This window comes from Calliphora vicina, chromosome 2 (assembly GCF_958450345.1).
Source record: "Calliphora vicina chromosome 2, idCalVici1.1, whole genome shotgun sequence".
Classification (NCBI taxonomy): Eukaryota; Metazoa; Arthropoda; class Insecta; order Diptera; family Calliphoridae; genus Calliphora; species Calliphora vicina.
The window spans coordinates 140,168,714-140,226,221 of NC_088781.1; the positions used below are offsets into that span (position 1 = coordinate 140,168,714).

At 30.9% G+C, this 57,508-nt stretch overlaps 9 protein-coding genes across 15 annotated transcripts; 5 read left to right on the forward strand and 4 right to left on the reverse strand.

Moving 5' to 3' along the window:
- Positions 1–3,788: 3,788 nt before the first annotated feature.
- On the reverse strand, positions 3,789–4,363 carry LOC135952021 (vitelline membrane protein Vm26Aa-like). Its single transcript, XM_065501795.1, has one exon. It carries the CDS (start codon positions 4,327–4,329, stop codon positions 3,895–3,897), a length of 435 nt encoding a protein of 144 aa, XP_065357867.1. The 5' UTR covers positions 4,330–4,363; the 3' UTR covers positions 3,789–3,894.
- A 7,179-nt stretch (positions 4,364–11,542) lies between these two features.
- chic (profilin chic) lies at positions 11,543–19,865 on the reverse strand. Of its 5 annotated transcripts, none has more exons than XM_065502249.1 (4): positions 19,748–19,865; positions 18,286–18,518; positions 12,477–12,648; positions 11,543–11,724 (listed from the first exon to the last, which is right to left on the reverse strand). In XM_065502249.1, the coding sequence occupies exons 2-4, from the start codon at positions 18,394–18,396 to the stop codon at positions 11,627–11,629; spliced, it is 381 nt and encodes a 126-aa protein (XP_065358321.1). In that variant the 5' UTR covers positions 18,397–18,518; positions 19,748–19,865; the 3' UTR covers positions 11,543–11,626. The 5 variants fall into 5 exon arrangements, with proteins under 5 accessions (XP_065358321.1, XP_065358319.1, XP_065358322.1 ...); XM_065502247.1 differs by having other exon boundaries at positions 19,579–19,753; XM_065502250.1 differs by lacking the exon at positions 19,748–19,865 and adding an exon at positions 18,911–19,006.
- Positions 19,866–22,440: 2,575 nt separating this feature from the next.
- On the forward strand, positions 22,441–22,971 carry Ssb-c31a (single stranded-binding protein c31A). The gene is made up of 2 exons (XM_065502254.1): positions 22,441–22,578; positions 22,634–22,971. The coding sequence occupies exons 1-2, from the start codon at positions 22,522–22,524 to the stop codon at positions 22,907–22,909; spliced, it is 333 nt and encodes a 110-aa protein (XP_065358326.1). The 5' UTR covers positions 22,441–22,521; the 3' UTR covers positions 22,910–22,971.
- Positions 22,956–23,747, reverse strand: LOC135952357 (transmembrane protein 222). The gene has a single exon (XM_065502253.1). The coding sequence runs from the start codon at positions 23,695–23,697 to the stop codon at positions 23,134–23,136; it is 564 nt and encodes a 187-aa protein (XP_065358325.1). The 5' UTR covers positions 23,698–23,747; the 3' UTR covers positions 22,956–23,133.
- Positions 23,748–23,837: 90 nt separating this feature from the next.
- Positions 23,838–26,654, forward strand: eIF4A (eukaryotic translation initiation factor 4A). 2 transcript variants are annotated; one of them, XM_065502251.1, is made up of 5 exons: positions 23,838–23,995; positions 24,928–25,151; positions 25,219–25,832; positions 25,923–26,146; positions 26,215–26,654. In XM_065502251.1, coding segments are annotated over exons 1-5 (1,209 nt in total). In that variant the 5' UTR covers positions 23,838–23,993; the 3' UTR covers positions 26,360–26,654. The 2 variants fall into 2 exon arrangements, with proteins under 2 accessions (XP_065358323.1, XP_065358324.1); XM_065502252.1 differs by lacking the exon at positions 23,838–23,995 and adding an exon at positions 24,804–24,822.
- A 2,740-nt stretch (positions 26,655–29,394) lies between these two features.
- On the forward strand, positions 29,395–31,954 carry ifc (delta4-sphingolipid-FADS-like protein ifc). The gene is made up of 2 exons (XM_065502255.1): positions 29,395–29,931; positions 30,856–31,954. Exons 1-2 carry the CDS (start codon positions 29,534–29,536, stop codon positions 31,421–31,423), a joined length of 966 nt encoding a protein of 321 aa, XP_065358327.1. The 5' UTR covers positions 29,395–29,533; the 3' UTR covers positions 31,424–31,954.
- A 1,254-nt stretch (positions 31,955–33,208) lies between these two features.
- On the forward strand, positions 33,209–34,295 carry Cks30A (Cyclin-dependent kinase subunit 30A). Its single transcript, XM_065500573.1, has 2 exons — positions 33,209–33,416; positions 33,477–34,295. The coding sequence occupies exons 1-2, from the start codon at positions 33,361–33,363 to the stop codon at positions 33,643–33,645; spliced, it is 225 nt and encodes a 74-aa protein (XP_065356645.1). The 5' UTR covers positions 33,209–33,360; the 3' UTR covers positions 33,646–34,295.
- Positions 34,296–37,813: 3,518 nt separating this feature from the next.
- LOC135952361 (titin) lies at positions 37,814–52,397 on the reverse strand. Of its 2 annotated transcripts, none has more exons than XM_065502257.1 (8): positions 51,814–52,397; positions 50,511–50,695; positions 49,741–50,448; positions 47,223–49,670; positions 39,344–43,205; positions 38,791–39,070; positions 38,642–38,730; positions 37,814–38,577 (listed from the first exon to the last, which is right to left on the reverse strand). In XM_065502257.1, the coding sequence occupies exons 1-8, from the start codon at positions 52,022–52,024 to the stop codon at positions 37,946–37,948; spliced, it is 8,415 nt and encodes a 2,804-aa protein (XP_065358329.1). In that variant the 5' UTR covers positions 52,025–52,397; the 3' UTR covers positions 37,814–37,945. The 2 variants fall into 2 exon arrangements, with proteins under 2 accessions (XP_065358329.1, XP_065358328.1); XM_065502256.1 differs by having other exon boundaries at positions 38,642–38,733.
- Positions 52,398–53,393: 996 nt separating this feature from the next.
- On the forward strand, positions 53,394–55,016 carry msb1l. Its single transcript, XM_065500856.1, has 2 exons — positions 53,394–53,633; positions 53,704–55,016. Exons 1-2 carry the CDS (start codon positions 53,484–53,486, stop codon positions 54,703–54,705), a joined length of 1,152 nt encoding a protein of 383 aa, XP_065356928.1. The 5' UTR covers positions 53,394–53,483; the 3' UTR covers positions 54,706–55,016.
- The last annotated feature ends 2,492 nt before the right edge of the window (positions 55,017–57,508 follow it).

Sequence of the window (57,508 nt, forward strand, 5' to 3'; positions counted from 1 at the left end):
AGTTGAATATCGGAATTTTGATTACATCCCGGGCTGGCAAATTCATAACTAGGATATCGTCTTTTTCTCATAACATAGGGATTGTATGGATGTTTACCTCCCAAATAAATATTTTGAAGATTGTAATAAACCGTGGGTTTTGCTAAACGGGTTATCCTATGATTTTCTAGGCAGCTGGGATTTTGTATAGAATTTTGTAATAACAAATGTTCAGGTTTTATTAGTTTAAAAAATAACGTAAAACAAACAATTTGTATAAACACTGTAATATTCATTTTAACTTTCTAATAGTTGCACTTATTATGAGCTAAAATTATGTCTATGCGTTATATACATCCCTCAAAATTAATAAGTCAGCATTTAAATTTTTAAGTATTTGATCAAAAAAAATTTAGTTCAAATTTACCAATTACTACATTTTTGGGACTTTTTGTCCAAATAAATATTTTTGGTCAACTTTATTTATCAATCATTACATTTTTTTCTAAAATTTGAATATGATTATTTTTTGGTAATAAAATAAACAAAAAATATGTAGTTCAAATCGAAAATATTATATTTTACAAAAAAAAAGTATTTGTAGTTTCGTACCTATACTTTTTTATTAGTCAAAATTAAATTAATTTTATAGAAAAAAATAACAATTGGCCTAAAATGTTTAGAACACAAAATAATCTACAACAAATAAATATTAATACATTAGACCTGCTCTTAATTTTATGGAACAGTTTTAAACGAATTATGGAAAATGTTTAATTTTTGGCAATTTTAATGAAAACAGTGCACAGTGGTTTAGAAACGTTTTTTTGGAAATAATTCGATATCTCGGGAAATATCGAATATATTGTTACAAAATTTCACATTGTTGGAACAGAGGTGTTTTTGATTTTTGATTTACAGTTGTTGATATTCCTAGGGGTAATGGAGACCAGTGCGTGGCCCCTCAAAGTTGGTCACCTCGGGTCTCAAAATTAAAAAAAAAACGCCAAAAATTCATTTCTTAGCTGAAATTTTAAATATAAATAGTCCTTGAAGAGTTAAAATTTTAGCTGAAGAGATATTTAGGTTTATTTTTTTTTTTTTTTAATTTTGCTCGATTTTTTTTTGTTATTTAGATGTGACGGGTCTACGGAGGGTCGAAATTTTTTTTAAAAATTAGATATATTGGCGATAAAATCTAAATAAAATAAAGTTATCTAGTCTCTATAAAATGTTACACGCATCCAAAGTTGGGACATGTAAAAAGGCCCGTATTTTTTACGTTTTTTTTTTCCAAAAAAGTGCCTATATTTTTTCTTTTGTAGAAAAAAATTTTCTTCGGTACTATAAAAAATTTGTATATTATTCAGAAAGAGAACTTAATGCAGAAGCGTGTAAAGTAAAATCTGGCCCACTTAAGTGAACATAGTAACCCCAGACCTATCCAAACTTGGCCAATTTTGAAAAAAAATTTACGTTTAATAAAAAATTCTAAAAACGCAAAGTACTGATCTCCAAAAAATCTCCATATTTGTATAACCCTATATATTATTTAAATATGTACATACAAAATTGTTTTCTATCAATATGTAAATAACGTCACAGGTCTCATATTTCTAAAAAAAAACTCCGTTTTTTGGAACACATTTTCCCCGTTTTAAGAATTTCGGTATTTGCAAATTAAAAATTTCAAAAATTATAATTTCATTGATTTAAGGACATTTGAATCTACATTAGTTCCATATTTTATTATGATATCTTTAATCGCTAATTCAAATTTTATATTAGTCTTCATGGAAAATCACTATATTATAATTTTTTTTTTAGTTTTTAAGATAAATTACATCCGAAAATTTTATAAAATTATTTAATTTTACGAAAACATCAATCTTGAAATCCAAAGGTTTTCACCAATATCAAATACTTATATAAAAAGCCTATATTTACTCTTCAGAAGCTCCACAAGCCTTGTCCATTTTGAAAAATGTGTACGTTTTTTCATATATTGCCGGCTGTACCGAAAATTATATACCCTTCACTAAATTATACTTTAAAATAAAATTTTTAAATATTTTTAGGTAAACAAAATTTTTTTCAAAATTTAATTTTTTAGAAAAAAAATGTTTGCCAAAATTAAAGTTTTCAAAATTTATATTTTAATTTTGAATTTATTAGTGAAAAAATTGTATGATAAACATTTTTTTTTTTTGGTGAAAAAAAATTCGGGCTAAAAAAAGGTGTTTGAAATATCTACCAGTAGATATCCATATTGTCTATATTAATAACTTAGTAATCCAGATATATGTAGATCAAAAATATGTTAAAAAAATATAGGTTGTAGTGTTTTTTTTTCTTATATCTCAGCCATTTGTGGGTCGATCTTCTCGATTTTAAATCAGAGACCGAAAATAACGGGTTCACTTTCATTTCAATAGTAAATTCTCATTCCCAGCCATTTAAAAATAATTTTTTCTGATATATCACTGAGAGAGTGATTTATTAGAGAACATTTTAGGTTACGGGTTGAGAGAAACAGAAACAAACACAACTAATCAAGATGAGTGATTTATAATTTATTTTTTTTTGTGAATATGAAAAATATATCGCAAAAAATTATTTGATGCAAATCAACGCTTAAATATATAAAATTTATCAAAAGATTTATAACAAATTAAAAAAAATAATCTTATTTCTGTTACTCAGACTTCATTACTTCATACTTATCATATTATTTCCATAATTTGTTAAAAATTACTAATAATATGTTATTGTATGTAAATAAAAGAGAAAGTAACAGTTATTAAGAACAAGAACAATGAATTGTTTATCTCACACCAAACCATTAAAAAACAACAAAAACGAATAAAGGTCATACCAAACCATTCAAATAAAAATCATTTTATAACTGGTATTTTCAGTGATTTATTTTTATCACAAAAATATAAATCACAATATGGGTTTTTTGGTATATGGACGAGTTATTTTCGAACTCTGTTTTAAATACAAGCCGTACCGGGTCTATAGCGTATATATTGATCTATGAATCATGTATATAAGTTATTTGTGAGCTACGGAAAGTTGATTTCACCATACAGGCGGACATGACTATATCGACTCCGTTATCTATACGATACAGAATATATGTATATACTTAGTGGGGTCGCAAATGAAAAATATAGAAATTACAAACGGAATGACGGATAAAATACCCTTGCCACTCATGGTATAAAAAGATGAATTTTAGTGAATATTTTCACTTAGTTTTTGAATTATAAGCAATTTATGCAAAAGTCGGCTTTTGGGAAAAATATCAATGATCATAGAGTTTTTGAATATTTTCACTTAAAACTCTTTTTGATAATCACAGATAGGAATCTTTTTTTTTTTTTTTTGAATTTCTCATTTATTTTGAATTCTTTTAAGTCGAAAACAAACGAATTTTCGTTATTTTCACTCTTAACAAATTTTATTTTTTTTTTGGAAAATTGTTTGATGATTTTTTATTGTTTTCGCCCTAGTGTTGCAATAATCCAAGTTCAATATTTCTAGAACTGTGTAATTTATGTACATAGTAAATACATACAAACATAAGTACATAAAATTTGTATTAATCAATAATTTAGAACTGAATATTTTGTCTAAAAATACTTGTCATTATAATTGTTAAATAAAATACTTTGTGCTACTTTTCCTAACTCTCAGACACGCACCAACAAAGTGACCCCCTCCCTAACTATTAAACTATTATACATAATTATTAGTTATTAACAACAACAAAACAATAAATTATTGTTTTAAACAATTGAATTTATTTAAAATTATTTATAGTATGTGGTACAGTCTATTCATTCGTATTACAATCCTTTAATTATGGCGTGTGTATTTATTGAGGTTGAAAATAATAAAATAATTGTTTTAATATTGATAGAATTGGTTGAAGTTTTGGGGTACAAAACCACTGTAGCCTTGGGGAACGCCATAGTTATTTCCTAGAGGTGCCATATATGTGGGTACTGGTGCCGAATAAGCGCCTGCTGAGCCATAGGCGGGAGCTGGGGCCGAACAGGGTACCGGTGCTAAATTAGGCTGGCAACTGAACAAGTAATTCTTGGGGCAGGGAGGAGCTGGAATGCTGGCTGCACCATAACCGCCACCGGAACCACCATAACCAGCAGATTTTCTAAAACGATTATATTCGTTGGTCAGTTGGGATGAGTGAGTGGCTTTCAACTCAGTTTCAACATCCTGTTTGGTATCGCTGCTCACGGAACTAGTCGAAGAGCCCTGTGTTGTGGCTGAAGACACTGCAACGACCACAACAAATAAAGTCAAGCAAACGAAAGATTTCATTTCGATATTGTGTAAGTTATTTGTTTTGATTAAACCAGTCAACTACATACAATTTACTCGAAATTCTAAGTATTTATACCTCAATAATTTCACTAACTGCATTATGAACTGTTGGAGTAACAAGAACACTTAAGTTTGCAGCCAAATTATTCTTGCAAGTTGGCAAAAATTGTGCTCCAAAATGGTATTGTAAAAAAAAACTGCTGATATGATGAATGATTGCAAAAGAACACAAGATAAATGGGTCAAAATAAATTTAAAAAAAAAACTTTATTTTTAAAATTTTCAAGGAAAAAAGTGTATTTCGCTATAGTAAATAATAAAAGTGCTAAATTGAAACAAGTCAAAATCAATCACAACTAGATCTACATAAGATGTACGTACAAATATTAGGCGTCACACAGTAGGGTCGATTGGAAAATAAACTTAGATTTAAATTAGCTGAAAAAAAACAATACAACTTTGTTATAGAACAAGCACCTTCTCACTTGCTTTATAACAAACTTTAATCCATTAAAATCTGACTATATTTGAACAAGTCACAAGCTGTACATAGTTTTTAACCAGAGGTGACCTTGTATTTTAAAAGTAGTGTCTTTTGCATTCCTTTTTTTAAAGTATTTCTTAAAACCTATGTCCTCCCCATACAACGTATTACAATCAGACCAGCAGTTTAAAAGATTCAGATTTATTAGCACTTTCTTTCAATTCACCCCAACTGTGAGTCGGCTAACCCGCCCTTTTATTATACATATTCCACTATTTATATAATCCGCCTAAAGATATGCTATTAAATATTGCATATAAATAAAAATTATCACCAATTATGCGTTTGTTTATATTTTTTACTCGTTATCAACTAGTAATTACCGTTAAAAATAAATTATTGTTGACATACGACCGATCGGCCGGTCATAAATATAATTTTCAATTGCCTATTTCTTTTTTTGTTTATTCTATTTAAATTTTACTTTCTGTTCTATTGTTATTCTTTATGATCCTCGGCGTCAGTTGACTTTACAGAATACAATAACTTTATAAAACACACACAGACTCGCATTCGTAATAACTTACTAGACAGACTTCATTTCATTGTATACAACGTTTTTTTAAAACAATACGTGACTGTTTTATCAATTAACAATTTGAACAGCTAAAATATTAATGCAAATGTATGTATTATTTTTATAGTATAGATAGTATTTATGTAGTGGACTGACGCATATCGAAGATTTGTCCATAGCCATAAGTTTCTTTTGTGTGTAACCTAAACGGAAATTACGAATCAAATACAACAAAAAAAACTCCATCCACACTTCCTTAGTGAACCGAAAAAAAGAAGCAATCAACCAAAAAATAAATATATAAATGAATAAAAGAAATCAGTAAAAAATTTTAAAAATCTTCCATTTGTCATAATTTGTGTGCCGGCTTGTAAAGCCACCAGAATGATGTAGATGTAAAACTTTATTGAATTTATTTGTAATGCAATAATATTCGAAAATGATAATTCAGTCTGTGCATTTGCCTGCTAGTTTTACTATTTTCTAAATATTTACCAGTTGCCAAAGGTACGAAAAGATTAACCCCCATATGCATAAACAGTTTATAAATTTATCAAAGGTTTATAAAACAAAATTTCCATACAAAATCAGTTTTATAAACCTTTAATAAATTTATAAACTGTTTATGCATATGGGGGTAATTCTTAATTCAATTTTCAAAATCAAATGAATTGTTGCTCTTAACCATCATTCTGTTAAAGAATTCATTACGAATTAATTCATAGACATAATTCCATAGTAGTACAAACGTATTGAATTCATTCTCTTGAGAATTAATTCATTAAAATTTTCTTTAATTCAAATCCATTACAAAATAGCTTAAATTAAGTTATTCTTACATGATTAATTTGAATTAACAAACATTTTATGAATTAATTAAATAATAAAGCTAACGAATTGAATATGTTCAGAATAATTTTATGGAATGAATAGATGAAAGTTTTAATTCTGAATTCAGATTTTTGTGAATTATATTAAGTTTAATTTAAATTAAAATCTGGGGGGTTACTCCCTAACTCGATTCGATAAGAAATTGAATAACAAGGTATTTGGCACACAAATTGGAATATTTTCGTTTTCGGATTGGGTTACGCAGTAACCGTCCTGTTAGGTTTAGTTCGAATTTCAATATGAATGGAAAAAATTTTACACGTTCTTATAAGCATTTCGAATCGAAGTCGGTCGAAGTTGGTACTTCTAAAAAGTAAACAAATGGGTCGATTATGGATGGCAACCGAACTTCAGTTGCGTTGCCAGAGGGCAACCACAAATTTCTGGTTGCCATTTGGCAACAGAAAATTATGCTGCCTGTTGCCATCTGTAATACCATTTAGGCAACTAACAACGCAATTGAACTTCGGTTGCAATCCATAATCGACCCACAAGATGTCCTATCGATTCGAAGCGGTTAAAAGGTAATGGTAACGCTAATTCGGATTATTTCGTTAACGGTATTTTGGCTTATTTCGGCAACTGTATTTGGCGTTATTTCGGTAAGAATCGCTTAGCGGTAGAGGTAACTTCGGTCTGGCTTAAATGATTAATAAAGTTAAAAAATATATAAAAATAATGTCAGATAGGAGGTATTACATTTTAAATTCTCTCCCCAATGTTCATAAAAAAATTTGAATAAGGCCTTCTATATTTAATAAACTCAATTTATAAAATAAAAAAATTATATTTTCAAAATTAAAAATTATTTAATGGTAGTCGAGCAGAATGGTCTCTATATCCGAGTAACCAACTATGGGACTCATTTTATACCAGTTACAACTCAAGGGTCAAACAACTCAAGGATCAAGAGGTAAGAGAACAGATACAGAACAAGTCCCATGTTTATTTCCTCGCGGATAAAGACCTGTTGAAGTTGTATCTCTTTATATAAATGCGACCTATGGGCTAATTCTCGAATTCGTAATCGAAATAAATTTCGTTATCGAATACTATCATTATATTTCACTGTACATTTTATTCTATGTTGAATAAAGAAAAAGTATTTACTCTTTTACGAATGCGATAAATCATTAAAATTTGTATGTTTAATACATTGCATTTCGAAACTATTTTCTTTCGAATCGACCAACATAATACGTTAACAAGGGGGGCATTGACACCTTTTAAACACTCTTTGACATACACAATTCCAAATGTTCGAAATTTTATAAAAATCAATAGAATGTATGTTCTTGAAATCGCTAATCATGTGGAATCGATTTACAGAACTGTTCCGAATATGTTTGTATGTAGTTCAAATAATGAATGATTTAATAATTCTATAAATTAAATAATATACATAATTTCAATAACTTGAGGAGGTCGTAAATAAATAAATAAAAATTCTTTATTTCTTTAATATTAAAAAAAAAACTAGTTGTTCTGTAGACTGCTACTGTATCTGCATGCAATTAAAAATAAAAAGCTTTAAAAATGCACAGCTACCAACAAACTGAAGACCTAATTTTAAAATTTTGTTTGTTTTCAATGTTACCATCGAAATATGAAGAGCGTTGACCTCACACAAATCAGATTTGAGTTGGCACTTTTTGTCAATATAATTGCATTCACAATTTACATACAATTTAGACTCAAACCAAAACTGTTATGAAAGCATGTCGGAACACATGTATATAATTATTTGTAAGTATGCATAAATAATAAATAATGTTCTTACAAAACATTTTTTGGAAAAAAAAATTAAATTTTTTAGCTTTAAATTTAGCTCGGCTTCCGTAACTGCGATATTTACAGAGGTTTTAGTAGGAATTGGTAAACAAAAACGAATTATAAAAGAATTTTTAGTACGGAAATGATTTCCTGTGAATTCTATTATAAAAGCTGCAAATCTGAGGAGTAGGAAAACAAAGATTATTGTTACTTTAGTATAATACCGTCATAACCACCCCTGGGGCCGAATTACCTCACTCGTGATCGAATGAACTATCGTATCGAAAAATAATTTCGATATCATAATTATAACAAAATGTACTAAATGCCGTAATCTCAAATAAGAAAATTACGATCGAATTTACTCGATATCGAATGTGGTAATTCGGCCCCTGTTCTGTTAATCAAAAAAATATCGGTTTTCAAAAATCAAACTCACTAAATTTTTAATTCGGAATTAAAAACTGCCAGCCATTCATGAAATCTGAAGATCTTATTTATAATCAATTTTAAGGTTTATACAAAAAATGTTGGTGTAATTTTTTAGCTTCATGCAAAAAATTTAAAAAAAATAGAATTCATCATCGTTGATTTTTATTAATTGAAAAAAACATCACTCAAACCAAAGCTAAGCTTCATATGGTAATGGTAAAAAAGTGTATTGCTGAATTCCGAAGATGCCGAACGTTCTAGATGCCCAGTTGAGACCTCAACACCCGAAACAATTGAAAACAAGTAAGAGAGCTGTATTCGGCTGTGCCAAATCTTTCACACCCTTTACCAAACTATACTTTAAAATAAAAATTTTAAATATTTTCATTTCAAAAATTTAAAATTTTTTTTTTTATTTTCAGTGAATTTTTTTTCAAAATTCCATTTTTATTTTTTATTCAAATTTTTTTTTAAATTAATAAAAATAAAAATTTTATGACAAACAAATTTAAGTTAAAAAATATTTCTCCCGATTTTGACCCATTGTAAGTCCTTACTATCTTTCAATTCAAAATTTAATTTTTTTTTTGTTTTCAGTGATTTTTTTATTTCAAAATTCCATTTTTATTTTTTATTCAATATAAATTTTTAAAAAAGTTTATTTAAAATTTTTTAGTAAAAAAAATTTAGGTTAAAAAATATATCTCCTGATTTTGACCCATTGTAGGTCCTTACCATTGCGTTATATACACCGTTGCAAAGGTCTTTTAAATATCTATCATTATATATCCATATTGTGTATATTAATGACTTAATAATCCAGATATAGATAAAAAATCGAAGTTGTTCCTGTGTTTTCCAAGCACTCAGCCATTTGTGGGCCGAGTGCTTGGCGTTGTTCAACCGCAATATGCACCGTTTCATAATTATGAACGAAAGTTGGATTCACCACAACACAGCAGTTAAAACAGTGGGTTTCTCGGGATGAACCTCAACAAATCTTATTTTTTGGAAGGGATAAAAAAAAAATTAAAAAACGTTGGACAAGCTGTATAAAGCTCTACGGAAACTATGTTGAATAATCAAATGATTTTTTATAAAAACCTGTATTTCATTCAAAAAGTCACGGACTTAGACCCGCACTAGTATTAGATTTGAATTACAGACAAATTTAATGATTCAATAAGGAGTTAATTCAACGAATTTGATTTTGAATTAAGAATTAATTATTTCGAACTTTTGTTATTTATACACCAATTTGGATTGAAGATATTTTTAATGTAATTTTCACCAACTAGTTTCGAAAAGAAATTCGTTCAAATTTGTATGCTTTATACATTGTATTTCGAAAGTGTTTCGTTTCGAATCGAATTACATAATAACATCCCTGTTCTGTAAGATGTTAAAAAAAAAACATGTTTCAGGTAAATGTTTCTCATTTTAAGTTATTTTACTCAAATTATTCAGCCCAATTATGAATTAAAAATTCCGCGGGAGTTTGTTCCCCGGGAGTTTTTTCCCATTGAATTTGAATAGGAAAAATGAGAAAAGGGAGAAAACTCCCGCGGAATTTTTATTCATAATTGGGCTGATTATTTCTTGACTTATGACGGTCTTGTTCTAAAAGAGCATGTTACATTTCTTTATGAGAAATATATTTATATTGAAAGCAAGTGTAAATCAAGCCTTGAGTTATAGTCAAACAATTGAATTACAGTTTATTTCAATAGCATTATCCAGTAAAAAGGAAACATAAATTCAAGCCATATGTTTTTTGTTTGAATAATATTTAATTTTTCAAATATTTTTCAAGTTTAAAACATTCCAACAAAATGTTCAAGTGCTTGAATTTTTGGGTGTTTGGTGCTTACTGGGTTATAATTTTTTTTTTCAAATTCTTTAAACGGAAATCAATTCTATATATTTATCTACTATAAATATGAAAATGTTTTCTTGTTTTTATTAGAAAAATTAAAAAAATATATTTAAAAACAAATCATCTTGTTGACAAAACATACACAACTGTTTATGCAGTTATTTTTAGCTTAATATTTCACTATTTACGTTCGCATATACATTATTAATTGACATAGTTTTTGTTTTAGCCAACTTTGTGTTTTCCTTGAAGAATTTTATGCAAAAATATAAAAATATTTGGAACAAAAAATAATAAACAAAATTTATCGTTCAGCTTCTAAAAAGAACCCCCCCACAACAACCAATACAAACCATTTTTATAAAGTATTTTTTTTATATTTAACCAAACACCCCAAACTTTGTGACATTTAAATGACATTTATAAATTCTCACAGCTACAACGATGAAATCGTGTAACTAAAATAAAATAATAAATTGTTGCACTCCAAACAAATTAAAAAAAAAACAAAAATAGATCCCAGAAGTATAAATGCTACAAATGGACATACCCAACCCCACCATACAACATGAGTATTTACATGAATTTGTGTTTTTTAAACCCCCCTTAAGGGATTTTGGAAATGTCAACTCCTCTATTTGGTGCCTCAACGATTCATAGTCAAGCGGATAGGAAAAAAAGGGAAAACTGTCTTAAAAACAACATACAAAATCCAACATTTAAAAAATTAATAAAAAATAAATTATGTTTTAATGACATGATTTATACATACTGTAAAATTTATTCAATGTCTTATAAAAATGAATATTTTTAATAATAGTTTTTTATGTATGTATGTTGATTAGTTTTGGACTGCCAAGTGTTAAAAAAATATTTATTTTTTTTTATTATAACTTTTATGACGATGTCTGTCTGTTGGAGAATGAATGAATGAATGCATGAAAGAGATGGATGAAAATGATGGGTTGCTTGCTGAATTGTTTGGTCATTTCTGTGTATATTATGCATTTAAATATATTTTTGTCTTGTTTGTAAAAAAAGCGAAAAATATTTTTTTTTTTTAATTAAATGTTTAAGAATATCTATTAAATTTCTGTTTTTATATTTATTTTTTATTTGTTTTGTATGAAAATTATTCCAAAGTTTTTTTGTTTAGCAAAAAATTATTTTTATGATATTTTTTTTTTGTTTTTTTTTCGTTTATTAATATTATTATATAATTACTTTTATGTATTATGTATAGTGTGTGTGTTTATATTTTCTAGTACCCGCAAGTGATAAGATAATCTCCAAGTTTCTCTACGACGGATGCGGCCTGTTGTGGCTGAACGGGATCTTCGTAAATGGAAACAATCACGGCTGTAAATAAATTAGAAACAAAAAATTGTTTATATTAGTTATGTCATTAAAACAAAACAACAACTACAAAAAGCAAAAAACAAAGTCAAAGTCATTAGATACGAGACTTATTATTATACGATATATTATATTTGTAACAAAACAAAAAATGATCATATAAGGAATATTTTACACAACTAAACTAGACACTTGTCTCTAGACAAACGAAATTATTTCTATCAAAGGCAACATCAATCAATAGTAGGCATAAACTTATTTAATAAATAAAACGCACATTTTTTGAAGGGTGACGTATTGCATTTTAACAATCTAAACAAGTTATAAGCTATTGGAATTTAGCCTAATTAAAACGTTAATATAAAAAAAAACGTCCTGTAGCTAACATTAGTAAAATGGACGGATAGATGGACATGACACTATAGTCTCCGCTATATATAACGATCCAGAATATACACAAAAACTTTATGGGGTCGCAAATGAAACACCTTTATGGTCACTCATGGTGAAAACGGATTGAAATTCTAAAAACATTTTTTATGAAATTGGTCCTATATCGATATAACGATGCCCGTCTGTATATTGCAATAAACTTGGTTTTTGGTGAACCATATATTCATCCAGAAACTAAATTTTCGCCAAAAAAAAAAAACTATTTTTTGAATATGTTGAAATTCATATCTAAAACAATCTAAGAGCAGAGCCAAGTGTCATTTAATTGTAAATGTTATAAAAAAAATTCCATAGGAACTTACCTTGTGTGGTTTTCATGCAATGTACACCGCTACGTCCGAACTTGGCGCGGACGACACGGTCTGTACCGGACAAATAAATATATCTTTGGCCGGCCAATGTTACTCCATTGCTGGTAAGAAGATCTTGATTATCAAATCCAGAGATCAATTTTGACAATTCTTCTTTTGAAACCTAGAATTAAAAGAAAAAATCAAATTTAATAAAACAATGTATAAAAAATATGGAATAAACAGTATGCTAAAAAAAATAAGTTTTACACGTTCCAAGTCCATTAAAAATAAACTTCACAAGTCCCGGAAATCTTGCTGGGAACTTTAAAAATTTAGCAATTTAATCGATCAGCCCAATTATTAATAAAAATTCCCCGGAAATTCAATGTTACAAATACGAAAATGGAAAAAACTCCCGAGGAATTTTTATTCATAATTCGGCTCTCACTAATCGTCACCAAAGTATATACTTTGGTATAAAGATTGAGAAACATTTTCAGTGAAAAAATAAAATGTTAAACAAAAAATTTGATTAATGATTTTGTTTATATACTAGGTACGTCATTGGGAATGTCTTTGAAATGTTTTCATTTGATATCCATATTGTCTATATACATAACAAATTAATCGAGATATATGTAGGTCAAACTCTTGTATATACAAATTATAAGGTCTACAACTAATATTCGATTTGTGGAGGTGGATAAAACCTCAAAAGTAGTGTTTGTTTTCTTTAAAGAAATTATATTCAAAGTGCATATAAATATGAAAAATTCAGAATGAAATGAATAAGCTAAAACTAACAATTCAAAACAAAAGCTCCTAAAACTTGCCCTGGTAATTACAAACCGATAGTAAATTTTTATATAAGACAACTTTAAGTTGTCCTTTTATTTTATTTTGATTTGTAATTGTAATGTTTTCTGGGCTAGTACATGTTTAAATAAAGCACATACAACATGTACAATTAAGAGAGCTATACATAGATTTCATTCAACAATCGTATATTTAGAAAACACATTCATTCTATGTCAGGGTCTTAATAATGATCTTGTACCACAAATACATTTCGCGAAGGTACATTGACTCGTATTTTTTTTATTTTTCTTTTTTTCATTTTATAATCTTGCTACTACCCATTTATTTAGCCATAACAAATCAAAACAACCATTCAACCTACCCACCTTCTTTCCTTCCTTACTACCACCACCACCCTCCATCAAAAAAAACTAGTAACACAATTTACACACAGCATGTACAACAACCTATGAACATATTACCTATGTACACTTTTACCGCCCTTAAAAGGCTGACATGAACGGCAAACGTACATTAGCACAAACAAACAAAAAAAAACAATCAAATTTTCAATGTCACTCAGTGTGAATGGCTAAAAGAAAACAGTTAAAAAGAGATACCGGACAAAGAAAAATGCAATAGAAAACCACTCCACTCAATGTTATCGTTAAACAACTCAACTCTTTATCACACTCTCACTCTTTGGCCAATTCTCACTCTCTTCAATGGCAGCCATTTTGATATATACTAACAGCCGGTTTTTGCAAATATAAAACAAAAATATCCATATGCATATACAAAAACAAATACATAATTACAAATGAAAAGCAATGAATTTCAATGGGGCGATTGATTATTTACACTCAATTCAAATTTGCCATATATACACATTTTATCTCGCATAGATTTTGCAAAATATAGATATGAATATACAAAGAGAGCGAGAGAAAGAAAGAAAGAGTACTATGGAAATATGGATAAAAAGAAACTGCCAATAAAGCAAGTATGTATGAATAATAAGTGTGTGCAAAGAAAACTAAAGATAGATAACCAAGAAAACGAAGGAAAAAAAATACAAAGAAATGAAATGTACCGAGTACACAACAACGCCGGGTGTGTGTGATGTGCATGTGAGAGTACATATGCAAAATTACTTTTTTTTTTTGCTTTTTCTGTATGTATTTGTTGTACCGCAAAATTATTATAAAAAATTTTTGTTTTATTTTCCTAACGACTAGTGTGCAAAATGTTGTTTATAAAATAAATTTTGTTAAGAATTTATTTATTTCTTTTGTCAAGGCAATAATTATTTTTGCCAGAAAATCATAGAATATTAAATTATGAATCTACTACTTGCTACCCCGCCCTACTATTCTACAGCAATATTTCTCTATATATTTTGTTTTGTTATAGGTAGGTAGTAGGTATCTTTTCATAAAGCTTATCTTTAAGATACGCAGGTCAAAGTTACCATGTGTGCTAGCTATTCTTTAGACAAAAGAAGTGAAAATAAACCAGAGCTTAAGTGGCTGACAATAGGTAAAATTAATTATGTATATGTATGGATAGATAGATGGGGTTTTTTGTTTTTCTATTCAAAAAGATAACGAAGATTTAAAATTCGTGTTAATTTTTGGCATACGTAGACATGGACGGCGTCGTCAGCTGATTGTTGTTAAAAGAAAAAGTTATATGAACAAATGTAGCTAGTATTTCTTTTGTCCAAATAAAACATCGGGGAGGTGCTGGCTGGCTGGCAGGCAGAGACAACGACATGTGAAAAGATATGAGTCAAGTGTATTTTTTGCTTATTTTTCAAACAAAATATGCTACTCTAGCTGGCTGGCGGATTGGATTGACTGACTGGCTGCTTGCTTGCTTGCTTTTCGTGATAAATTCTTCTTGCACAAATTATTCTAAAAATAATATCAATGTGTTCATGTGTTGATGATTATTATTTTAGTTTTTTATTTCGTTTTCCAAATTGTGTACCAAAATAAAGAAAATCGTTGCGCTATCTATACACATACAAAAATATAAAATTACAACAACGATGTGCACCAGGGCCAGCCAAACACCAGCAGCAAGCAGTTTTATGTATGACTCACAGCGACAAAGCGATAACATTTCATAGAGGGTTTTTAAAAAGCAAACCACCAAAAATAAATACATATTGTACACTGTACACATTATTATATATACATTTCCTTTAGTTTAATCATGTCAATCCCACCATATTGCATTTAACATGTACGCAGCCCAACTAAATAAATACTAAAATCCTTATTAGTATTCACCCACAGATCCCCTGGAAGGTTTACATATATACGTACACAAACAAACAACACATTAATGCATACATTTGTGTGAGGAGAACGAGAGCTTCTAGAAATTTCCAATTTATTTGAAACATATGTTCAAAATATGTTATTGAAAAGGCCACATAAATTTATCACTCTTAAAAACTACACAACTGGGTGATAACATGGTCTCCCGGAATATGCCTAACCCAAAGAAGAAACGACACTTTAAAACAGAATTTGAATGAATGTTTATTTTAAACAAAAGAAACACATTTTTTGTTTTTTCTGATTAGGGAGGTAGCCTGCAAAAGTACCACTTACTGTGTGTGCACGAAAATAATAAAACAAAAACGACATTTTTAAGTGTAATATTTTGAGGAGATAATGAAAAAGATTGGCTAGGGACAGCAACACCACCAGCAATGACTTTTTACAATCACAAAGGAAGTCTAAATTTAGCATTTTCTTTGTAGGTATCTCTACTCCAGCTGTATGTAAAATGTTTACACAAATGGTTTGTCTCAAATTTTCAACACTTTCACACATTGTTTTAAAGAAGTTCGTTTATCAAATATTATTTGAAACGCAAGTTCGCTGGACTTTAGGAACAAAAAAAAAATAAAATAAATGCAGATAAGATTTGTTTGTTAATAACATGGCTTTTGATTATGCATTTTTCAGTAAGATTATTCTGCTTTTGGAAACGTTTCTTTTTCCGTTTTGCTATTTAAACAAAGAAACAAATTGTTTGTATTGATTAACATTTTTGAATTAAATTTAATATAAATTCTACTTTTAATTCTCATAAAAGATGATATCCATAATAAAGAAAAGATATTGTTGTAAATATGGTATGAATGTATTATGTAGGTATAATTTAAGCTGCGCTATTTATTAAGCACGTACATGTATAATATATTTATTTATAACAACTGATAAATAAAACTGAGATGACTGAGGCTGCTTGCGGTTTATACAAAAATAAAACCTCCTTACGGCACACTTAGCAAACTTTGGCTTAAATATGAAATTGATGACTGATTTCAATGTATTATTTAGTATAATGAATTCTAGATTTAAAAACAACATTTTCTTCTAGTTTAACTTTGCAACAAGCCTTCAAATTAGAAAACAATTAGCCCCATTTACTATATCTCTGGTTATTTTTTTATCTTGTCGATATACTGACAGTTTTCATACAAAAATTATATTTCATGGAAGTATATAGTTACGAAAAACGATAGCCAGAGATTGAGAAAGTAGGTCTTTGTCTGTCTTTACTACGGTTGAAATTTGAATAATCGATGAAAAATAGATATACATTTTTATTCGAATAAATAAAATTTTTTAGTTAAGAAAAAACAAATTTTCGATCAATTCGACTAATCGAATACTTAAATGTATTCTCCAGCTAAACTTTTAAAAAATAAAAATTTATAATGTTAAACTGAGATGTTGATCAATGGAAATTTCTACATTTATTAAGATCGCAATATCAAACTTAACTAAAACACGAAAACTTTGAGATTTCAGTTTTAGCCCAAAAACGAATGAGCCTATTCAAAAATTTCTTCATTATTTCACCTAGCCTGGCATGAACATAAATTCGTTCGAATAATCGAAAAAAAATATCGAATAATAAACATATGGGTAACTTGTATTCGATTAAACTTGAATAATTGACAATCCTAGTATTTACCGAACAAGTCAAATTTGCAAATAATTTTGGCATAAACCTATAAATCGGACATAAAAGAGTAGGTATGATAACAATTTTCATACACAAAATGATGAAAATTAAGTTATGTTAAACATAAAATAAATCATTTGTCAAAATGATAAAATTTGGGTCTTTGAAAATTAGCACAATGCACATTTATTGACATTAAAAGCCATTAATATATTTTCTCAAAAAATTAACATAATCACTTGGTAATTACAACAGAAAACTAATATTAATTCCAAGAACAAACTATTTTGTAATCCATTTAGATTTAAACATTTTTTGCTAAATGTTTTAATTTTAAGCAGAGAAATAAAAGACAATCAACAAAAAAAAAAAAAACCGGTGAGAAACACAAGCATAGAATGACCGACCGGTCTTTTTTTGTTGTTGCTTATTCTGTTTTGTATAAATGTGTTATTGGCTCCATATTGAGCATTTGTCGCCGCCACTTGCAAAAGTGGATATGGACAGAAGAAAATGAAATTTAAAATAAAAAGTAAAACACACAAAAATAACGACTTCCAGAAGGTTATTATTGGTGGTGGTTTTGTGAGAAGTTTTGTACGACGTCAACTGCTGCTACTGATGTTGATGATGATGGTGGTGGTGGTGGTAGTATGAAGGGCGTTTGCTTTTCTTTCGTTTTTTTTTTCACATGTCACACTACTTACTGATTGTGTATACAAAAGTCAATTTATATCGCTTTTTATGGGATTAAGTAAAGAATTGTGTTAATCATGTCCAGTCCAATCAAATATAAATGAAGATACGTTTTTTTTTAATTTTGATAATGTCTCTATCACTCAAACACCATGAATCATAATATTTCTTATTCAACATTATTTTTCGTATGGTCACACCCATGAACTTGTCCAAAAAAATATATTAAACAGGATAATTTTTGTCCCCCCATAGTAGTACATAGTTACATATTTTAATGTATGAAAAAAGTTTTTGAAACAAAGGAAAACAAATGGGTTCGATTGCTTACCTCAAAGCCCTTGGAAGAAGCCCAAACGTTTCCATCATGGCCAGCGATACAGGCTTTGGTAACGCATTGCGAGGCCATCAATTGGTTATCAACATAATCTTGCCAGCTCATTTTTTATTTGTTGGTTATAACTTACGGTGATACAGAAATGAAATTTAAAACGTTTACAGTTGTTGTTCTTGTTGTCAATGTGGTGTCCAACAAAATGTCTTCAACTTTTCGTTATAGTAGTGCTGAAAAAGAAAACATAAATATGACATAAATATTAATTATTCACTAAATTATAAAAGAAATGAAAAAAATTTGCAAGACACTAAAAATCTGTACACACAATTTATAAAGTTCAGTTTTCTTTGGTAGCAAAAAAAAAGACAAGACTAACCAACTAACTAAAAAGAAATGCATGTATTTAGAACAAAAAGTATTTATATTTAATATGTTGTCAATCTGCTTTTGCAAATTTCTTTTCACCAAAAAAAAAACAAAAAATTAGCCAATTTCCATTTATATATTTGTAAAATTTCTAGCAAATATTAATTTTCTTACACTTTCTTCTTACAATGCCAACGCAGCCGCGGTCTAACAAGTTTAGCCAACAAAGAATGCAAAAAATTTAAAAAAGTACCGAAAAATGTTTTCTTTTGCCGTTGCTGCCGCGCACACCAGTTTCACTCAAGCACACTAAAACGAATGTGATAAATAACCGACATGTTCAACATTGAGTTTTTTGTTTTTCGCTTTTACACTCCCTTTTTGTTTTTTCTATTTTCTTACATATTCTTTCGATTTTTGTTATATTTTCTCTACTTTCATCCACTTACTCACTCACTTCTCTCTATTACTCTTTTGTGGCTCTTTGTCTCCGCCGACTGTTTTTCACAAGTGTGACTCAACACAATACGGCTGGCTGAATGGCTGCTCCACCAATGAATCAGAATTGAAAATATGGAATAGATGATTCAGTGGGATGAAAGGACAAATTATTACAAATATACACACACATATATTATATTACTTTTTCTTAATTTTTGTTTTCTGTTTAACAAAATTAATCTTTTTTGTTTAATTATATCTATGGCTACATAAGTAGTCTATTGCAAATCAAACCGCAAGGGGCACAAAGCGCGTATACATACAATATCATTTTCTATGTGTGTGTGTTGCCAAATCTTTGCGCATACAAAAAAAAATTGCAAAATGAAAAAAAAAATACAACAAAATATAATTTTTTCTTCGCCTACGCAGTTTGTAAAAATCCTAGACCTAACCTTAATTACTGGAAGCTACACTTACATTTTGTGGCAAATTATTTTTCCTTGCTTTTTAGTGTATGAAAATGGCACTGCACGGGTTTAATTTTGCGTTCTCTTTAATAATTTTTTTTCTGTTGCCACAAGATTTTTCAACGGGCGCAATAAATACTTTTTTTATCCAGATAAATAAAAATAATTTTAAAACTCACTTTCTACTCAAACGACTGTCGACAAATGACTGCGAGTGTCAAATTAATAGATAAATACCCTGTTTCGAACTCCGGGTAAACAGAGTTGTAATAAGAAATATATTATTGTTGCCAGATAATTTATTGTTGAATACAATGATAAAATACTCACCCTGTTATCCCAGCAGAGTTGTATTAATTCATAACCATAGTGTTGCCAATAGATTTCATTACGAAAATCACTCAATAAAGACTCAAACGATTGAAAAATACACAACATACAAGTTTCTGTATTTCTCTATGTCCCTAATTTTGTAAAACAGACAAAACATAGAGCCGAAAATCCACTCTATTTATTATTATTAAAAAAAATAATTTATAACCAAAATAAACTTCTTACTGTAATTTTTGTGAGTTTTTTCTTTATAAACAACATCTTACGTACATTTTGGCGAAACGTATGGAAAATGTTGAAAACTTGAAAGATTTGTTCACACTTGCAACAACTATAACATCCATCACTAAAATTGCAAAAGTATTAAAAATCATATTGTGTTATGAAAACAAAATGAATTGAGGCTGGTTTTCTTTTTTACACTATCAAATTAAATAAGAAAATAATTTCACAAACACATTTCAAAAAAATAAAAATAAAGATGTTGAGCAAGGTGCATTCAATAAGGTGTAATCGGGAGCACAGCTGATTATAGAAATAGCACGCAACAATGTCATACTACACATATAAAAAATATTCGCCGGTACGCACTTATGTCAAACTCCATGTAAAAAAAATTAGCGAATTCGCCTGTAATTATTTCAATTCGCCACTGCTGTCACCTTGTTAAATACGCCTTGATGTTGAGCACTCAGTCCTGTGCAAGGTGCATTTAATAAGGTGCCATCGGCAGCACAGCTGATTATAGAAATAGCACGCACAAATGTCAAACTACATATATAAAAAATATTCGCCCGTACGTCCGTATGTCAAACTCTATATATAAAAAATAAGTGAATTCGCTTGTATTTATTTCAATTCGCCACTGCTGTCACCTTGTTAAATACGCCTTGGTCCTGTGTAATTCGTATGGAAAGATGTTAACATGATGGTAGATGTGCTCTAGTATGAAAAGACTATAATCATTTAGCCACAAAGTATAATTTAGCGACGACCAAGGCGTATTTAACAAGGTGACAGCAGTGGCGAATTGAAATAAATACAGGCGAATTCACTTATTTTTTATATATAGAGTTTGACATACGGACGTACGGGCGAATATTTTTTATATATGTAGTTTGACATTTGTGCGTGCTATTTCTATAATCAGCTGTGCTGCCGATGGCACCTTATTAAATGCACCTTGGCGACGACTGTATTATTTAACAGAGTTGTACAAGGCGAATTAATACAAGGTGGAGTCAGTCAAACAGCTGATAACTTTTTTTTTCGCTTTTTGGTTCTAACAATTGTCAAAGCTTGTTTTTATATTTAAATATCTACATATTTTAAGCTTATTAACAAAATATTTCTTGTTTACATAAATAAGTAAAGCCCTCACTATTCAATTATCTACACTATATTAAGTTTAAATACTTATTTGTTTAATTTTTCATTTTGGTTTTTTGACATTTGTTAAGACCAATTGTTGTTTTTGTAGAACTGACACCACCTTGTATGAATTCGCCTTGGAGTTGTACTTATTTTGGAAATAAGACTAACAACTCTGTTTTTAAGTGATATAACAGATGATGCCAGAACAAAAAAAATATACAAACTTTTTACTTTCTACAATTTTTATTTGCTATCCGAATATTGCACTCTAATTAGGTAAATACAATTTTGTTTATAAATAACACCGAATTAAAAGAAATTGAGTCACAGTAACATAACCTTTGTCTATAACTGATAAATTTTTATCATCATAAACGTCGAAACAATTAACAGGTATAGACACCATTTATTAGTGTTAATGCATCGTTAATTGTTATGATAAATATTTGGTACACAAAGGATAATTTTGGCCATTTGATGTTAAGCTTTACCCCCTGTCTATACTTGACAAATATTTATTATAACAATTAATGACATTTGTTGTCAAAACAAAGTTGTCTGTGCAAAAGCACTAACAATTTTGTCATAACAAAGCAATAATACTAATAAATGGAGACTATACAGGATAATTTTTTATCATGACAACGATTTTGACGTTTATCATGATAAAAATTTATCAGGTGTAGACAGGGGGTTATGGCGGATCAATAATAATATTATAACATAAGCTGACAAATTATATATATATTTTTTAAAGTAATATTTTTAATTTGCAAAACCAAAACAGAACAAAAGTAAAAAATGTGTTAACAAAGATAAATTATTCAGAAAAATCGAGAAAAATATTCATAAAAAAAATAAATTACAAAAATAAATTTCATATACCCCTTGAACATAAAAACGAAGTTTAATATAAAGTTCAGTTATTTCTTATTTTAAGAAATTACAATTGCGCGTGGACAAGTAGGATTACTTAAGTGTAAAAACTATGTACTTGGAATAAATAAATAATTATAATTAAAAATATCAATGATTTTTTCAAAATAGTGTCAAGCTGCGTCGCAAATAATAATCCATTTTAATAGACTTGGCAACACTACGTGGTATATACATATATCCCGCCTAATATTTCCATAATGTTATCATTTTACTTTGAATAGCACAATCAAACCGCATACAGCATACAAATTGCCATTGCCAATTTCTGAATTTCGTTGCATTTATTTATCTAAAAAAGCCCAACAAGATGCCGAAAACTAAAAAACAAGAATCTTCTAGTGACAGTGACTCCGGGCCAGATGATGTAATTTAATACAACGAGTGATTAAAAATATTTTAACAAATGTGTTTAATTTCAGACTCATCCCCCGGCAAAGAAATCCAAGGAGACATCCGATAGCAATGACAGTAAATCCAAGAGCAGTGATAAAAATACAAATCATTGGGTTTTGGAGAAGCAACGACAGGTTCGTATTAATGAATTCAGAGGACGTAAATTAATAGATATTCGAGAGTACTATGAAAAAAATGGGGAATCTTTGCCCGGCAAAAAGGGTATTTCATTATCAGTAGACCAATGGAAAAAACTTCTTGCAATCGCCGATGAAATAAATGGAGCAATTGAGCGCGAATAAATTTTAAATGTCCTTATATTATTTGTAATTGTTAAAAAAATAAATATTTGTTTATAAATAAATCTATTTATTTGTTACATTATTCATTAAAATAATGGTTTGGATTAACGTTATTTCGAAACCGTTAAAACCAAACAATTCTAGTAGAATTATACTACCACTAATAATTAAATACATATTGCGTACATACTACATTTAAATTCATTATACTGTCATGTTTAGACTCAGAAATACACACCTAGAATAATGCATATGGTTAATACGATAAGAAATGGAATCCAAGTCTTTACAAAACCAGAAAACCCCACATAGCGACCGCAAAAAAACATCCAGAATGCTAAAATAATCATATTCCAGCCCGTGCGACTTTTGTAACGCATGCCACATAGAGCTGTTGCGACATGAGAATGGCAATTATCACAGAATAGATTGTGCATGCGAGTACCGTAGAGTACGGAAGCTTTAGAAACATTTTCGTCCCACATTAGAGTAGTGCCATCAACATATTTGGGATTTAAACGCAGATAACGCGTTGGTCTTCCAAAGCCCATGTTGTCTTCGGAAACAAAGTAGGGACCAGCAAAGTCTCGTATCACTCCATTCGACATACAAATACCCATATGGCCAATAAAAGGAAAGAACCATGTCAGCATAGGTATTGGAGTCCAAACGATGCAAAACGGAAAACGACCTTCTTTGAAGTCTATACTCGGCAATTCGTCATGTGTGTTCTCCATTTCAAGATAAGTTCCCGTTGGTTGTGTTTGCAATGAACCGCTCTGCGTCATGCTATTTTTATTTTTTACTTTTATAATTTTTGTTTATTGTTTTGTTTTTTTTTCTGTCAGCTGTTTATAAAATGTAGAGAAGAAACAAATTAATTTGTTATTAATTTATAGTGAATGCATTTTAGTGCTGCCATATAGTTTAGCCGGATATATAGAGTAAAGTTGGCTGCAGTTGCTATGTCGTGAAGAAAAAGATTAGCAAATGAGTCAGAAATTCAGCAAGACAGAGCCCTTTCGCTTGCTTTTACAAATCAGAATCAGCACGTGTAAAAAAAGTGCCAAATTAATTTCAGAAAATGTTAGTATTAAACAATGGAAAAAAATATTAAAAGTACCATTTTTGTATAGCAGAGATAATTCTGCGTGTGCACATATAAAAAGTTATGAAAGTGTTGTGAAAATTATAGAATTATGAAGAAATTAAGTTTGGGAATATTTTTCTCGTGAATAAGTGGTTCTTCGGCAACTACATAAAATCGGTAAAAACACGAATGTCGCACGACCTCTACAACTACAAAAGAAAAATATGTAGTCAAAAAATTGAAGCGAAAATTATTACAAATACAATAGAATTCAACCGAAAAATTAAGAATAGAAATTAATTCTGTCCAAAAATTCTTAGAAAAAAGTAACAAGGAATCGGCCATTTTCCATTTATTCATTAGTGTTTTATTCAACATTTTTCTGGCATGAATAATTTTTCTCATTCTCTTTTCAACTTAATTCTTAACGGGCATTGTTTTTGTTGCGATGAAACACCACCTTTTTTTTAACTCACATAGAAAGGAAGAAAGAAAACGTACGATTGAGTCAGTTGTGTGGTTGTTGTTGGTGGTGCCATGAGAAAAGAAAACAGAATTGGCAAATGCGACTGGAATTGTGATTAGCATTTGATGATGGCTATAATGCTGTTGTATTTGTTTGTGTGTATAAAATGCCACTCAACTCAAATGAGTAAATTAAAATGGTGGAAAGCGTATGAGAAAAAAAAGAAATAATTATTCACATTTTCGAAAAAGAAGCTAAAAAGTGCACACGCGTGTGAAAAATAGAAAATAAGTTTTATAAATTTGCAAAAAAGAAATATATTTAGTACAAACCTATATACACAATTTATTAAATAATGTAAAGAAAATATGTATTTGATATAAATGAAAATTAGAGATAAAATTATAAAAATACATACTGATGTTTTTTTTTGTTTTGTTTTTTTTTTTTCCTTTTCTTTAGGGATGATCGAAGTGATGTAAATGAAGGACCCGCCGGTATGGAACCCGAAGGTGTTATTGAGTCAACTTGGCACGAAGTCTACGATAACTTCGATGACATGAATTTGCGTGAGGAACTTTTGCGTGGCATTTATGGTTATGGTTTCGAGAAACCTTCAGCTATCCAGCAACGCGCTATCATTCCTTGTGTGAGAGGCAGAGATGTCATTGCTCAAGCTCAGTCAGGTAAGTGTTGTGGAGCATACACTAGTAATACAACGTTTGTGTTTACATTATTCTTTTCTCACTAAAGGTACTGGTAAAACTGCAACCTTCTCGATTGCCATTCTTCAACAAATCGATACGTCCATCCGTGACTGTCAAGCTTTGATTTTGGCACCAACTCGTGAGTTGGCCACGCAAATTCAACGTGTTGTTATGGCACTTGGCGAGTATATGAAAGTTCATTCCCACGCCTGCATTGGCGGAACAAATGTCCGTGAGGACGCACGCAACTTGGAAGCTGGTTGTCACGTTGTTGTCGGCACACCCGGTCGTGTGTACGATATGATCAACCGCAAGGTTCTCCGTACAAGCAACATTAAATTGTTCGTCTTGGACGAAGCCGATGAAATGTTGTCTCGTGGTTTCAAGGACCAAATCCAAGATGTTTTCAAGATGCTTCCCACAGACGTGCAGGTTATTCTTCTTTCGGCCACTATGCCACCAGATGTATTGGAAGTGAGTCGTTGTTTCATGCGTGACCCCGTCAGCATTTTAGTTAAGAAGGAGGAACTTACCTTGGAAGGTATTAAGCAATTCTACGTCAATGTCAAACAAGAGAACTGGAAACTTGGTACCTTGTGTGATTTGTATGACACATTATCCATTACTCAGTCAGTAATCTTCTGCAACACCAGACGTAAGGTAAATATAGAAAGAAACCAAACCACCACACCACGGGTTATAAGTTTGAAAATTATAAATAATTACTTATTGTTATTGTTTCTCTCATAGGTCGATCAATTGACTGAAGAGATGACCAACCACAACTTCACCGTTTCGGCTATGCACGGTGATATGGAACAACGTGATCGTGAATTGATCATGAAACAATTCCGTTCCGGTTCATCTCGTGTTCTTATCACAACTGATTTACTGGCCCGTGGTATTGATGTCCAGCAAGTGTCATTGGTTATCAACTATGACTTGCCTTCAAATAGAGAAAATTACATTCATAGGTACGTGTGTTTTCACAAAAGAAGAAAAAAACGGCTTGAAAAATATTTTTTATTTCTTTTAATTTTAGAATTGGTCGTGGTGGACGTTTTGGTCGTAAAGGTGTTGCTATCAATTTTATTACTGAAGAGGATCGCAGAATCCTTAAGGATATTGAACAATTTTATCACACTACTATCGAGGAAATGCCCGCTAATATTGCTGATTTAATTTAAATATAGTTATTTTATTTTTTCTTTGTTTGTCCATTCGCACGTCATCAGCAGAAACAGCAGCAGCAGCAACAGCAAAACAACAAAAACAACTACTAAATTAATTTCAAAATAAAATACATAAAATACCAAGTAAAACCAGTCTTTAAAATCATTAAACTGGAATAAAATTGTAAAGAAATAAATACAAAAAAAGCCAACAAATAATATTAGAATTACTAATATAATTAAAATTTTAATAAATATAGCCTGTGTGAAATATACATATTTACGATATATGGAACAAAAACAAATACAATGCGTAAAGTAAATCTAATTATGCAAAGGTAAAGAAAGCTCCGAGATACACTACATCTACTTGTGGTTAAATGATGATTAACATTCTTTTGCTGAGGGTGGTATATTTTAGCTTTTATCTTTATAAGCACATGTGTTTTAGATAATCTTTCGATTCGCATGGAATTTGATATCAATTTCGATTTGTTTCATAACAGTATTTACTCGAAAACTGAAATATCATATACTTTTACTCATCTTCTTGGACATACATTTTTTTGGAATTTGACTTGACCTTATTTCCTTTATAGTAATAATTCCGTCCATGTAACTGCAAAAGTTTTGTGTATGTAATTAAAAAATATTTGACAATTGCTAATCACCCATCTTATCAATATCGCTCATTTGTTATAAGTGTCATAACTCAAAAATTTTAACTCTTGTCGATGGCTTAATATAAAAAAGGCGTAACGAATTATTTTTTTTCAAAAATATCAATGAAAAAAAAGGTTATATTAAATAACTTCATTAAAATTTAAAAAAAAATAAATTTTATACGAGAAATTATTTATTTTTTATGAGAAATAAAATGTGATGTCTCTTATTAAAAATTTCATTAAAACTTTTTCTAAAATTTTATGGATTTTATTAAGTTTATTCCTTCTCCTGTACAGTAACAAAAAATCGAGTTACGCCTTTTTTATATTAAGCCATCGATATGAGTAATACAAAACATTTCTCCAGTTGATTGAAGTCTCATGTACTTTAATCTTTACTAAAGCTTCCGTTATTTTCGGTTAGTACGTTTAATGTACAAAGCAAACCATTTGTCACCAAAAGACAAAAAACTTCCCTCAGAAATAACTCTGAATCGCTCGGCCACATGTATTCCATTTCCAAAAATTCATTCAACAGTTTTTGCAATTCGACCTCCGAGTCTTCCTGGGTTACAATTAAAACATTTATCATCTTTCAATTTCAATCTTATCTCACTATACACCTTATCAAACATATCAATAAGTCTTACCATCCCACCATTTCCAATACTACCCCCAATAGTCAAATTAAAATCATTATCCCCACCTCATTATCCACAACACTATCCCTAGCACAAGTAGTCTGCTTGGAACCCGCCCTGTCCAGAAAATCCCTACCCAATACACACTGGTATGACGTAGTCGCATCAGACACGACTAGCATCTTAATACACGCTACCTTCATATCAATAATCGCACAACATTCAAATTGCCATAAACTTTCATTTACCATTCCATAAAAATGTCCATAAAAAAAGAAAGTATTTTCCAAAATCGCATATTTCAAAATATATCTGACCTCCTCACAAAGCTGACTGTGCTACCCGAGTCTATTAAGCATTCTAAAGAAAACCTACAATTAAATCTGGAATTTAAATAAACCATAGGTATTCATTTCATCCAGTTGGTTTGCAACTCGATGTTCCAAGCTTCCACACCCGAAACAGGCTCCTACTTCTCGTCTTGGCTTTTGGTATTTTGAGACAAAGTGTCCATAGCTGTTATAATTGTAACACCGGAATTTCTTGTCGCCACTACTACTGGTCACATTTTCCTTGAAATTGTTGAGTTGGTTGTCTAAGTTCAGTTTTAGAAAATGCTTGTAATAACCTTGATCTGTCAGTAAAACATTGTAGATTAGCTTGTGTTCTCAACTGAGTCGACAAGCTCTTCTTCATCGACTCCAATTTTGTTAGACAGCATAACTTTCTCTTTGTAATAGTCTATAAATGATTCATCGTATATCCATTTGCACTCTTCGAAATTACTTCTCCAATAATCTTTTGTACTGAAAACTTTCATATTTTCTTTCATTATCTTATCTGAGTTTAATTTCACAAAATTTTTTTGAGTGTAGCCACACTTGAATTCTTCCTCCCAATTTACACATTATCAACGCCCTCATTGTATTTTCATTAATGTTATAAATTTCATTTATATTTTTAAATTGTTTTACCCACATTTCAGAGGATGAAACACCATTAGTCAGGAATTATATGCTTTAGAATACAGGCTGCAGTTGCAGCCTCAAGCGTAGTTGCGCAGTCTTATAATTGTAACGAATAACACTTTCAATATCGGTTTCCTTATCAATTGTCCCTTATCAAATTTAAATTACACTTATTTTAAGGTGTAGTAAAAAAATATAAAATTTTACTTTTGCAATCTCACTTCTAATTTTGTAATAAAACACGTCCGTTGACTTTCGAATTTAAATTTTTATAACTCTCCCTTACAATTTGGTACTTATCAACTATGACTTTCGTTAATTTTAATGAATAAACATAAAATAATTAAAATAACATATATATTTACACAGAGTAATCCAGAAAAACATATATAAGCCGTTTTCCCAAATTCCCATACATAATAGGTACATTTTGAAATATGTACAATATATTATTCAAGTAATGAATTATTTATGCCTACATTGTAAATTGAGACTCACGTGTAATTGTCTGAAGTTTATTTAAAGTTAATAATTTACAGTGAATAGTAACCGGCTGTTTAGCTTGTTATAATATTTTTATGAAATAAAAATGGTTTAATTTATACAATTTATAATAAATATTTTGGATATTATAATGGCCGATGTGTATTCTATAAAAATACCTTATTTTTGTTCCGGTTTGTGTTTAAATCAAAATTTAATTCATGTAACATGAATGATAAACAGAAATGTTGTTTTTCGTAAAAAGAAGAAGACAAGTAGAAGCAATACAACGAAGAAGACCTGCAAGAAGAAGCATATTAATTAATTTCATACTTTTTGACGACAGTATTAATAGAGAAATAGAAAAAAATTATACTAAAATTAGTGGCGCACGGGTGACATTATTTAACTAGTTTTTTTTATCTCTCAACAATGGGTCAGAAGGTATCAAGAACTGACTTTGAATGGGTGTACACGGAGGAACCACATGCATCGCGACGCAAAATTATTTTGGAAAAATACCCACAAATCAAAAAACTTTTTGGATATGATCCCAACTTTAAGTGGGTGGCAGGAGCGATGGTGCTCACGCAAATTTTGGCTTTATTTATTGTGAAAGATTTTTCATGGCCTTTGTTAATATTAGCAGCCTACTGTTTTGGAGGAATCTTAAATCATTCCCTAATGTTGGCTGTTCATGAGATAGCTCACAATTTGGCCTTTGGACACAGTCGACCGATGCACAACCGCATACTAGGCTTTATATGTAATTTGCCGATTGGTTTACCTATGTCTATATCGTTTCGAAAATATCATTTGGAGCATCACAGGTAATATATGAAACAAGTGGTTGTTCAATATGACCGTAATGTTTATTTGTTTTTGGGAGGGCGTTGTCTAACCAATAAATGTCCAATGAAAGATATATGAAATACTTTTTAAAATGTTGTTAAAGACTAGAAGATATAAGTGGGATAGGAGTCATTTCTGAAAAATATATACATTAATTCAGTAATGATGACGTAAATAAAACTTAAGTAAATATATGAAGATTTGTTGTTAAAAAAATGTCAACTCTTTATGTGCAATTATCCTGTAGATAAACAATTTTTCTTAGGTTATTCCCTGTTTTTATCGATCCAATCAAACACCATAGTATCACGTTGTTGGTGTGTAATCTTATCTATAGTCAAAACAAATACAAAAATTAAGTATATTGTTGATTGCTGTGTAAAGAAATGGCACGTAAACTGGGCGGTTGACTAACCATCAAACCTAATCAATTCTGATTCCATATAGAAATGTTTAAAGTAGTATACATATGTATGTAAAAAATATATAAGTAATAAACTAAATGCTACAAAAAAAATAATTTTACAGGGAAAAAATATTTGTAGTGGAAATGAAAATGCATTGGAAAAGGTTATAATAACACTTTAATAAGTTGTTTATGACTATAGTTTAATATATTTTATTATTTTAGAACGTATTTTACTACTCGTGTTTAATTATTGAAATGCTAGTTGCTTTTTGCTTGTTAGGTGGCCATTTACATGCAATTGATAATTTACATACATACATTTAACGTAAATACATATGTATGTACATATAGTACATTTAGAGGAGGGTGGTGATTCACCCATGTGACGTATTTTCTCTGGGATTCTTACATTAAACAACAAGTGGCTTTTTGATTTTTGTTTAACAACAATACATTTTTAATGTTTTTTTATTCTGATCGATTTAATTTTTAGATATCAAGGAGATGAAGTGATTGATACTGATATACCCACATTACTGGAGGCAAAGTTGTTCGATTCAACTTTTGGCAAATTTCTTTGGGTATGTCTGCAGCCTTTCTTCTATATATTCCGTCCTCTTATTATAAATCCAAAGCCACCAACACGTTTGGAAATTGTCAACACCATTATTCAATTAACATTCAACGCTCTGGTTGTATACATATTTGGTTGGAAAGCTATGGCTTATTTGGTGTTGGGTTCAATATTGGCAATGGGACTACATCCAGTGGCCGGACATTTTGTATCAGAACACTACATGTTTGCCAAAGGATTTGAGACCTACTCCTATTATGGTCCCCTCAACTGGATTACATTTAATGTAGGCTACCACAATGAACATCATGATTTCCCAGCTGTACCCGGCTCCCGTTTACCGGAAGTGAAAAAGATAGCTCCTGAGTTTTATGACACAATGCCACAACATACCAGTTGGACGCGTGTGTTGTACGATTTTATCATGGATCCAGCCGTTGGTCCCTATGCTCGCGTCAAACGTCATCAAAAGGGTTTGAAAACATAAGACTATTTTGTATCTATTTACGTTGTATTTCTTCAGTTAATTGTGTGTTTTTTGTCTTAACTACAACGCTATCATTTTCTTTATTGTATTTTTGAGCTTAAACCAAAAAATCTCAACACAAATTTTTAATATTGCATATAGAATATATTTTTTTAACTGGTGAAAAATCATAGGTTTACTGCGAATGGGACAGCAGAGAATATTAATTGATTTTATTTATTAAGGGGTAAAATAAACTATGCTATACATGCAAAATAGCTTTGCTAAAATAGCAAATGAAATGTATAAAACATGAATATATCATCGTGCGTGTAATAAATTTCTAATTATTTGATATATAAATTAGTTGCTAAAAAAATAAAAACAAAGCAACTACATCCTATAGAAATATTAACTAATATTTCGCTATTTAGTAAAAAAAATAATAACATTGTACCTCAAAATAATATATTTATTTAATAATCTATGTATGAATGTATGTAAAGACTAGTAATGAATTAAAGTGTAATTAAATTTCAAATTAAATATAAACATACTGTTTTACTGTTATTATTAATTTAAAACCGCAGAGGTAATGAAATATGAATTGACTTTGTTATGGAATTATTTGTCAATTTAAGAACTTTTTACATTTGTCTGAAATAAAACAAAAAAAAAGAATATTTTTGTTGAAAAAAGTTTTTTTTGCTTAAAAATAAATTGTTTGGTAAATAAAACAATTTTTCGAGAAAACACATTTTTTGTTTAAAATTTTTTTTGGAAAAATATGTTTTTTTATCTAAAAAATGTTGCTGTAAAAAAATGGGTTAAAAATATTTTTCCCGATGTTGACCCACTGTCAAATCGAATTTCTACTTTATATACGTAGCGTGAACGACATTTGATATGTATATTATTAGTTATGACTTAGCTCTCCATATATGGTGGCTTTTTTTGTTTTGTTTATATCCGATTTTCCAGAATTTATATAGCTACCGAAAAGGGACTGTGGCAGTTATTTGAGGGTTTTATAAAGATGATTTTAACAGACAGGCGGACATGGCTATATCGACTCCGCTATCTATCGATCTAGAATATAAATACTTTATGGGGTCGACATATACGTTTGCCACTCATGCTGAAAGTATAAATTCTGCCGATAAAATGTATATATAACGATTTTAGGATCTAGTTATTTGTTTAAAAACTACAGTAATATATAAATTATGAAATAAATTTTAGATTCTACTACATAACATACACAGAGCTAAATTTTTCATATAGTTTTATCATTTTATCTGTTGTTTTCAGTGAGATATTGCAATGCAACATCAGTTTATATTTTTTTTAATATTAAAGTCCTATTTTATTTACTTATTAAAAGTTAAATATATAAAAAATAAAAAGATTGAGGGATTTTTTGCTTAAAAAAAGTACCAAAAATACATCTCTTATATTGAGTTGCCAGATGTGCGTTAATTATAAGAAATTTTGCAACCCTGTTGGGAGTTTTAACCGCATGAGGTCGCTGACGACGCACATTGATGTGCTATCTCTATTGAACACATTGTGCTTTTGCAGAATGTGAAAGAAACAGAAAATTTGAACAACATTTTCGGCGGTTGACGCTGTTGCACTGAAGAGAGTTATTTTGTTGTGTCAATTAAATTTATATTTGAGTCTTTGTTAACGCTGAAATATTCAAATTTGTTTTTTTTTTTAACATTATTAAACGAATTGGCAACGATTTTTATTTGTTTAAAGTAGAATTTTGTTAAAAGCGTGAAGCATTTTAAAACAAATTTTCAAACAAAGTGTTTTTTTTTTGCATTAAGAAGAGTTTGTGTAAAATATATTGCCGCCAAGAGAACTCGAATTTTAAAATTCCTTTTCTAAGGATTCCTTTGTGTTTAGTTTACACATAACCTTAAATACTTAAGAACTTATCCTGCAACAAAATGAGCAAGGACATATACTATTCCGACAAATACTATGATGAAAAATATGAATACAGGTAAGGTTTTGTGCAAATTAGTTATAACTGGATTTATAAATCATACTGTAATTTATCCAGACATGTGGTGCTTCCTAAGGAGCTGGTGAAATTGGTACCCAAAACACATCTCATGTCAGAAGCCGAATGGCGTTCAATTGGTGTTCAACAGTCACGAGGTTGGATCCATTACATGATACACAAACCTGAGCCTCATATTTTACTATTTCGACGGCCCATACAACAGTAAGTTTTGTTTGGGAATGAGAAGCTCTGAGCAATCAGAACTGAACTGCTTATATACGAAATCATCCTCTCAACATAATAAATGTAAATAGCCAAACACTTCAAATCGATAATTAAGTCGTTATTTTGCTGGATAAAGTCAAGAGCAGTGAGTGCTAGTCATTCAGCATGTCGCCAAATTATTAATTGTAAAAGCACGATCATGATCAGGAAGAACGGACATGAACAAAAAATGCAACAATCCTTTTGTAAACTACATGTTTTCTCGATTGTGTGTATAAGATTTAAAATTAATTATACTTTTAATCCTTTTATATTACACTTATTTATTGCTAATATACTTTTGCTAAGTTATTTAATTTTTTTTGTCATTCATTTCATTTACATTTTCTTCGTTGTTGAAATTCGTTTATTAAACTGAGAACAAATTATTTAGAGAATGCTTTTAAGTATTTACTTGCTCTTGGCTCGATCCTTTCTAGTAGGATCGATCGTCTTTTATATGTTTTACTTTTATGGGCCATATTTTAAAGAAATTTTATTTTTTGTATTATTTTAATATTTAAGTATTACTGCTAGCTGTTTACATAGCAATTATGAATATTTTTCAAATACAAAAATATAATAAAAACAAAACTACAATTCTCTAAATAATTTTTGTATTTGCTTTAACGCCAATTGGATATTCTTTGGCTGTGATTTTTTTTTTATTTTAGATTCAAAGTCTGATTGATTGAAAATGTTTATATTTCTGTATTTTGGTTAAGATTGTATTGTATCGGAGATAAAAACGATTTACGGCAGAAGTCCGCCGCCTGTTAAGAGAAGAATTATTATGCGAAACCGTTTCTGACATACCTCAGAGGTATAAACATTTCCACCAAAGGCTCAGCCATTTGTACGACTATACCATATTTAGATGTATCAATCATGAGTGCAAGTTATTTGGCGTAAAAAGTACGCGATTTTAAAATATTTGCCTTATATGTGTTCAGCGTACCAAAATTATATAAAAACTTTTTGACTGTCGAGTAGTGCTATTTTTGGAAATATCTACGATTTTAAAGTAGTTGCTTCTTGTTTTATAAACAGCCCAATTTTGAAAAAAATTCCCCGGGAGTTTTTTTTCCCTTTTCTCATTTTTCCTATTCAAATTCTATGTTAAAAAAACGAAAAGGGGAAAAACTCCCGGGGAATTTTTTTCATGATTGGGTTGAAAGTAAATTTTATATTTAATAAAGACAAAATGAATCCCTTCTTTAAAATCACTTATATCTCCTATGATTTAAAACCGACATATGATTGATTCTCTAATTGCGTACTGTACCAACCACTTGAAATATATGTTCTTAACGTATATGAATTAATCGATTTAAAGAGTAATTGAATACAATAAATATACATGTTTGTTTTAATTATTTATTGAATTAATCATTATAATTACATTTGATTATTACATACATACGTATATGTATAGTGCATGTAGTTAACATAAATCATCTTTTATAAATCTTAAATAATTTTTAATGAATAACCACATAATTTCGGCTACATACATATATTTTTATGTTTTGCGCAAATCATATATAACTAGAGGGTTTTTTTTTTAAATAAGAATCGAACTTAAGAAGTGTATAATAGTTGGTTATAATTTATTCGTAAATTTACGAAAATTGAATCTGTATTTAAAAACTAATATGAAAAACATACAAATAACACATAATACAGAGTGAGTGCAGTAATAAATATAAACATAAATAAAATATTTTAATATAAAAAAATAGTTAATTCAAATAAAATTTTTAATAATAGCTAGAATTAAAGATTTGTTAATGGAATAAATTAAGTGTTATTTTTTTTGTGTGCTAATGATTATGAAAAAGGTCTAATTGAAGAAATGAAAATATATTTTAACATTTGATTAAAATGTCCAAAAAGTAATTCCTTTTTGTATATACATTAGGGTAATAACATTTTTGAACCTCAAAATCCATAGCAATATTGTCTGGATAACAAAAACCGACTTTTAAGTCAATTTGGTGAAATATAGGAGTGTGTCAATATTTAAAATTGGTTTGAGGAGTGGAATTTGTGGTAATTCTACTTAAAATAATCATTATGAATAAAAAATCCGCGGGAGTTTTTTTTTTATTTTCCATCTTTAACATTGAATTTGAAAAGGAAAAAAAAATATAAGCTGAATATAAAAATGATAATATTAAGAAAATATCGGCACAGCCGATACAGAGCACTGTTAAAAACAATTTTTGTTAAAAAAATGGTGAAAAAAGGTTTTGAAGAGGGTTTCTAGATTTTAAATACTAACCGGACTATACACTATACATATATTAATGTATCAATCATGTTTGTAAGTTATTTGGGGGCTTCAAAAAGTTGATTTCAACATACAGACTAGAAGAGTATTCAAAACCGGTCAACCGGGTTTCTTTAACTTTTCGTTTTTTATAAGATGAATTCCTAAAGCTCATTTAAAAATATTTTTGATAAACTTTTATACCATTTTTAAAAATATTGATTTATTTTATAGAAAATTATAGCTTGACAATATCTCGTAAAAGATATAAAAAATTGCATAAAGATAGAGCCTTAAGCCTTACCCCCTGGTTATACCTGATAAATTTTTATCATGATAAACTTCAAAATGGTTGTCTAAATAAAAAATTATCAGGTATAGTCTCCATTTATTAGTATTATTTCTTCGTTATGATAAAATTGTTAGTGCTTTTGCTTAGACAACTTTGTCTTGACAACAAATGTCATTTATTGTTATGATGAATATTTGTCAAGTATAGACAGGGGGTTAAGAATTAAAAATAAAATTTCAGAGGATTTAATACACAATTCTTAACATATTTTTTATTAGCGTAAACAATAGGATGGCAAAACAATGAGGATTAAATTTTAATATTAATTTTTAAAGGTAAATGTAAACACATTATGTAAATTAGACACATGTAATGGTTTTTATGATAGAAATGAAATTACACATGTAATTAAAGCCAAAAAGTTTATTTCATTATTCTGAAAAAATAATGAAAAAAGGTGAAATTATATTTTAAAATCTATTTATTTTTCTTATGAAACATGACTTTACACATGTAATTGTTTTCTCTTCAATAATAATGTCTATAAAAAATAAATTTAAGACCTTTTTCATATTAAAAAAAAAAATAAAAATCGAAACCGTTTTTTTGGACACTCTAATACAGACGGACATGTATATATCGACTCTGCTATCTATAACAAAACAACTTAAGTGTAATTTTCCAATTTTTCTGGAGAGCGTAAAAACTGTTGAATTGGTCGATAATTTTTTTATTAAAGAATTTCGAAACATTGTATAATTCTTTGAGACAAATAATAAAGTTCTTCAAGAAAAAATATCGTATTTCTCAAACAAAGGTTCGTAATACTTAATTCAATTTTCAAAATCAAATTAAATGTTATCTCTTAAATATTCCATTTAAAACGTTTCTTTACGATTGAATTCATATGCTTAATTCCTTAGTATTTCAAACGTATTGAATTCATTCCTTTGAGAATTCATTCCGTATTGAATTAAATTGTTTTATTATTCAAATCCATAACAAAATAGCTTAATAAAATGTACTCTTAATCTATTACAATACAAAAATGCTTAGAACATTTCTTCCAATTCATTTTGTAAATGATTAAAAGCAAAACCAAAACATATTGAATGAAGAGCACATATTTTAGTTCAATTTAGATTAGATTTGAATTAACACAAAATTTAATTATTCAACATTGAATGAATTCTATTCATATAAAAGTAATGAATTTGTTATGTTAGGAATGGATATATGGAATGAATTCCTAACGTTTTTAATTATGAAATAAGATTTTAGTGAGTTAAGCTTAATTTTACTAAAATAATTCGAAATACATTTTCATGCTATACAAAGCCTTGCTATATGATATTTTAGATATCTAAAAAATGACAAAAAGTTATAACTCTAATATACATGTTATGAATTAGACCACTTTCATAATCACATGGCACCATTATCGATTTTCGCAAATACATATATGTACCTTTGTATCAAATAATACATAAATGAATGAGGAGGATTTCAACTCTAAATTCGGGTACCACCATATAAAGCTTTGTTGCTAATAAAAGTAAAATACAATTTTTATATTAAAAATTAAATTATATATATGTATATATATAAATAAATACATATGTATGTATGTATATGTCTTATAGTATGTACATGAGATTTAAAAATGGAAACATTTTAAATTAAACTTTCTTATAAATGTTATGTGTTATAATCATCATGTTGTGAACTGAAATAGCTTACGAGTCCGCTAAATTCACTGGCTTGACGTTCTTGCCTGGTCGGTTGTTGTTCGGCTGTTGGCGGCGTATTATCTGAAGGTGCCGGTGTTGAATTATCGTCATTGACTTCAGTTGGGGGTCCCGGTGAACTCTGTGATCCGGACGAATCACCGGCCGGTCGCACTGGTGATTTCTTAGCAGTATTTGTGGTGTATGCTTGCAGTGTAGTTAGTTTTTTTCGTGGCTCTGCCACAGGCACTGCTGCAATTATAGGTTTTTCGGATTGTGGTACGACGGGTGTCGGTGATGACGTTTTTGGAGGACTTATTTTGATTGGTAAATCCTGTGCCACTAAGACTGGCTTAGAACTGGAGCTAGGTTCATTTATATCGGGAGTAGGTGGAGGTGTAGGCTGAGCTGTAGCCGTTGGCGTAGTCGAAGACTTTGCAGCTGCAGCAGATACTATGACTGATGCAGGAGACTGTGTAAGAGCTGATGGAATTGGAGGTATTTGTGTGGGAGGGCGTGGTGCCGAACCAGGTCCAGAACGTTGACCAGGTGGTGTCGTTAAAGGAGGTGGTGGCGGGTAGAATCCATAGGGTGGATAAGCTCCTGCAGATTATATTTACATAAGATTATAATAATTGTGTAGAATAGAGCATTAAAAAAAACTTACGCGAACCAGCCGAGTACTCCGGCGCATGGATATTTGGAGGTCTTAAATTAACACGCGGCCCAAAATTCGGATTTCCATACATAGGTGGCCTACTAAGGAAGGTATAATTAATGTGTTAACAATATAAACAACAGTTGCACTCAAATTACCTGTACATATTTAGATGTGGTGATGCATGTCGTGCATTGGGTGGCATTCCTAGGTAGGGTGGTGGTACGTGATGCATTGGATTTCTTATTGAACCCGGTGACGAAGATGGTGGAGCAGGGGGTCCTGAACTCGAGCCTTTTAGAGGAGGGGGTGGACCGTATGATGATCGATTGGCAGGATGTGGTGGTAATAGGCTAGGTGGCAATTGAGGTGGTCCTCGATGACGCTGAATACCAATTTGCGAAATTCGATTTCCTGGTAGATCGTAAAATCTTGGACCTACATTGATGTTGTTGTATTAGTGAGATAAAAATAATGTGTATGATTCATTCCACCGAACATCAACCAACAATTTAATTTGGCTCTTCAGATTTTGTAAATTTTTGGCAGACTTTTTTGAATTTTCAAAAATCGTAAAAATTAAAAATAGAAATGTTAAAATGGTTATAAATATGTCTGCCAAATATGAACAAAGTCTGAAGGCCAACGTTAAAAAATAGTATTTTTTAAAAATCTGTCATGGTGTGAATGAACTTGTATAAGGATTCTTACCATCAGCCCTCACATAAGCGCCGCTTATTGGAGGCATGGTCACACCTGGTCTGTTAGTAACTGTATGTGATGTTGGTGGCATACTGGTAATGACACTAGCTTGCATTGGTAGCTTCGTTGGCGATCCACTTTTAATAACACTCGATGGCTGGGAAGAGATACCAGTACCAACAGATTCACTGTTCTTAACTATAGCTGAAGCTAAAGCGGCATTTGTTGCAGTCGCCGCAGTCACGGCCGCAGCTGTTTGTTGTTTTTGTAGCGTGTCTCTGAGAGGTGTAATTTTTTTTCGTCTTCCTCGTGGCTTGTTTTCTGCTACTGGTTGGGGATTTGTTGATTTGTCCTGCGCTGGGTGATCGATCATTGGAGACGATTTGGTGAGGATTGAAGGTGGTGGTGGTAGGCTTAGAGGTGGCCTATTTGTTCCTAAAGCTTGTGATACGTGTGTAGGTTGCAAGGGTATATTGTGGACCATTCGATTAATTAAAGAATGATGGGAGGGCGAAGGTGTTGTCGGGGGATAGTTTCGGTCCAACGGCTGTGTTAAAGGAGCTGATAGAGCACTTTGCAAAAGATGAGATGTAGGTGGTTGTCCACCACCGTGACGTTGCATCATGTGATGAGTATTGGACATGGCTTCGTGCATTAAATACTGCTGATGTCGTAGTAATGGAGGATGCATTGTTGGCATTGGCAGCCTCTTCCTCACTGGTTCCTGGAGACCTGAGACTGCTGGTGTTGGTAATGTTGCAGGGGTTACTTGCGGGCTATTTGAGGGGAATGTAGAAATTACGCTTGCAGGTAAAATTGGTTTTTCTACTTCCTTCATTTTAGTAGGTTTGACAATAGTGGGCGTTCTCAAAACTTCGTCTGGTGGTGGAAGGTCTCTAGCCGCAGCTCCACCAAACTCTTCTTCCTCCTCCACCATACGAGCAATAGCATCTTCGTCCATATCCTCGGGCAAATCATCAGGAAGATCAGCATCATCGAAATCATCATCAACTTCACCCATATCATTGCTTAAATCGTCCAGACTTTCGCCACGCCGTTGTAAGTAGTCTATGTCAAGTACCTTCGCTTGTCGTATAACTGACAATGGGACTGTTGAGAGAGAATCTCCTCCTGCGGTCTTAGTAGGAGATCGTTTGTCCTTTTCGCCGTCAGTTTTAATGGGGGTAAGTCTGGGTGTAGCCACGAGTTTTGCACCTTCGGCGTTCTTTTCTGCCAACATGCGTTTAATTTCTTCTTGGCGTTTTATGAATTTTTCACGCTCTTCGGGAGGCGTGTCAGGCCGTTGAACTCCAGGTTTAATGCCACCATCGGAACTGTCATCTTCGAAATCCTCAATGTAAGCATATCGGCGCCCTCTCGTACGACGTGTACTGTCTTCACTATCGGACTCGCTGCCCTCATCCTCCGACGACTTCTTCTTCTTTTTTGATTTTGGTGGAGGTTTTTCTTTACCTTTGCCTTTTGTTTTTGACGAACTGGAACTAGTTTTTAGAGGTTGAGAGCGAGGTTGCTTGCCCATGCCCTTTCCAGAACCAGCGTTGTCATTTTCATCGTCGTCGTCGTCTTCTTCCGATTCGCTCACATCATCGTCGGAGTATTCGACTTTCTTGGGTTTTTTGATTGGTGAGCTCTTGGGTTTGGGAGATTTTTGCACAAATGGTATAGTCGACTTCTTAGCTTTCTTTCTTTGGTTGGGCCTCCAGGCACCGTCAGATTCATCTGTAGTGGTATCATCACACAAATCAGCGCTGTCGATATTTTCCGATAGTTCAGAAATATCGTCATCATCAGCTTCACTTTCTGTGTAGTCGGAATCGTCCTTCCGTTTCTTTTTGGACTTTGGTCGTTGCACATCTTCATCGTCGCTTTCGTCCACAACAAACCTTCTATCTTTACGGCGTTCGCGAAATGCTCTACGCGCAGCCTTACGCCGCTTTTTCTTAGACTTTCCATGTCGTTTGTATATTTCAAGACTGGAATCGCTGTTCGAAGCTGAAATTGAGGTATCCTCTTCTTCATCATCATCCAATGATGAGCCTTTAAAATCCTCATCGGATGCATTGTCATCTTCAGAGCTTATATCCAAAGTAGTAAGTTTACGAGATTTTTTCTTCTGCGATGGCTTAATATTAAATTTACGCATAATTGGTTCAGCATCACTGTCGTCATCGTCTTCTTTTTCGACAGTTTCTTTTTTCTCGTCCTTAGTTGCTTCTTTGGATTCAGTCTTTATGAAATCCTCTTCTTTTGTTTCCTTGACATCTTTATCTTCTTTGCTGCCTTCTTCCTTTGGTGGTACGGCGACCTCTTCATCACCATCTATGTGCTTTTGGCGTGCCTTTTCCTCCTTATCGGCCTCTATTATAGTGGAAATATCTTTTCCGCGACCCAAATTTCCAGCACCTGCTGCTTCGTCCATTTCTTTTTTAAGCGCTGAATTGATAATTTCGTCATACTCGTTGAGGCGATAACTGACATTAATTTGCCTTCGCTTGCGTAACTTGTAGATTGGCTCATTGTCACTTTCAGAGTAAGTTGATGAAGACGAGGAGGAATTACTACTCTTGGATTCATTCCTAGATTTCTTTGAGTTTTGCGAATCACTATCAGAGCCACTACCACGCTTTTGCAATCGACTTCGTCTACTGCGAGTAGTATTATGCCGCCGATCGCGGTGGTTGCGTTTGTCACTGTTCTTCGAATTCTTTGAGCGGTTTCTGTTTTTATTCTTTGCAGTTTGTTTCTTTGCTCCGCTTTCCCTACTGTCATCGGAATTTGTACTTGATTCTTCGTCATCGTTCTCCTCTTGTGAACGATCGTCTGCACTGGAATTGTCATTGTTTCTCTTTGCATTCATTCTACGATTCTTTTTGCTTTTATGTTCTTTTGATTCCTCCTCCGCTTTTTCTTGACGTACTTTTTCTTCCTCAGCCAATCGTTTCACTTGTTCTTCTTCTTGCTTTTTATTTTCAACCAAATCATCAAACTCTTTCAATTGATTTTCTAACGCTTTGATAAGTTGCTCCTGTTGACAAGGAGGACAATACCAATCTCCCTCAGGAATGTAAAACAGAACTGGTGATAGGCAGGAACAATGATAGCCTTTGTCACAGTTGTCACACAGTAAAATCCATTCAGGGTGGTCTGATTTATTGCACTTTTGACATGCTTCCTCTTCTGCAGCTGCTGCACTAGCGTCATCGACAGCATCTTCCTTGCGCACGGTACGTGCTCTCTTCATGGGCACTACTTGAGATTCATCTTCTATATCGGACTCGGGTGAAAATTCATGATCCGATTTAAAAAGTGGTGAGCCCGGATCGGTTTCATAATGTGGCGGCTCCTCGTCTTCTTCATCTGGTTCTTCTTGTTCCTCCGAACCAGATGACCAATTGCCATCCTTTCCCGGACATTTTTTCTTTTGTACTTTTCTCTTGGTTTCGACATCACTCTCTTCAGATTCGGATGACGGTTCAGTAGTAGGTGGTACTACTGTTGGATCAGCCTGCTTTTCTGCTTTTTTCTTTTTTTTTAACTCTTGCTTCATAGTTCTCAATGCAATTTCTTCGAGTTTACGACGCTCTGCTTCTTCTCGTATCTTTTGTTGGGCTATTCGTCTCGATTGGCGTACTGGTGTTTCACTGTCTACGTCAATAATGTTAGTAGCATCGACATCACGTTGTTTACGTACTCCTTTTGTTGGTGTTTTAGTTGTTGTAGGACTCGATTTGGGTTTAGCAATTTCGTTCTTTATTATAGTTTGACTAATTTTAGTTTCAACATCTTCACTAATATCTTCTTTAGAGCATGACTTTGATTTATCGCTCAATAATTTCTCCACATTGTTTTTCTAAAATATAAAAACATATTCGATTACATACATATGTATGTACAAATAAGATTATATTTATTCTTCTTTATAATTTTATAAGAGATTCTAGAGAAAAAAGGAAAATAATAAGTGATCACTCAAAATTCCCACCAAATATCAATTTTTATGTGAAAAAATCGATAATAAGAGGTCTTAGAGGAAAAACGACAATGATCTGTGATCACTCATATTTCCCACCAAATATCGATTTTTTATTTGAAAAATTTAAAATCACCAAGTATCGACTTTTATAAGAAAAATCTAATATCACTCATAGATCTTTAATAAGACGTCCAAGATGAAAAAGGACAATAATCTGTGATACTCTTATTTCCCACCAAATCACTCATAGATCGTTACTGAGAGGTCATAGAGGAAAAAGGGCAATAATCTGTGATCACTCTTATTTCCCACCAAATATCGATTTTTATATGAAAAATCTAAAATCAATCACAGTTCGTTAATAAGACGTCCTAGATGAAAAAGAACAATAATCTGTGATCACACTTATTTCCCACCAAATATCGATTTTTATATGAAAAATCTAAAATCACTCATAATTCGTTAATAAGACGTCCTAGATCAAAAAGGACAATAATCTGTGATCACTCTTATTTTCCACCAAATATCGATTTTTATATGAAAAATCTAAAATCACTCATAGATTGTTAATAAGACGTCCTAGATGAAAAAGGACAATAATCTGTGATCACACTTATTTCCCACCAAATATAAATTTTTATATGAAAAATTTAAAATCCCTCATAATTCGTTAATAAGACGTCCTAGATCAAAAAGGACAATAATCTGTGATCACTCTTATTTTCCACCAAATATCGATTTATATATGAAAAATCTAAAATCCCTCATAGATCGTTAATAAGACGTCCTAGATGAAAAAGGATAATAATCTGTGATCACTCTTATTTTCCACCAAATATCGATTTTTATATGAAAAATCTAAAATCCCTCATAATTCGTTAATAAGACGTCCTAGATCAAAAAGGACAATAATCTGTGATCACTCTTATTTCCATCCAAATATCGATTTTTATATGAAAAATCTAAAATCCCTCATAATTCGTTAATAAGACGTCCTAGATGAAAAAGGACAATAATCTGTGATCACTCTTATTTCCCACCAAATATCGATTTTTATATGAAAAATCTAAAATCAATCACAGTTCGTTAATAAGACGTCCTAGATGAAAAAGAACAATAATCTGTGATCACTCTTATTTCCCACCAAATATCGATTTTTATATGAAAAATCTAAAATCCCTCATAATTCGTTAATAAGACGTCCTAGATGAAAAAGGACAATAATCTGTGATCACTCTTATTTCCCACCAAATATCGATTTTTATACGAAAAATCTAAAATCCCTCATAATTCGTTAATAACACGTCCTAGATGAAAAAGGATAATAATCTGTGATCACTCTTATTTTCCACCAAATATCGATTTATATATGAAAAATCTAAAATCCCTCATAGATCGTTAATAAGAAGTCCTAGATGAAAAAGGACAATAATCTGTGATCACTCTTATTTCCCACCAAATATCGATTTTTATATGAAAAATCTAAAATCCCTCATAGATCGTTAATAAGACGTCCTAGATGAAAAAGGACAATAATCTGTGATCACTCTTATTTCCCACCAATTATCGATTTTTATATGAAAAATCTAAAATCCCTCATAATTCGTTAATAAGACGTCCTAGATCAAAAAGCATAATAATCTGTGATCACTCTTATTTTCCACCAAATATCGATTTTTATATGAAAAATCTAAAATCCCTCATAATTCGTTAATAAGACGTCCTAGATCAAAAAGGACAATAATCTGTGATCACTCTTATTTCCCTCCAAATATCGATTTTTATATGAAAAATCTAAAATCCCTCATAATTCGTTAATAAGACGTCCTAGATGAAAAAGGACAATAATCTGTGATCACTCTTATTTCCCACCAAATATCGATTTTTATATGAAAAATCTAAAATCAATCACAGTTCGTTAATAAGACGTCCTAGATGAAAAAGAACAATAATCTGTGATCACTCTTATTTCCCACCAAATATCGATTTTTATATGAAAAATCTAAAATCCCTCATAATTCGTTAATAAGACGTCCTAGATGAAAAAGGACAATAATCTGTGATCACTCTTATTTCCCACCAAATATCGATTTTTATATGAAAAATCTAAAATCCCTCATAATTCGTTAATAACACGTCCTAGATGAAAAAGGATAATAATCTGTGATCACTCTTATTTTCCACCAAATATCGATTTATATATGAAAAATCTAAAATCCCTCATAGATCGTTAATAAGAAGTCCTAGATGAAAAAGGACAATAATCTGTGATCACTCTTATTTCCCACCAAATATCGATTTTTATATGAAAAATCTAAAATCCCTCATAGATCGTTAATAAGACGTCCTAGATGAAAAAGGACAATAATCTGTGATCACTCTTATTTCCCACCAATTATCGATTTTTATATGAAAAATCTAAAATCCCTCATAATTCGTTAATAAGACGTCCTAGATCAAAAAGGAAAATAATCTGTGATCACTCTTATTTTCCACCAAATATCGATTTATATATGAAAAATCTAAAATCCCTCATAGATCGTTAATAAGAAGTCCTAGATGAAAAAGGACAATAATCTGTGATCACTCTTATTTCCCACCAAATATCGATTTTTATATGAAAAATCTAAAATCCCTCATAGATCGTTAATAAGACGTCCTAGATGAAAAAGGACAATAATCTGTGATCACTCTTATTTCCCACCAATTATCGATTTTTATATGAAAAATCTAAAATCCCTCATAATTCGTTAATAAGACGTCCTAGATCAAAAAGGACAATAATCTGTGATCACTCTTATTTCCCACCAAATATCGATTTTTATATGAAAATTCTAAAATCCCTCATTCGTTAATAAGACGTCCTAGATCAAAAAGGACAATAATCTGTGATCACTCTTATTTCCCACCAAATATCGATTTTTATATGAAAAATCTAAAATCCCTCATAATTCATTAATAAGACGTCCTAGATGAAAAAGGACAATAATCTGTGATCACTCTTATTTCCCACCAAATATCGATTTTTATATGAAAAATCTAAAATCCCTCATAATTCGTTAATAAGACGTCCTAGATGAAAAAGGACAATAATCTGTGATCACTCTTATTTCCCACCAAATATCGATTTTTATATGAAAAATCTAAAATCCCTCATAATTCGTTAATAAGACGTCCTAGATCAAAAAGGACAATAATCTGTGATCACTCTTATTTCCCACCAAATATCGATTTTTATATGAAAAATCTAAAATCACTCATAGATCGTTAATAAGACGTCCTAGATGAAAAAGGAAAATAATCTGTATCACTCTTATTTCCCACCAAATATCGATTTTTATATGAAAAATCTAAAATCCCTCATAATTCGTTAATAAGACGTCCTAGATGAAAAAGGACAATAATCTGTGATCACTCTTATTTCCCACCAAATATCGATTTTTATATGAAAAATCTAAAATCCCTCATAATTCGTTAATAAGATGTCCTAGATCAAAAAGGACAATAATCTGTGATCACTCTTATTTCCCACCAAATATCGATTTTTATATGAAAAATCTAAAATCCCTCATAATTCGTTAATAAGACGTCCTAGATGAAAAATAATCTGTGATCACTCTTATTTCCCACCAATTTTTATATGAAAAATCACTCATATTTCGCTAATAAGTGATCACTTTCTCTGTGCTACACCTACTTCGTTCTACTTGGTAAGAATCCGTCCTTAAACAATTGAATAAATAATTAGAAAATATCCTAATTACTGACTAACAAATTCTCAGCGTTTTCGTTAAATTAAATGGAATGATAATGGTGTACATATTAAAAGCATGGTATAGGACATAAAATAAATTTGAATATCTAAAATTTGTAAGAATTTTAAAATGTCATTACCTCTTTCAAATTAGTTGCACTAGCTTTTGTCTCCTTACTTGGAGTTTCTTCTTTAATCACCTCCACTTTATCACATTCGGTAAATTCTTTTTTCGTAGCATTTTTTGTCGAAGATCGATTTCGTTTCATCTGTATAGCCTCAACATAAGTCGGAGCCGCTCCACTTCGTCGACCAGAACGCCTGCCAGAAACTGGAATTGTCGTTTCCTTTTTGATTTCAATATCATTTGAATCTGCAGTTATTTCTTCTTCTTTGATGGTATCAACCGGTTTATCGCGTTTCGCTGTAACTTCCTTGTCCTTGACAGCCGCAGTAACTTCTTTTTTGGCTTCTGGTTCTTCAGGACTGTCATGTTGAATAGTTTCTTCGCTGCTACGACGCTTTCGTTGGCGTTCCGGAGTGGTTCTTTGTTTTTCAATATCAATTTTGGTAACAATTGCTTTCATATCGGTACTAATTTTAGTAGTTGTCTCTATTGTTTTAACATCACTTGAAGTTTGTGAATTTAGCTCTTGGCTGTTGGTACGTTTTCGTGGGACTGCATCTTCATCATTTTCTTCTTGTCTTATTTGGGTTAATAGATTTTTCTTTAACGGTTTGGTGATGGGGCTTTTATTTGGAGACGGAAATAGACTTTTTGCAGTCGAGGCGGTTGAATCATTTTCAATTTTTTCTGGAGTTTTCTTTAACTTTTTCTCAATTATCTCTGCTAAAGTTGGTTTAACTTTGGTGGGTGTAGTTTGTGTTACTTTTTTGATTACAGCTTGTGGTTGCGTTAATGTAGCTGTAACAGACTTTTCAATGACTTTAGTTGAGGTTTCATTATCTTTCAATTTATTATTATCTTTAGTAGATTCCATATTTGAAATTATTTCTTCAGCGTTTATTGAGGGTGGAACAGTAGTAGGCTGTTTAGACAATATTATCTTTTTGCGTCTTCTGAGTTCTTCTTCGCCACCACTAGATGACGTAGTTTCATCATTCGCTGCTACTTTTTGAGCCTCTATCTTTTTTCTTAGTTCAGAATTGGTTTGCTTGGGACGCATCTTAAGTCTTTTGCCGCCTACATCGACATCATCATCGTCATCAACTTCCAGCTCCTGATCATTTGGCAAATCTTCAGGATTCTCAGAATTCAAATCTATCTCACTCTCAGAATTTGGCGGACGAGTATTTGGTGTTTGTTGTTGATCTGTCAGTCGTCTTTTGCGATTATAAATAGCCGGACTTGCAAGCTTTACAGTACTACTTTCGCCGGTAGTTATTGATTTCTTTTCCAACAACTTTTGTTTCGATTCTCTCAATTCTTTCTTTAAAGATTCTAAGGCAGACATTTTGCTGGCATGTGATTGTTGACTTGTTGCATCTAACACCGTGGAATCTGTCTTTGATATTGGTAAATTTTTACTTGGTTTTTGATTATCTTCTGATGAGGTCGTCTCTGAATGGGTTTTCTCATCTGAAGGTTTTCTATTATCGATTGACAAAGGCAATTTATTAGTTTCACATGGTTCTGAGTGTGTTTCTTTCAGTGTTTTGTTGGCGAGGTCTTTAGATTTGTTTTCCCCATTAATTTGACTTTTTTCATCTTTAGGATTGTCCTGCTTTTCTATGTCATTCACATTTTCTGGTTTTTTCTTATTGTTTTCTTCAGTATTTAGCTTTTTCTCAACTAATTCTTCCTCTTTAATGGGGGAATCGGCAGAAATATCATCCTTAGGAACAGAATTTTTAGGACTCAAGATACAAGTAGTTTTGTTGTCTTTTTGGGGCAAGGAAATTTCCAATTCGGACTCTTGTTTAGTTTCAACATTTGTTTTCGATATTTCCGAATCATTTTTAATTGTTGTTTTTGTTGTCTTGTCATCATCATTATTTTTATTACCAACTAAGCACTCTTTGCCACAGCCTTCCCCCGAGACGTAAAAAATATCTTCAACTATTTCATCGCTTATACCGAATCCCTCATCGTCATCACTGCTTGTGCCGTAGTCGATGCAATACAGCAAGTTTCCAACATCGCAATCCTTACCAGCACCTTCCCCAGTGACATGCACAACTGGATCGCTTATTTCCTCTCCTACCTCTTCATCTTCTTCGTCGTCATCGTCATAGTCCTCAATCTGTTTCTCCTCATTTTCGTCTTCTTCAGCTGCTACAGAATCAATGTCTTCCTCTTCTATTTCTTCCTCTCCATCGGCAGATTCATCCTCATCATCGTAGTCTTCTTCCCCTTCTTCGTTGCTATTTTCATATTTGTTTACAGATTTTGACCGTTTCGAATCCATTAAAGATGGCCTAGATTTTTTAAGCGCACTGACTTGTTGACCTTCGTTTCGAGGCGGAGAATTGGCATCCACTTGATCTAAGGCTCTTTTTTTACCTGCATTACTTGACGATGAACTGTTTTCACTTTTTAATATCTTATTCTGTGATATCAGCAATGGCTGTAATAGTAACAATAAATTCAATGGTTTAATATAATTATAAATTATGAATCCTAAATGTTAAATTTACCTTAACTTTTTTATCTTCGTCTTTTTCTTTAGAATTTTTGTCCAATTTTTGATTTGCTGCATTGTCAGTTTTCTTTGAGATTTTATTATCGTCCTCAATGTCATCCTCTTCATCATCACTTTCACCATCGCTACTACTTTCATCCTCATACTCTTCTTCGACTTCCTCAAACTCTTCCTCGCCACTGTCATGGGCCTCTGTACCATTTTTGAGCTTTTTCAACTGCTTGGCATCTTCCTCAGCAGCTAATTCTTCCTCGCCTTTACCGACGTCATCTTTCGAACTCTTGCCATGTACAAGTTTAATGCTTAGTATTGGAACTTTTTGCTCATCCTCTTGTGAGTCATTCTTTTCTTCTAGTGGATGTACTTTTTGCACAGAATCTGCATCGTTACGACTACTGCTGCTGCTGGATGATGTATCCTCATCAATTATGCCGATTTCTGTACAGGGTAGCACAACTTCACTACCTCTTAGACGCTTTATTAAGTTGACGAACTCATCACGGTTTGTCGCCACAACCTGCCATATCTCTTCATCTAAGTGCTCTTGATAAATACGAATGTTACAGTCATTATCTTGAGTCACCCAGTATGCATGACCAAGGCTATCGCGCCCTATCGGTTGCGATCTCAAAGAATCAGCACTAAGGGTTAAAATTTTAGCTCGAAACTTAGCATTGCGTTCAAATTGGCATTCAAGTAGTTCCTAAAAGTGCAATACAATTATATTTAGCTTGAACAAGTGCATACTTATTTTACAATATTTACCCGTAAAATACGAAGTTTTACTTTAACACTGGAGTTTTTATAACCAAAACGTTCTACTTCCCAAGCATCTTGGGCTGAGTATGTGAAGCAAAACTTACTTAATGCAGATTCCCAGCACTTTTCATGTACCGTTTTACGAGTTTTTCTTAAAAGTTTTATTTGCATTTCTCTCAGTTGGGGTGAAACTAAAAGATGAAAAAGCAAAATTTACCTAAATATTTTTTTATTTGAAACGGAATTTGTTATAACCAGGTCTGAGATTTGTATGCAATTGCATACTTGGGCATAAATCAAGATCATCTAAACAGCTTGCATTTTAAAAACGTTCAACTTTTTGTCCGCGCTCTCGTAGTTTAAGAGTTATTGGAATTTAAAGTCAATATATATAATAGTAAATTTCTCAGATATTTATTAAATAATCTGATCATTATGGGTATCACTGAATAGTGCTTCAAAATACCTTTACTATGATATAAAATATGGTAATGTTTATTAGCATTGTGAACAAAAATTTTGATAGACAGAAAATGTGATTTTAGCGAAGCCGGTGTTCGATACACCCCAGAGGTTAAATGCATAAAATATAAATATTAGCAGAAAAAAAAATATAAACTGTTACTGGAATCTTGATTTGTTCCTTTTTATCTTATAGTGGAGTAGGATTTAGATTTTATTATTCTTTGTATATCGATGCCTTAATATAAAAAGGCCCTAACTCTTGATTTTTTAAGTCGAGAATTTTTCGAAATAAACGAAAATCTGGACTTACAAAAAAACCGGGGGTTAGGGCCTCTTTATATTAAGGCATTAAAATGGTAGTCGAACACCGGCTTCGCATATTATTCTTGACTGCCGGGCCGGTCAGAAGGGTTTTAAACTCTATTACATGCTGAACACAGGCATCGCAAATATCCGCCCGGTTTGAAACCGGCTTCTCATAAAATACTGTATTATTAGGCATTGAAAAATGTACCTCCGGTGTAAATTTGGTTCAGATAGGGAGTGCTGGCCATAAAATAGCGAATATTTTACATTTCATGGCGCATTTATATCTATTTTTAGAGAAAATTTCTGAATATTCGTTTTATAATACATGTTTTATATGCATATTTTCTTTTTTTAGTCCATTAATAATCTCAGCCATGGTTATAACTTAATCATCGGATTAGTACAAAAATAATTTTTGTTTAAAACAAAAATTTTACATACTTTCCAATATATTTTTACATGCCAGCCACTATGTGCATGCATTTGTATATACTGTGTCTGTGTGTGTTCTTTCGCGAGACGCTTCAGTACTTACCTTCATCGGTTTTGGTCAGCCATTGCAATAACAATTTAAAGTTGGGCAAATCAAGTCCCAAATCTTTTGAAAACTTTTGTAGGAAATCACATATGATTGCAAAGTCAGGATCATTGGCGCAGGAATGCAATGCTGATTTTAATGCCTCATCAATATCAGCCTCTTTTGAGGCCGAACCTGAAACCTCTGCTGTTAGCATAGACGACGCCATTTCTGCATATTTTAATCAAAATCAACCAAAAATCGTTCTCCAAATTAATGTGAATGAAGGAATTTGTTTAAAAATACTTTTTTTTATAATTTAAATTGCTTTTTTCACTTATAGATAATTTCTTCTAAATTATGTTTTTTCTTGTATTCTGGTACCCGTGAAAATTTTTCATCGCACTTTTTTTTCTTGTTCACAAAAGGATGGGCTATTTTTGGGAAAACTGGTATTTATTGATATTATTTTGTAATTGGCATTGTTTAACAAAGATTTAGATTTAAATAAGACACCAACAGACGACACATATTTATACAATTTCGTTTTATAATTACAAAAATTAAATTTTTTGCAAAATTCTTTGAACAAAATACAACAAACTATATTCGTTCACAAGTATTTGATAGGGTTGTAAAAGTATTGAATACTCAACACTGGCTATGTTTATTGATATACAACAACAACAATAATCAGTTTTATGTTGTATTTCAAAAATGGGAAATTCATATTGATTTTAATAGAAAAATAACACTAGGCCTTTACATTCGTGTAGCTGTATTTTCTTATAAAGTAAATTTAAGAAATTTCTACAAATTTAAATCAAATTACATTAAAAGCCTTGAAAGAAGTGTCGAGTACCCACAACGATTAGGTAGTCAAAAGCCTTTATATTTTACAACACTATTATGCAGAGTTGCAATAAGAAAGTATTGAGAAAATTTTCATATATTTATCGATAACACTAATTTAGCACGAATTTTCCACAGTTGGAAATTTTTCTTCCACGGCAACGCAAACAAAATAAGCTTGAAAGTCGGTCCTCAAGCGCCCTATGTGAAACTGACATAAGTGCTTGAAGATTACTGATCTCCTAGGAGAAACGTTGGATGATGCACATAAGAAACACATGTGTTTGTATGAAGTTACAGAATTAAAGCTTATTTTATCTTCTGGCAATATAAACATTTTGCCGAGAGAATAAATTTTATTATCATTCCAATTATTGTTTTCTACGATAAGAAATTGCATACTAGATATCTAAAGTGTTTAAATATTAAATTAAATAAATATTGATAGTAAAAGTTAATTAGTATTAATTGGACAGGGGATTAGTTTTTCAATAGCATTTTGTTTTATGCATAACAAATATTCTAAATTTATATTATCGAAATAATTTTTTTATTTACTTTAAATATGTATGCTTATATACAATAATTATTACAATAATATAAATATTTTTTTCAAGCAAACATTTGCGTTGATTTCTTCTTTCATAGTTGTAAAATGCAACTCTGAAATTACTGAGAAATCATTCGGTATTGAGTAGTAATACCCAAATACTCCATACTTTTACTTCACTAATTTAAAACGAAGAAAAGCGTAATTTGAATACAGCTGCAGCGGGAAATTATTTTTCATTTTGATTTCGAATATTAAATAAGTTAGTTTGTTTTTAGTGAAGAAAATGGGAGCGAAACAAACAAAAATCGATGGCAGTTACCTACCAAGCACACCTGTTGCGCAATATCCATCCTCTCAATTCGTTAATATGAATTTTAATACTGAAAATAGCTTGGATCCAAGATCACCAGCTGGATGTCGGACTCCAATTAATGTAAGTACATAGACATATAAAATATAAGGTCTTAAAATAATGAAGTTCAATTTGTTTTAAATATACACAGCTTCCTAGTAAACGCATTGATACAAATATGCAATTGGCCCCTGTGGAAATGCCTGAACGTGACCCTAATTCTGATAATGCCTTAGATACTCTGCGTAAACGTTTCTTCAAGGGCTTCACATGTAACCTCAATGATCCAAGGTCACCAAGTCTAAATCTCAATCGTACACCTTTAGTTTTTGAAGATTCCCTTGAAAAATCTCTTAGCCTTGATGATACATTTGCAGATCTTTTAGTAGATCCACGTTTGCCAGATGCTCTAAACGAAGTAAAGCCTTCAGAAGAGATTTCCGAAGATAAATGCGAGGAAGATGTCGATATTGAAATGCCAGAAGAAAAGGTAATTTTAGAATTAGACAAACCAGAGTCAGCTCCTCAGACTCCTATAGCTCTGCAACAAGAATTCGATCCACGTTCTCCGTCAATAGGAGTAGATAGAACACCCATTATTTTTACTGATGATGATGCTGATGAAACAAACGAAGATGTAATGCTTGAAAGCATATTAGCTACTTTATCGCTTAATCTTAATACAAGCGGAAATAGCAGTATCGTATCAATTACACCACAAAATGTCAATGTAGATTTCAACGATACAAATGATCTTCATGTTGTGGCTAAGCCCATGAACAAACACTTGGATCGTGTGAGAGCTGGTAAGAAAAGCTCATCAAAAGCCACTCATCGTAAGCCAAAGAGACGTCAGTCACGTCAACAAATTTATGAAGATCGGGAAAACCATATGCCAACGACACCAAAATTGAAAGTCGTCACTCAAAACAATAAAAATGACTCGGCAAATGGCAAACGCACTCCCCTGAGTTGTGTTCGCAATCGTAATGGCACTCAAGGTCGTTCGCGATCTGTAGAGTCGTCTGCCAAATCATTTAAAACTCGTCTAGCTCTTACTAGTTTCGATGATACTTTAAATCCTGCTGCAAATAATAAGGTACCTTCGTTGCGAATCATGCAGCAAGGTTCACAGGATTCCATTGAACTTTAATTATTGTTTTATTATAGAATTTTTTTATATTTGAATTCATTCATTTTCACTCATTCATATTTTTATTCACTATTTTTTCATAAACATATTTTAATTAGCGTATTCATTTCATATATTACGATAGTTTTATTATATTTACATTAGTATTTTTCTGCAAGATACTATACACCACATCTGTTGTAAAGTCTGATTCAACGATGTCCATTATGCCTTACATTTGGAGGTTACAAACAATATAATATTGTTTTGTCTTTTATATTATAAAAATCTTATAAAAAAATAATAAATACTATTCACACTTATTTTACATACATGTTTTCTTTATTTTTATTGTTTCATTTACTACATGTTGAATTATTATATACTTAGGTATAATGAATGAATGCTTTCAAATGGTTTCCATTTTGTAGGTAAAACAGCAGTTATAAACTATAACTTATTATATAAAAGGACAGAAAAAAGAGAATATGCACTTGTTCTCATATAATTATGTTTTCATATAATTAAAAAAAAAAATTTATTAAAATTAAAAGATCTTACAAAACAGATAAATACAAAAAGTATCATGTACAAGTATGTGAAATAAAGTGCAGGAGAAATACAGCGTGTTGTAGAAATATTCGTTTATTCTCAATAGAAATCTTCTTAGCATAATGATTCTTCTCTTAACGTCCGATCATGGCCGTACGAAGTCGTTTTAATTTCCGAAACATGCAAAATGTTCAATATTTTGATGGTTTGTAAAATCAATTTTAACTGTGATATATTTCGATCGTAAACTTTTTTTTTTGAAATCACATAGTTATATGAGCACAAGTATACATATGAGTATTTATGCACCATTTAATAATTTTATTTCTTTATTTAATAATACAATACAGTTTATAATTTAAACATAATCGACATACATACATAAATAACAAAATAATAATTTTAAATATAATAATAATAAAATTTACATAAACTATACACATACATAACAGTTTTTTTTTTGTTATTTTCGTTATTTTTATTTATTTTATTTAGTAACAACTGCTTCTTTGGTTGTATTATGCATATAAATAATTATAAATATATATTTTAATATAGATAAATAGATACATAGTACTTTCTACCATTCATTTATTTGTTAACATTTTTTCTATTTTATTTGCTTCATATTTATTACCAATTTCAGTTTGTTCTGTTGCTACATTTATGATTAAAATATTTAAATTAAACATACATATTTGATTTTTATTAAATTTCATTGCTTAATGTGGAGTTTGAAGATGATCGATCTGGTCATTTAATAAGAAAAAATAAAAATTGATTAGTAATTTTGAAAAAAAAAATGTAAGGCAGAGTTGTAGCATATGAATTAAACAAAGAGATAAAGGCTCATTTTATAAATCGTAACGACAAACATTTAAAAGGATTTTAAACAAACAAATTAAAGTTTCCAATCGTCTCTTAGTGTTGTTCATATAAATGTCTTTAAAACAGTTTCGATTTATAAAATGAGACCCTTAATTACATTTAAATTCGTGTTAAATATTGATGTCAGAAATTGTAGGTCGTTTAAGTAATTTTTCTCATTACAATTTAATAAGTAAAGCAATTTTAAAATTGTCTGAAATATATAGGTACTATTTTTTTTAATATTACAAATAATTAAAGTTATTGTAACCAAAGTTGTGTAAAATTAACTTACTTTATACATTTTATTATCAGTGGGAATTAAACTTAGCATTGATTTAAAATATAACACAATTTTTATGTTCTCCGATTAAGCTAAGACTATTTACAATTTAAATTAGTTAACTTAATGCATAATTGAAATATTTTGATTCTATAGCAAATTAAGGGATTATGTGAATAATAATTAAAATGAAAAAAAACTATGAATGCTTCCAGCTACGCTTCTTAAAAACACGTTCTGCAAACAATTAGGAAAAACGTAAATCGTTGTTATTGGGCTATATTTTAGCACAAATTGCAAAAAGTTATTAATGAAAATATTTTCGATTCAGTCAATGAATACATAAAGTTATATGTATGTATATTGGGTAGCTAGCAAGGTAGAATTATTAGAACTTACGTTTTCAATTATAAATGTCTTGTAGCGTTACAAAACAAAAAACCTAAAAAGTAATATTTAAAAAAATTATATGGAATTCTACTCCATTTTTAATTGAAATTGAAAAGTAAAAAAAATCCTTTATCCATCGATATATATATGTCTCCCTCATGTTTTTTACGTGGCAAATTAGGAAAGACTTAACAACTCGCAGAGAATTTACCTAACATAGAAATTCATCAAAAAGTATGTTGCCTACCTAACAGAATTTTTACGAATGTAAATAACAGTGATAGATAAATTCTTTGCGAGTTGTTAAGCTTTCCCTAATTAATTTTAAACTTAAAAAACATAAGGGAGACATATTATATATCACTGGATAGAGGATTTTGTCTCGACAATACTTCCTCTTTATGCATGTGAATTTTTATTCAAATCGGACTTACCGTTTAGAAGTTACATATTTATTTCCCTCTATTTTTTTTCTATAACACTGTGCAGCGTCAACATTTTTGTTGCAATTTTATTTCGCAATAGATTTTAATTTAAGTAAATTTCTAAGAAATTAAACCTATGAATTAATTCACAATGAAACATTTTAAATGGAATAGTTAAGAGATACAATTTAATTTGATTTTGGAAATTTAATTAGGAATTATTTATTTTAAACCTTTGAAAATCTAAGCATAATACACATAGAGCGGAAACTCTGCGGTCAAAGACTTAACTCAGTTGTCAAAAACC

Coding starts and splice junctions, on each gene's coding strand:
- chic (XM_065502249.1), bottom strand. CDS start 18,396: ATGAGCTGGCAAGATTATGTTGATAACCAATTGATGGCCTCGCAATGC. Junction 12,649..18,285: donor CTTCTTCCAAGGGCTTTGAG/GTAAGCAATCGA, acceptor TTTTAATTCTAG/GTTTCAAAAGAAGAATTGTC. Junction 11,725..12,476: donor TTGCATGAAAACCACACAAG/GTAAGTTCCTAT, acceptor ATTTATTTACAG/CCGTGATTGTTTCCATTTAC.
- Cks30A (XM_065500573.1), top strand. CDS start 33,361: ATGAGCAAGGACATATACTATTCCGACAAATACTATGATGAAAAATAT. Junction 33,417..33,476: donor GATGAAAAATATGAATACAG/GTAAGGTTTTGT, acceptor TAATTTATCCAG/ACATGTGGTGCTTCCTAAGG.
- LOC135952361 (XM_065502256.1), bottom strand. CDS start 52,024: ATGGCGTCGTCTATGCTAACAGCAGAGGTTTCAGGTTCGGCCTCAAAA. Junction 50,696..51,813: donor GCTGACCAAAACCGATGAAG/GTAAGTACTGAA, acceptor TTCATCTTTTAG/TTTCACCCCAACTGAGAGAA. Junction 50,449..50,510: donor TAAAACTTCGTATTTTACGG/GTAAATATTGTA, acceptor TTGCACTTTTAG/GAACTACTTGAATGCCAATT.
- Ssb-c31a (XM_065502254.1), top strand. CDS start 22,522: ATGCCGAAAACTAAAAAACAAGAATCTTCTAGTGACAGTGACTCCGGG. Junction 22,579..22,633: donor GTGACTCCGGGCCAGATGAT/GTAATTTAATAC, acceptor GTTTAATTTCAG/ACTCATCCCCCGGCAAAGAA.
- LOC135952021 (XM_065501795.1), bottom strand. CDS start 4,329: ATGAAATCTTTCGTTTGCTTGACTTTATTTGTTGTGGTCGTTGCAGTG.
- ifc (XM_065502255.1), top strand. CDS start 29,534: ATGGGTCAGAAGGTATCAAGAACTGACTTTGAATGGGTGTACACGGAG. Junction 29,932..30,855: donor TATCATTTGGAGCATCACAG/GTAATATATGAA, acceptor TTTAATTTTTAG/ATATCAAGGAGATGAAGTGA.
- LOC135952357 (XM_065502253.1), bottom strand. CDS start 23,697: ATGACGCAGAGCGGTTCATTGCAAACACAACCAACGGGAACTTATCTT.
- eIF4A (XM_065502251.1), top strand. Junction 25,152..25,218: donor CATTGCTCAAGCTCAGTCAG/GTAAGTGTTGTG, acceptor TTCTCACTAAAG/GTACTGGTAAAACTGCAACC. Junction 25,833..25,922: donor TCTGCAACACCAGACGTAAG/GTAAATATAGAA, acceptor TTTCTCTCATAG/GTCGATCAATTGACTGAAGA.
- msb1l (XM_065500856.1), top strand. CDS start 53,484: ATGGGAGCGAAACAAACAAAAATCGATGGCAGTTACCTACCAAGCACA. Junction 53,634..53,703: donor GATGTCGGACTCCAATTAAT/GTAAGTACATAG, acceptor AAATATACACAG/CTTCCTAGTAAACGCATTGA.